This window comes from Lygodium microphyllum, chromosome 19 (genome assembly GCF_053477565.2).
Source record: "Lygodium microphyllum isolate KBCC chromosome 19, Lygodium_microphyllum_v1.1.10, whole genome shotgun sequence".
Classification (NCBI taxonomy): domain Eukaryota; kingdom Viridiplantae; phylum Streptophyta; class Polypodiopsida; order Schizaeales; family Lygodiaceae; genus Lygodium; species Lygodium microphyllum.
Window position 1 is genome coordinate 111,438,855 of NC_141153.1, and position 72,089 is coordinate 111,510,943.

General features: G+C 41.9%; 1 protein-coding gene across 1 annotated transcript; it reads right to left on the bottom strand.

Annotated features, from left to right (window-relative positions):
* Positions 1 to 25,679: 25,679 nt before the first annotated feature.
* LOC148020272 (nudix hydrolase 25-like) lies at positions 25,680 to 54,122 on the bottom strand. The gene is made up of 6 exons (XM_087700936.1): positions 53,799 to 54,122; positions 53,509 to 53,559; positions 53,323 to 53,415; positions 27,763 to 27,857; positions 26,318 to 26,432; positions 25,680 to 26,201 (listed from the first exon to the last, which is right to left on the bottom strand). Exons 1-6 carry the CDS (start codon positions 54,096 to 54,098, stop codon positions 26,088 to 26,090), a joined length of 768 nt encoding a protein of 255 aa, XP_087557062.1. The 5' UTR covers positions 54,099 to 54,122; the 3' UTR covers positions 25,680 to 26,087.
* Between the last annotated feature and the right edge of the window lie 17,967 nt (positions 54,123 to 72,089).

The following is a 72,089-nucleotide window of genomic DNA, read 5'->3' on the forward strand; positions in this document are numbered from 1 at the left end:
CTTCCACCCTTTTGGATTCTTTTTGAGCTCTTTTCAGCTCCGCTCATTCTTCCTTCATCATCTCCTCTCTCCTTTGTTGTTGGGGGTTTTGTGGCCTTCTTCTTCTCTTATGCCTTGGCCTCGTTCTAGGTAGCATGCACTTCTTGCCTTTCTGGTTCGCTGATGGTTCTCTTGCTAGATTTGCTCTACATCAAGGGGCAGTGACTGCTGGGGTGTCTCTCCTACCTCCTCATCTCCTCATCAACTCCTTCTGCCTCCTTTATGGCCTCTTGGATGATAGTCGTTAAGACTTCACTGAATCTGATCATGAAGGACTTGGAGGCAAGCTTCTTAAACCAACCCATTCCAATCCCCTTCTTTAGGGGACCCTGTGGCCATGCTCTCCAGCAGTGGCATGCCAATCTTGTTTATCAATGCACTGTACCTCTGTCCCGAGAAGAGCGTGCAGTCCATCTTTGCCTGCATCCTTACTTCTGGGTTTGGGATGTCTAACAGACTTATCCCGTCCCCCATGTGCACATCATGCTTATTCACTCCAGCATGGCTTATACGCCTCTCCGAGGGCGTCTTTATGTCTTGATGGCCAAGCCCAAGGCCTTCTCAATCATTTCAGTGATCAGTGACACATCCACTTGATGCTCTTCTTCTCCTGTCATCCTGACTGTTACTATGCCATAGTTCCTTGCATCATCAAAACTTATTGGGACTTCTGTGCACATGTTGTAGTCAACTACTTGCCCTACTTTCTCCACGTACTTTGGGAGGGCACATTTGTCCACTAGTTGCTTTACAACCAGCTCCTCTTGGATGGCTTCATCTAGGTTCAGTGTATGTTTGAAGGTGAAATGACTAAAGCCCCTTTTCTCAACACTCAGGCTGTACCTAGTCTGCTCTTCTTCCATGAAAGGGAGCTTTCCGACTTTATCATGCCTTGCCATTGTGGGTACTTGTGATTCATTATAATCCAACATTAGTATTCCTCAAATGAATTTTTTATAAGCAAGAAATCGATTTTTCTTTCACGAAGAGAATGAACAGCTGAATTAAATACATGAAATTTCCGAACGGCAGCCTATTCATTCCAAAACATTTTTGACATTTTCTTTCCAACCCCATTTTCTTTCTCTATTCTTTCCTATTTTTAACTTTGATTAAGGCTTTTTGTTTCCTTCTTGCCTATTTTTCTTAATCACCTTACCTTGGACATGGGAGAGGCAAGTGAAAGGTGAGAAGGATCGAAGCTTGCACGCGAGCTATGGCGGGAGAGCAAGAGCAAGAAAGAGAGAGACAAGAAATGGGAACTCCAACAGTCACAATGTGTGACCGGGCCTTCCTTTATTCAAACTGTCACTAAAAGAATAAAGAATAAAGTGACGTGACAGGCGCCCGCCACCTGCAGTGTGCAGTGGCGGGTACTGTCAGTGTAGTAATACACGGGGCGGCACGGCGGAGGCGCCTTTACCCCCAACAACAAGAGATTTGAGCACAATATGGTACTATCTACTTTGGCATAAGCCAATCATAGAAATCAGGGTTGTATTCCAAGTGGGCATGACGATCGAGATTACGAGGACTAATGCATACTTGGGTAATGTAAGTTAGGACATTAGTTAGAAAATCACCCAAGTTGATGCGGCTAGCCACATGTAGCTCCTCTTCCGTAAGGATGTGATCAATGTAAGGATGGGCCAAAAATTGGTCATCTAGGTGTTTGTTTCAAGTGATGGCCAAGATCCTAAAAGAGGTTGGTGCTATGTAAGTAAGGTCATACTCGATTGTTTTGATGGCACATCACTGCTCTGCATTAGTCATTACTTGGCAACCCCGTTTCTCCCATTGGAGACATAGGTTACACCATTTTTGTAAGAATGATGAGTCAAAGTCAGCGAGGGGAGTGAGTTCCTCAAGCTCAACAGGTGATGCAATCCTTTGGGGCTTGTGGTATGATGTTATTAGTCATTTGATGAGTGCGTGCTCTTTTGAGATTTCACCATTGTCGATCAACTCCTTTGAGACCTTGGGCGATGTTACGGTCATGAACTCGTATTCTTCCCAAGTGCAAGATAAGGAACGCACTTCAGAGGCAAGGGGTTCATCAAGCAAGCCGAGGTCAAGTCTTTCGTAGCTCCTAGCGAATGTGGTAAAGGTGTTATCTAAGACCTTGATGCAAGTCACCAAGTCATCTCCCGTATTCTCAGCAAGGTCCTTGTGGCAACTGATAGAAGTGAACATCGCTTGTAGGAAGGCCTAAGACGTGTTGGTGGTTGGGGTGGAATTGAGCTAAACAATAGTGGTTCGAGGGGTGGTGGATTAGGAGTGTTGGATCTAAAGATAACTCCATAGTCTGATCCACGTGTCCAACGCTGCTTTGGGGTATTAAGGGTGGCTCCGGTGGCATAGACAGTGCATTGCTTCCCTCTTCCGTAGCCACTAGGATGCCAAGTACTCTAGACTTAGATGATTCCAAGATATGAAGATGTTTTTTCGATCGATATATTGGTTGGGCTTTTTTGACCACAACTGTCGTGGGTTCTGTTGGCTTTGTGGCTCAGGTTTCTTGGGTGTTCACTACCTCAGTAGGAGTGGGGCTTCCTGGAGATGGGGTGGCAAGCGATGGTCATGGTTGGGCTATGCTTCTAGGATTTCTCTTCTTTGGCACCCATATCCAAGTGTTTCCTTCTTAGTATCCTTGGGCTTGCAATAGATCTTTGGGGATCCATCACGGCCAGATTGTGCGCCTATGTCGATAGCGTCGGATCGGTCGCTTAGGTTTTGAATGATAGTTGTTAGCCCTGCGAGACTGTGTTTGCTCGTTGCGTGTAGGCATCTTTTGGTGCCTTGGCACCCATTTAAGCATGGGCTCTGCGGCCTTGGGGATGGACTTAGTTGGCGGTGGTTTTGTGGTCTGGGTGGGTTGTGATGACTCACGACCCCCCTCCTTAGGCTCAGTCCTAGGTAACTCTATCGGTGGCATGGCAAGCTTGGGTGGAGCCTCACTACCCTTGCTGAAAGCCATCACGATCCGACGCTGCCAATGGCAAGGTGAATATGTTGTAGATCGTAATCTACATTACACTATGCTTGCTTCTTGAAAGTGCATCCTAGCAACGACTCTTGACCTGCATCCTTCGTATTTGGCAATACATAGAAGATGACTGATAGGCTCTTAGACTCGATAGAGACTACAATCTTGCACTTTCCTAGGAGTGCATATGACTTGCCCCTGAATGGGTTGAGTTTAGTGTTGGTGGCATGTAACTGTGGTTGACCAATGAGGGTCCAATGAGCGTGAGTCAAGACATTGAAGTCAGCTCCCTCATCGATCAGAGCATCAAATGCATGCATGCATCGGGTGGTGGTGACTGTGATATGCGAGTATGCTGGTGCTACTACCTCCTCATCCTCATCCTCTAATTCAGTAATGGTGGCGACGTGGACATTGGCAGGGGCTTTTAGCATAGGGGGCTCATGCAGAAGATGTGTGGGCGAGTAGTATTTCTTCATGCGACTACCATTGAAGGAGCCCATGCCCTCACCTTCGAGGATTTCAAGTTCTATGTTGCCCGTCCTACTATTGGTGTTGTGCACTCGAAAAGGCCCTAATCCTCAGAATTTCATTTTTTGCTTGTGGCCCTTTACCAAGTAGAGAAAAATAAGGTCTCCCTCTCAAACTTATGTTGTTTGACATGCTTGTCAAACCACATCTTCCGTCGTGCTTTCTCACTAATGGAGTGGCAGTCCTCATACTCATAATCAAAATCAGCTCCTTCTGACTGCTCATCATCTCCTAGACTCTTGTCTCTAGCTTGTCCTTCGTCAGTGACTAAGGCCCAATCGTATAGTAAGTTCAGATTGTGCACCTTAGTCCATTTCCACTTAGGCTCATCCAATAGATCTCTGAGAGGCTTGAGATTAGAAGTGGGGTTTCCAGTTACCTATCAGATACTCGGGGATCTTGTGAAGTTCTAGCATGTTGCTAGGGATATAGAAAGAGATAGGCATTGGTTGGTTGCTTGAGCTCTTGGCCATCATGCAAAGTAGCACTGTGGTCTCCTTCTTTCATATGCTCACGGTTGTAGCTTGATGTTGTTCCATTCCACTTTGACTAGATGCAGTCCAAATGCAATCTATACATGTTTTTGTGGTATGGCCTTTGTGCCCTTGTTGGATAGATTGGCCCATTGAGGTTCTAGGGTCTCTGTTTGTCTTTGTTCGGGTATGGGCTTTTGCTTGCAGTTTTGCAAGTGAGGATCTATGCTTGTGTAGAGCCATTACTACACTAGGGTCTAATTTGGAGACCTGTCACGGCGCGTGTTTTCTCTCCAACCTACTTGGGGGAGGTGCGGAGGGGGCAGAGCCCCCTCTGCGAGGATCTGGGGGGGACAATCCCCCCGACCCGCAGGGCTGTTACGGTAACCACCATGTGCAATTTGAAGGACCGTTCGTAGCCAAGTTTTGAACTACTTCCTCTAGATTTCAATCTAGTATGCTTTTGGCTCTGCGTGGTCCTGGTTGGTTCCAGAATCTATATGTTATAATTTTGAAAAAATCCAAATTCGGCCCAACAGATCCGAATTGCAAGGGCCGAATGCCCGATTCGGCCCGTTCTAATGGCTAAGGGATTAATGAGAAAGGGTTGAATGTAATTGGTCCAAATGTCAAATTCAGCTAGTCCGAGTGTGATCCGAGGGCCAAGTGGGTGAGTGGGCCGAGGATCGAGTCAAGTTGGACTGAGGGCCGAATGGTGAATTCGGCCGGGCCTAATGGCAAGTTGTCCAAGTGGGGTTGGCCGAGAGCTTAGTGTCTGAGTGGGTTGAGTGGTTCGAGGGCCAAATACAGGACGTTGCAGGCTGAGGGCCGATTCTAGGACTTGGCCTAGAATCCCTGTCACTTGGATGGGCCGAGCACCACACGTCTTTTCATCGGACTTCAAAGAATTCATCGTGCCGAGAAATTGAGGCCTTCCTTCTGGTTGAGCACCTCTCTAGATCCAAGGCAATCATGTAGGAGAAGGTGTGGAATTACCTGTGGTGGGCAAAAAATTCCTCTATGGCAAGATCGAAGCAGGTCCATGCAATGAAGCTTTCTCTTCCTCTCTCCAGCCCTCATGAAACCTTGTAATGCAAAATGTGGTCTTCATTGCCACTCATGGCCCCTTATTACCCTGCCCAGGCTTATACTCACCTTAGTCTTGCTCCCCTCGCCAATATTTAACCTAATATGTTATTTTTTTTCCTTCTTTTCCCTGTTTCAACCTGTTATACAACAACAGAAAACCCTACTGTGTGCTCCAATGTTTTGCTCCTATCCTTCCTAAATGCAAGAAAAAATCATAAGGAAAATACCTACACTACTCCAACATGATTTTCCAAGTCCAAGAACCAAAAACCTACTTGCTAAGGAGATCGAATACCTCTTCAAACTCCTTCACTTCCTACCTATCTACCTCAAGCACCGGTTCGGGAAAAACCCTACTTCAATGCTCGATTTGAAGAAGCGCGCAAGTGCTCAAGGCTTGAATCCATTGTCCTAGCAATGGAATCAAAATGTGGGAGCTCTTGCTCAACCGCCAAGACCCACGGACTGCTTATTGTTTCAAGCATTCCAAGCCGAGCGCTAATGGCTACCTCTCAATCTACAGGTGTAGTGAGCTTACCTCCATGCCCGAATGAGTTACCTCCTCTCTCTTGTACTCCGGTAGCTCCACGATCCAAGTGCAAGCTTCAAGAAAGATCCATACTCAAGCTCCACGCTCCAAGCTCCATTGCCGCGAGCAAGAGAAGAGAAGAGAAGAGAAGAAGAGAGGAGAAGATGGAGATCTTCTCCTCCCCAGTCCCTCACCCTCAAACACTCACTCCCTCACACTCTCACACTCCCTCTCTCAAGCACAAGCTCAAGCTAGCAAGAAGAAGAAAAAAAAGAAGAAGAGGAGAACCGCTTTTGGCCACACACAAGAATGAGCTTCTCATTCACTTTTCAACTTTATATACTAAACCCTAAATCCCTTTTGGGCAGTCATCCCCCTTTTTACATGGCTGGCCATAGCCTAGGCCCTTTTTCCATTGTCCTCCTATCTTCCTAGCTTCCTTCCTATCGTCCATCTACCTTTACAATTTGCAAGGTGAGAGCTCGGAATGGCATACTAACTGAGCCACGAACTAGAGTAGATAAGGATAGCTATCACCTAGCTATTATTCATGGGCGTTGTACCAACCGCATCTACAACTAACAAGTTGGTGACATAAATGCACAACGGTCACCCTGGCATATCACGAATGTAGCTCGATATCTCAACACTCCCGCTCAAGCTCAATCCCAATTCCTGGACACCAAGCAGGTCTCTGAATTTACGCAGCTTCTCTACGCCCAATGCCTTCGTAAATATGTGAACTACCTGATCCTCTGTGCTGACATAAACCTGATCAATCAGACCTAGTAAAACCTTCTCTCGCACATAGTGATAATGCACCTCAATGTGCTTTGTTCTAGCATGATAGACTGGGTTATTTACCAAGTGTATACTACTCATGTCGTCACAATAAATGACAACTGTCCCATCTATAGGCTGATGCATATCATAAAGTAGCTTATGCAACCAAGCTACCTCACATGCAGCCATTGCTGCACCCCTGTACTTAGCCTCTGTGCTCGACAAGGCAACTGTAGGCTATTTTTTGCTGCTCCAAGTGACTGCAGCACTCCCAAAAGAGAACACATATCCACTGGTAGATCATCTATCAGAAATACTACCATCCCAATCAGCATCAGTATATACATGCAACTGTATCTGAACCCCAGTCTCATAAAATAGTCCATACTGCAATGTGGACTTCACATACCTGAGTATGCGTCTAGCCGCATCCAAATGCGGTTTCCTTGGAGCCTGCATAAACTGACTTACCAATCCAACAACATAACTCAAATCTGGCCTGGTAATAGTCATGTAAATCAAACTTCCTACTATGTATTTGTACATAGTAGGGTCTTCGAGAAGCTCACCTGCATCTGCACTCAGCTTCACATTCTGCTCCAAAGGAACTAAAATAGGCTTACAGCCTGTCATCCCATATTTGGACAGCATATCCAATCCATACTGCCTCTGCAAGAGCCGTATCCCACTTGGTGATCTAATCACCTCAATGCCCAAGAAATAATGCAGCTCTCCCAAATCCTTCATCTCAAACTTCTGCTTCAATAGCATTTTCATATGAAGGATATCTTCATCACTATCACTTGTGATAATCAAATCATCAACATAAATGACAAGCAGCATAATGCATTTCTCTGTTTTTCTCATATAAAGTGAGAAATCTGCCTTGGAAATCTGAAAGCCAATAGTGACAAGATACTGTCCTATCTTGTCACACCATGCTCTAGGTGCTTGCTTCAAGCCATACAAGGCTTTCTTCAACCTGCAAACAAACTCAGGATGAACAGCATGCACATAACCTAGTGGCTGCTCCATATAGATCTCTTCTTGCAAATCACCATGCAAGAAGGCATTCTTTACATCCATCTGATGTAAAGACCATCCCTTTGATGCAGCCATAGTAATGACTGCTCTTACGATTGCCATCCTAGCAACTGGACTGAATTTTTATTCATAATCAATGCCATATGTTTGTGCATATCCCTTGACTACTAATCTTGCCTTGTATCTGTTCACAGAACCATCTGCATTGTGCTTCATCTTATAAACCCACTTACAACCAATTGCATTCTTATCTTTAGGCAAAGGTACCAATTCCCATGTAGCATTTGCCTCCAAGGCATCCATTTCTTCATCCATGGCTTTCTCCCATTTTTCTTTTCCCATGGCTTGCTCAAAAGAAGTGGGTTCTGGTTCCTATATCACTTTGACTATATAGGAATAGTGAATGGCTGTAAATCCATCATATTTCAGCCTATCCACAGGATACCTAGCTCTGGTAGACTTGCGCAAAGTAGGGTCACTTCCAGGTGCTCTCAAAACATCCTTGGCCTTTCTTACTCTAGATGTAACAACAGAAGGAATACCCAACTCATCATCAATGCTCTGTTCTGAGCCACTGAATTCACCATCCACATAAGAGTGACCTGCATTCACATCAAACATGGGCTGATCTACCTTCTCTTTTCCTTTTCGTGATACTTGCATACCACTATCTGCATTTCTTTCAGAAGATTCTCCTGATCTCAATCTGCCTGTCCATGGCAAAGAGTGTGAACCACTGCTAGAGGACACTCCAGGTCCAATAATATATTGTGACTGCTACTGTGAATTTTGTGCAGCATTACCATTTTGTGCATCTACATTATCAATCACATTTACTGGTTTATACCAGCTACTCATCTCATCAAAAACAACATCTCTGCTCACTATAAACTTACGAGTAGAAGGATTATAGCATCTATACCCTTTCTGCTGTAGAGAGAAACCAATAAAGATGCACTTCTCAGTTTTTGGATCCAACTTGGATCTCAACTCATCTGGCACATGAACATAGGCAATTCAACCAAAAAGTTTCAAATGAGAAATATCTGGTTTCCTACCAGTATACCTCTCCTCTGGAGTCATGCCATGTATTGCTGCAGTGGGAGTCCTGTTCATTATGTAGACTGCTGTAGCAACTGCCTCAACCCAATAAAAATCTGGTAGATCTTTTTCATTGAGCATGGCACAAGATACCTCTCTAATATGCCTGTTTTTTCTTTCTGCAATTCCATTTTGCTGTGGGGTATGACTATATGAATATTGCTGCTTTATGCCATGCTCCTGCAAGAACCTTGCAAACTCATTTGAGAGGTACTCTCCCCCTCCATCTGACCTTAGGCATTTTATTTGCAGGCCTGTTTCTTTTTCAACCATAGCTTTAAGAGTTTTGAAATGCCCAAAAACTTCACTTTTCTTTTTCATAAAATACACCCAAACTTTTCTGCTATAGTCATCAATAAAAGTGACAAAATAATGACAGCCTCCAATAGATGCAGCTTTAGTAGTCCACACATCAGAGTGGATTAATTCCAATGGCTTCTTACTCTCTTGAACATGTCTAGGAAATGGTTTCCTTGCCTGTTTTCCAAATTGACAGGCTTCACATACCTCATGCATTTCTGCAACCTTGAATTTAGGCAATCCTGCAACAATATTTTGGGCTTGCATTGATTTAAGTCGTTGTACAGTAACATGATCAATGCGTTTATGCCAGATATCAATATCTGCAACTACACCGGTCCCATGTGCAAACATTGTTGCACTCAATTCAGGCATGTCTGCATCCAATGTAAACATTCTGCCCTTCTTCTTTCCTTTTGCTATTAAGCGACCTTTATTTTTCATATCCTCAACAAAGCATCCATGAGGATTAAATCTAACTTGCAAGCCATGCTCAACCATTTGACCAACAGAAACCAGGTTCTTGGTGATATTCGGGACATGAAATACATCCGACAGGTATTTCTTTTTCCCATCCTACATAGACAAAGGAATTTTTCCAATCTGCACAATAGGATGTGCAGTATCATCACCAGTCTCCACAAATCCTGGTTTTTTCATTTTCCTTGCATCCTGCATCCATTCTGCATGACCTGTCATGTGGTTTGATGCACCTGAGTCAACATACCACACATCGTTGCTTTCTTCTACACTTGTCACAGAATTGGTCATGTACTGCACCATAAACAAATGCTCATTTCTATCATCACCCTATCTACTAGAAGATGCATAATTCCCTTGTTGCAATTTTCCATTCATGACGTCATTCTGCTTTTTATAGGAGTCTTTAGCCATATGACCCATTTTACCACAGTAGTAGCATTCAACATTGTTGTTTACATTTTGCCCTCTTTGCCATCCACCACGACCTCTTTGGCTCCCCCTGCCTCTAGAGTTACCACGTCCTTCTCCATACGACTGGTTTTCTTGAGTTTGCTACATATTCTGATTTCTACCATGGCCTTCAGATCGGCCTCCTCTACCTCTGCCTCTACCTCTTCCAGCATTTGAGTAGAAGACAGCTTCTCTTGAAGTTCCTCCTGAAGAAGATGCACCACCATTTCTCTGCTCCTCAGAAATAAGAAGAGCAATCAACTCCTCAAAATCAGAAAATCTTTCAGGACGGAAATGGATGTTCAGAACTGTGCATAATCCTTTCCTAGACCATTCAAGGTCACAGAAACTAAATCATCATCTTCCATTGGTGACCCATTGGAAGCAAGTGCATCTGCAATCTTCTTCACCTTCATGTGGTAGTCATTGATGCTCATACTTTCTCTTTGCACATTGTGCAACTCTTGCTTGAGCTGCATTTTCCTGGCTTGCACATTTGTGCTATACATTTTTGACAAAGTATCCCATGCCTCCTTTGGCGTACTTGCATCCTGAATATGCACAATCATAGAGTCTGAAATACTGATAGACAGCCAGTACATAACTTTTCTGGCTCTCTCATGCCATCCTTTAAATGCCTGCATTTGCTGTTGATTGGGAACATCAGGAAGAACTGGTTCTTCTTCATTTCCTCCAATAAATTCCCAATATCCTTTTCCCATAAGGAAATCCGTCATTCTAAACTTCCATGCTTGGAAGTTGTTCTTGTCAAGCTTTTCAGTGACAATCTGTGAAAGAGAATCAGACGCCATTACAGAACACTGCAAAAAATTATGTCACTGCAAAAAACACAGCTTCAGCCTCACAAGGGCAAATCTGCAAAACTGACGAAAGTGGTATTTGACCACACAGTCACTTCCTAGTGACAATTTTGCATCAACAGGCAACAAGGATGATTCTGTAACTCCCAATGTCTCTGCACACAGGCATACGATGCAATTTCTACGGTAACTTTTCACCGACCTGTAGAATAGTGGTCACACATCATAAAACAAGGCCTTTTCCTGAGTGCGTGCAGAAAACTTCCGCCTCCAAAACAGGCCCCGAAATGGCCTCAAATCAAAAAAACAGAGCAACCGAGGGCTAAATCCCTCGCTCGCAGCATATACTGCCCTCTTGCTACACCGCGAAGGGCGACTCAATCTAAGACAATGCACTCTTGCACTTTCGGCTGTGCTACCTGCAGAGACTTGCTCCCAAACTCGAAAAATGAAAGCAACATTGGACCTCTTACGAGAACACCGCGAACTTGGTTTGCTTTCTTGAGCTCCTTACCACGAACCAGGCTCTGATACCATGTCAAGTTTGTGGGAGAGAAGGAAGGAGTCTCACTTGTAGCTTTCTCACTTACACAATGGGGGAATACACACAAAGGTGGAGGCTGAAAACAGTTTTCCCCTTCTTAGTTGTATAAGCCAAAAAGAACTCTAGTACAGAGAAATAGAAGAACCCTATATATGGGTCTCAAACCAAACTCAACTAACTAAGGTGGCATACTAACTGAGCCACGAACTAGAGTAGATAAGGATAGCTGTCATCTAGCTATTATTCATGGGCGGTGTACCAATCGCATCTGCAGCTAACAAGTCGGTGACATAAATGCACAACGGTCACCCTGGCATATCACGAGTGGAGCTCAATATCTCAACACATGAGAGAGCACCTGTCATTGAGCATGCATTGTTTCATACATGCACAAGATTTGGGATATTCATCACTAAGTTAAGAATCTCTGGTTGAGTGGGTAAGGTGGTTGGATGAATTTGAGGGTCATGAAGGACGCCACTAGTTGTGAGATGGGTTGTTTTCTTGGTTGACATCCTGAGGACCATCAATATTTTTCTGAGCAACAGTGAGATTTTGGGAGGGTGGAGAGGAGTATGATATTTCTTTTTATGAGAGTTGAGAGGTGAGGTTAATGATTTATCTAATCAAGGAACTTTGTTTGCATTTTGTATGATGCATGAGCACATGTAGACATGCTAGGCACGATTCTTCAGTGCATACATTATTTTTGTGTGAAGCATAGCTCGATTCGTTACATATCATGGATTTGTTATTGCATATTTTCTCGAATCATGAATGGTTGGACACAAATTTCTATTTCAAAGTATATTTTCTTACTAGGACACATCGCATTGCAACAAAGTATGTATGTTTGAAGGAAAAAAAGTGGTTTTTGAAAGCTCAACAGATCGTGTTGGAGTTAGGAAAAGTGAAAGGCCCTCAATATTCGAAGGCATTATCTAGCAGCTTGGCCTTTTCTATTTAACATTTCCCCATTTTACTTATGAGAAAATTCTCAAAGATCATCTTGTTGACATGATTCAATTTACACCAAGTCCTGATTGTTTGGTGTCCTTACATCATCACCTTCATTACCATTTGGATTGGTTGCTCGTAAAAATTTGCAAAGGAAATGAAGTTGTTGGGGATGGAACTATTTGTGCTACAATTCTTATGAGATCCATATTCACTTAAGGGAAGCTGGAGGTAGTATACTTGATCATCAAGAAGATGCCTAGGCTAGGAGTACTACCTTTCCAATTGACCTATGAAATGCTTATTAAGGCTAATGATCTATAGGATGTAATAAATTTTATCGTTTCCCATAAAAGAAACAAATCATGAACCAGGCTTAGAAATAATGAGAAGTGTACACAGAGCATGTAAAAAGGCGAATAAAAACACCGAAGTTTTGGTGCGGCATTGGGGGCCATATTTTGCACACACTATTGAATCAAGTGGAAAAGATAGCTCCACTTCTGGTAGGTCAGATGAAGGAATTATGATTGGCTCAGAGTTTGAGGATACAGATGAAGATTTGGAGGTTGATAAAGGTACACTAGATTTGGAGGTTGATAAAGGTACACTTGCAAGTTTTCTCACTCCCTAGAATCCTAAAACAGCTCAGAGATTGTAGAAATGGACTTTCAGAGGTTGATAAAGGTACGCTTGCAAGTCTTCTCACTCCCTAGAATCCTAAAACAGCTGAGAAATTGTAGAAATGGACTTTCAATGAACCACAGAAATTGTGTCTTATTTGATGAAAGATTTAGAGGATGTGGATGTTGCCTTTAATGGTTGTGAACTGAAGAAAACCTCAAACATGATTTGAAGACTTATGTAAAGATGGTAATGATCCTTCTTTTAGCCACCAAGAGGTTCCAATTGGTAGATTGTTTGCTAGATGAGATGGACAAACAAGGTGTTAGGGTGCTGGCTTGGGTGTTGAATGCTACAACTCATGCCACCACCGTCATGGGGCTTTAAAATTGTTTGAAAAAATGGATCAAATGGGAAATTCTCTAGACATAGCAATCTATATAGGAGTTATTGATGTCTTGATGAGAGAAGATATGTATCAACACGACATGGAAATATATGCACAAATGATGAAGGAAAATGGTTGCATAATCAATGCAATGTGATGGCATTAAGGGATAGAACGGTGTGCTAAAACACATGCAAAATGTTGAGATGACAAGCTCAACACATGTGGACATTGATGATGGACCGCCTGGTTAGATGGGTCCACACGTCTACACTTAGCACGTCGGTGTTCATTATGACTCAACATGGCCACTGACTCATTACTTATTATATTCAGGTTGTTACACCTATTTACAGCTGGCATAGTTATAGCGCCAGTCGACTAGTGTAGTTAGTTATGCATTGTTTGACTTAGTAGGCCACTTTCCTTTATGTTGTATCTTATCTATACTTTGTGTACATTGTAAAGTGCATGGAAGAAGAAGAAGAAACCAGCAAGAAAACGTTTTGGCCTCCATCTCTCTTCTTGTCTCTTGAGTGAGCTTCTTCTTATGCATTCTGTGTGTGATTGGCACAGCATCTTGAGCAAGTCCCTCCACCACGCGATTCTTGACATGGTATCAAAGCCGTGTCACTGAGAGAGGCTGATTTCGAAGGTTGAAGCAAAGGAGAAGAAGCAAGGTTCGAGCAAGCAAGCCATGGGTAAGAAGCTCTCCCATCCTTCCACTCTTTCTCTTGGATAGTGCCTGTGGAGGCACCGGAAGCAGGGTAAAGCAAAAATCTCAGATTGCAGTGAGATTTGGTGTGCGCGAAGAGCGCTATATATTCTGTAGATATGCCCTTTAGGGCTTTTCCATAGTTATTTTGGGCATCTGAGGCCGTTTCAGGGCCCGTTTTAGAGCCACAAGGTTACCGACAGCAGTTTCAGGGTACGCTGTGGCTTCGACTGTATTGACCGAAAGTGGGTGCGCAGGTTACAGATTTCAGATCTGTAAGTTCAAAGGTGTTTACCAGCAAGTAAACACAAGGTTTATCTACAAACAAGTTGCAGATTGCATGTATTGTTGAGCAAATAGTGAAAAAGGCTATCTGATATATTGGTGTGTACTACAGGTCGAAGGTTGCAGAAGATTTGCTTGCTGTTTGGTATTAATTTTGTGATAATGGCAGAGAACAGTGGAAGCCCCATCATTGAGAAGCTCGACAAGAATAACTACCCTTCATCGAAGTTCCGTGTCATGAACTTCATTATTGGAAAAGGCCTCTACGAGTTTGTTTCCGGTGAAGAAAAGGAGCCGGAGGTGAGTGATCCTCCAACTGCAGAAGAGACAAAGGCACGGAAAGAATGGAATGCAAAAGATAAAAAGGTCATGTATTGGTTGTCTGCAGTAATTGACAATAATATGCTGGGACATATTAGAAATGCAGAGAATTCATATGTAGCTTGGACCATACTTGAAAGTATGTTTTCTGTAAATACAAAGGCACGAAAGATTCAACTCAAGCAAGAGTTGAATACGTTGAAGAAAGGGAAGATGTCTATCAATGAGTATGCACTGAAGGTAAGAAGCATTGCAGATGCCTTGGCAGCAATTGATGCAATGCCCGATGATGATGATTTGGTGTCATCTACCTTGGGTGGACTTAACAATGAAAAGGCTTGGAAGTCCTTTGTAACTTCCGTATATGTCAAAAAGCCATTTCCAGATTTCGATGAGTTGGTCTCTCTTATGATCACTGAAGAGATCAACATGCAGAGTGAGACATCTGAAAGAAGTGGTGAACAAGTCCAAGTTTTCTACTCCAGTTCAGGAAGGGGACGTGGCAAGTTCTCTTCAAGAGGCCGTGGTACAGGACGTAGTAGTGACAACCAGCAAAACAGATTGAATCAGCAATTTGGTAATATGCAGGTTTCAGGAGGTCGTGGTAACTTTAGAGGCAAGGGGAGCTTTAGAGGAAGAGGTGGATGGCAGAACAGAGGTTCTAACAACTCTGGTATTGTGTGTCACTACTATGGCAAAACAGATCATATTGCAGCCCAATGTTATGCTAAGAAAGATGATATTCGCAGTGGTAAGTTGCAGCAAGGAAACTATGCATCGTCTTCACGACAGAATGAAGACAAAAATGAACGTTTGTTTGTTATGTAGCATATGCTGAATGTTGTTACAGGAAAGGGAACACATGAAGATGTTTGGTATGTTGATTCAGGTGCATCCAATCATATGACCAGCCATGCAGAATGGTTTGGAGAGATGCAGGATTTGCAAAATGCAGATTATGTGCAGACGGGTGATGATTCATGCCACCCAATTTCACACATTGGAAAAGTTTCCTTGTCCTTGCATGATGGTAAGACAAAGAGTCTTTCAGATGTATTACATATGCCATCTATTACAAAGAACTTGGTGTCAGTTGGTCAAATGGTAGAACAAGGGCTGCAAGTTAGATTTAATGCAAAGGGCTGCTTTATAGAAGACTTCAATGACAAGTGCAGGTTGGTAGCAAAGGGAAGTAGAGTTGGACGTATGTTTACTCTGGATGCTGGAATTCCTACTATGAATGCTGCTATGTATGCCAAAGGAAAAGATGTTGTTGCAGACATTGAAATTTGGCACAAACGCATTGGACATGCAAATGAACAGAGGCTGAAATTAATGCAGTCCAAAGGGTTGGTTACAGGTTTGCCTACATTTAGAGTTGCAGAATTTTATAAGGTATGTGAAGCATGTCAGTTTGGTAAGCAGGCAAGACAGCCCTTTTCACATGACAGGGATGTAAGCAGAAATATCCTTGATGTTGTGCATACAGACATTTGGGGGCCTACACAAAATGTTTCTCTTGGAGGTAGTTCATACTTTGTCACATTCATTGATGATTATTCTAGAAAGCTGTGGGTATATTTTATGAAGGAAAAGAGTGAAGCGTTTGAGCACTTTAGAACTTTCAAGGCTGCAGTTGAAAGAGAAACAGGCTTGAAAGTAAAGTGCTTGAGGTCAGATGGAGGGGGAGAGTACCTCTCAAATGAGTTCAGTGATTTTTTGAGGTCTCATGGGATAAAGAGACAGTTCACATGCAGGTATAGTCCACAGCAAAATGGGGTTGCAGAAAGGAAAAACAGGCATATTGCAGAAGTTGCACGCGCCTTGATGGCTGAAAAGAATATGCCTAAGCATTTCTGGTCTGAGGCTGTTCATACTGCTGTTTATATTATGAGAACAGAACCCCCACAGCTGCAGTTCATGGTATGGCTCCTGAAGAATGCTTTACTGGCAAGAAGCCTGATGTATCACACTTGAAAGTGTTTGGCTGCATTGCGTATGTTCATGTGCGAGATGAGTTGCGGAAGAAACTGGATCCAAAGGCTGAAAAGTGTGTCTTTATTGGATACTCTTTAGAGCAAAAAGGGTATCGTTGTTATAACCCTGTCACATGTAAGTTCAGAGTGAGTAGGGATGTCATCTTTGATGAAATGAGCAGTTGGTATGCATCTAGTGGTGATGCATTGGATGATGATGATGATCATGACACTCATGTGCATGCTAAAAAGCAAGAATCACGGACTCTTAGTGGACCAGAGACATCATCTGGTAGTCCTTGGTCTGGGAGACTAAGGAGTACCTCTACATCTTTAGGTGCATCTAGTAGCACTACAAGTAAAGACAAAGGAAAGAATAAAGTGTCAGAAGGCATTGATGCAGTTCTTGATGGAGACTCTAGTGGCTCAGACAGCTTGGATGATGATCTTGGCATTCCTTCAGTGAGGACTCCAGGTGTGTAGAGAGCACATGTTAATGCAAAGACTCCATTGAGTGATCCAGTGGTACGCAGGTCTAGCAGGGTGAGATACCCTGTTAAAAGATTTGGTTTTGAAGGTTATGCAGCTCACCATTATGCTTATATGGTGAAACTAGTTGAGGATGTTGAGCCCACATGTTTTGAGGAGGCTGTTGATCATGCTCATTGGGATGCAGCAATGGATGAGGAGATGGCTACATTAGAGGCCAATAAGACTTGGGGTCTAGTATCATTGCCGAAGGGCAAGAAAGCTATTGGATGTAAGTGGGTTTATAAGATTAAGCACAATGCAGATGGTTCTATTAGCAGGTACAAAGCTAGGCTGGTTGCAAAAGGCTATGCCCAGACATATGGCATAGATTATGATGAAACCTTCACTCCAGTTGCTAGGATGGCAACTGTCAGATGTGTGATTGCTTTGGCAGCAACCAAAGGTTGGAGATTGCAACAAATGGATGTGAAGAATGCCTTCTTGCATGGTGATTTGCAGGAAGAAGTGTATATGGATCAGCCAGCAGGTTATGAGGATTTAAAGCATCCCACGTATGTGTGCAGGTTGAAGAAGGCACTCTATGGGCTCAAGCAAGCACCTAGAGCATGGTCTGACAAGATCAGAGAGTATCTTGTCAATATTGGCTTTTATGTTTCTGATGCTGATCACTCGCTTTATGTGAGAAAGGGAGATGCAGGTTTGGTCATCATAGTCATCTATGTGGATGACTTGATTATTACAGGTGATAGTGATAGTGGGATTGCTAAAGTCAAGGACTTTTTGAAGAAGAAGTTTGAGATGAAGGATTTAGGTGAGCTAAGGTACTTCCTTGGCATTGAGGTGGTCAGATGTGATGATGGTATATGGCTGTCCCAAAGACAGTATGGCTTGGATATGTTGTCCAAGTATGGTATGACAGCATGCAAACCACTTTCAGTTCCGTTGGAGCAGAATGTAAAGTTGAGTGCTGATGTTGGGGATGAGATAGAAGACCCTACTATGTTCAGGAGGATAGTAGGGAGTTTAATCTACATGACCATTACAAGGCCAGACTTGAGCTACGCTGTTGGTCTTGTGAGTCAGTTTATGCAAGTACCTAGAAAGCCACATTTGGATGCAGTCAGACGCATATTGAGATATGTGAAGTCCACATTACATTATGGACTTTTCTATGAGGCAGGTACAGAGATACGGGTGTTTGGATACACAGATGCAGATCGGGCTGGTAGTATGTCTGATAGAAGATCTACCAGCAGATACATGTTTTCTCTTGGTAGTGTAGCAGTTGCTTGGAGCAGCAAAAAGCAATCTACAGTTGCCTTGTCGAGTACAGAGGCTGAGTATAGAGGTGCTGCTATTGCAGCATGTGAGGTAGTATGGCTACAAAAGTTAATGGCTGATTTGGATGTGCAGGTGGAAGGTCCAGTTGTCATTTATTGTGACAACATGAGCAGTATACAATTGGCTAAGAACCCTGTGTTCCATGCTAGGACAAAACATATTGAGGTACACTACCACTTTGTGAGAGAGAAGGTACTAGCAGGTGAGATTGACTTGGTATATGTCAGCACACAGGATCAGATAGCTGACATCTTCACGAAGGCATTGGGTACAGAGAAGCTTCAAAAGTTTCGAAGCTTACTTGGAGTTGCAGAGATGCAGTTGAGCTTCAGGGGTAGTGTTGAGATGACAAGCTCAACACATGTGGAATTGATGATGGACCGCCTGGTTAGATGGGTCCACATGTCTACACTTAGCATGTCGGTATTCATTATGACTCACACATGGCCACTGACTCATTACTTATTATATTCAGGTTGTTACACCTATTTACAGCTGGCATAGTTATAGCGCCAGTCGACTAGTGTAGTCGGTTATGCATTGTTTGACTTAGTAGGCCACTTTCCTTTATGTTGTATCTTATCTATACTTTGTGTGCATTGTAAAGTGCGTGGAAGAAGAAGAAGAAACTAGCAAGAAAACGTTTTGGCCTCCATCTCTCTTCTTGTCTCTTGAGTGAGCTTCTCCTTGTGCATTCTGTGTGTGATTGGTGCAGCATCTTGAGCAAGTCCCCCCACCACGCGAATCTTGACACAAAATGATGGCATTATAGACAATATGGTGATTGTTGATGTTGATGATGAGACTGCATATTTTGTTGATTAGTGTTTTGAAGGACTGGGTGGCAGCAGCCTCATTGCAATGAAGTCAAGCTAGAATGGTGAGTAGGTGACATGGGGGGGATGATGAAGGCAATAATGGCAATGGTGGTGGCATTTTCAACATGGATCTATTCGACACACAATATGGCTGTTGATTGATAAAGACATGGCGATTGACACAAATGGCAGCATATATGCCGTGTAGGTTGATGACGATCATGCAGAGTGACCCGTCAAGAAACATAGGAGGTTTTAATAGCCTTTAAGGCTTAAGATTTTTAAGCTTTAAATTGTGTACCTTAATGTTTAACAATTTAGCCTTTGAAAAGAAAGGTATTAAAAGCCTAAGACTTTTTAGAAAAGCAAAAAGCCTAAAAGTCAACGTGGGTATGAGAGGGTAGATAAACTATATAAAGTAAGTTTGAGGAAAGCTTACCCAGACCCTATCCCAAGAAAACTTCTTGTATCTTGAGAGGAGAGTGGAGGGTCGCATGCAAGAGTGTGCTCTTGATGTGCTTTTTTGTGAAGTTGGAGAATTTTGACATTGAAGTGTTGATTGTCGGCTCAAGGTTGTCAAGGTATGAGAATTAGATTCAATTAGTTTTGTCTTCAAGTTTGTGTTTTTTTGAACATTTGTCGTAAGATTTGTAAAAATTACACAGTGCAATGAACATAATCTGAGAAAGAGATAGAGATAGAGAGTACACAACAGATAAGAGGAGAATTAGAAAATTTCTTTAGCTCCAAACAACTAATACAGAGATGGCTCTTTCCACCCGTGTGCTTCCACAGTGAAGCTTAGATGGCGATCTAGATAGAAGATAGGTGAAGAGCTTAAGACTAGGTGGAACAACTCTGACTGGGTGAAAGATAGATAATCGATGGTTGTGAAGGGGTTTAGCTTTTATAGCCCGTGAAGGTGGTTAGGTCGGCATGACCGACCTACCATATGAGCCTCCACTAGTCGGCCAGAGAATATTCCAAGGAATATTCCATTTATCGTCGGGCCTGCAACTTGATGCAATGTGCCTCGAGTTGCTACCATCTTAACTACTCAATCCAATCCAAAGAATAGACCCACAATGGTTACCTTTTTGCCATCTGGTCACATAGATCTCATCTGATATACAAGTCAGGACTCAACCAATGATCGGGCTCACATTTGGCTTCTCCTCATAATGGGGGCCTTACAACTTTGAGCACCATGGATCATTGGTGGCACCTTATGAGGGTAGGGCATTGAGTATATCTAACAAGGTTTGTGTGATGCTCTACCAAGATTTGGGTTTTTTAGTTATCTACGAGAGGCATTATTTGGCATTTGGTTTCGTGTGTGGTTCTTATGGTGTTTGTCAAAACAAGTATATTTTTTTGTGTTGCGTTGTGCATCTCAAAAAGTCAATTATTATCACCGGCACTCCTTAACATCTCATTATCGGATTGTGTGTGAGGCATGCTCTCGATTACTGCTCGCATAATAGTGAGAGGAAGAAATAGTTATGGTGGAAGGGGTAAGAGCAAGAGAGAGAGAGACACAAGATGTGGTAACTCCAATAGTCACAAGGTGTGACAAGCCTTCTCTTTATTCAAATGCCATTGAAAGAATAAAGAATGAAATGACAGTGATAGGCACTACCACCTATAGTGTACATGTGTGCAAGTACTATTAATGTAGTAATACATGGGTGGCTAGGCATAGGTGCCTTTACACCCAATAACCTCCCATTTAAAGGTGAATGTGTCCCTAGTGAGAAGAGAACAAGAAAAAAGTGGCAAAGTATAAATGCACATAAGTACAACAGGATGAAGAAAGGCATCATCTCATCGAACACCCATTAACTTCCTAAGGAAAGCAAAACACTTTGCTAATAGAATCGTCGAGGAGCATGTACATAGTATGCTTAGCCATGCAAGCCTACCACAGAGCTTTTGGGTTGAGACAGTCAATACAGTTGTGCATACCATAAATAGATCACCTTCTAGTGGTTTGGATTTCCAAGTTGTAGAGGAGGTATGGACTAGGAAACCTCCGTCTTATGCGCATCTACGTGTCTTTCGATGTAAGGCATTCTGCCAGTGCCCAAGGACAAGCATAGTAAGCTGGATCCTAAGAGTGTCAAATGCATTTTCATTGGCTATGGAGATGCAGGAGAGATGGGTTATCATCTATGGGATCCGCAGCCATGATGTAGTCTTCCATGAAAACAAGATGCATAAGCAGTCTGAGAAGGTGGTAGAGATATGCAGGGTTATATTCCATGAGGAGTCACATGCTTCTGCATAGCCAATGGGATAGCGTGCAATAGCAGTTGGTACACCTAGCCGGGGTGTTGGACAAGCAGCAGAGCCTGCAATGAGATAGTCTACTAGAGATAGACATCCGCCTGATAAATTTGAGCTCTCAATGCATTATTTCTTGGTTATAGATGCAGAAGAGCCTCTCACTAATGATGAGACTATGCACATGGGTGACAGTCACTCCTAGGAGAGGGCTATGCAGTCTGAGATGGACTCCCTACACAAGAATATGACTTGGGATTTGGTTGCATTGCCTAAGATCAAGAATACTTTGCCGTGCAAATGGATGTACAAGCTGAAAAGCACCCCTGGAAACCTCAAGCTGGCTTATAAGTCAAGACTTGTTGATAAGGGTTTTAAACAGGAGCATGGAGTTGACTTTGATGAAGTCTTTTCTTCTGTGGCCAAGATGACCATCCTATGCTTGTTTTTTGCCTTAGTCACGTAGCTTGGCTTGGACATGTATCAGATGGATGTCAAGACTACATTCTTGCATGGGGATTTGCATTATGAGATATACATGGAGCAGCCTAAGGGCTTTGCAGAACCTTGCAGGGAGCACCTAGTATGCAAGTTGAAGAAAAGTCTTTATGGCTTGAAGCAGGCACCTAGGAAGTGGTATCATAAGTTTGATGCCTTTATGCAGTCACAGGGCTGCAGCAGGAGTGCTATGGATCCGTGTCTTTATACGAAGAAAGCTCATGATGGCTCATTTCTTATTTTGGTACTTTATGTAGATAATATGCTGATAGTAGAGAAAGTTCATGATGAGCTGGATGCTCTTAAATCTCAGCTGAAGAAGAGCTTTGAGATGAAGGATTTGGGACAGGCCTCTCATATTCTTCGTATGCGCATTAAGCGCGACAGGCATCAGGGACTACTCTACCTCTCCTAAAGGGAGTACATTTGTAAAGTCCTTGAGCGTTTCCGCATGTAGGACGTAAAGCCTATTGGTTGTCCATTACCTTCTTACGTGAAGATTTCGCAGGCCAATTGTCCACATACGGATGAGCAGAAGGCCGAGATGGCCAAGATCCTTTATGCATCAACCGTGGGCAGTTTGATGTATGCCATGATAGCTACTCGTCCACATATTGCCTTTGCAGTTGGTGTTGTGGCACGCTATATGGCTACACTTGGCAAGAAAAAGCATTAGGATACCATGAAGGGTATCATGAGTTACCTGAAGGGCACATTAGATATGTGTATTTACTATGGCAGCCAGGATATAGGAGTTGGGTACACAGACTCCGATTATGCAAGACATGCAGATAGTAGGAAGTCCACTTCTGGCTATGTATTCACCTATGCTGGAGGTTGTGTCTCTTAGATGTCTAGGGCTCAGAAGTGTACGACTCTATCTACCATTGAGGCCGAGTATGTTGTAGCTACTGAGGCTTGCAAGGAGGCCATATGGTTGGGCCGTTTGGTTCATGACCTTGAGATTGATGCTATGCCTACATTGCATTCGAATTCTATGAGTGTTATTCAGCTAGCCAAGAATCCAGTCTTCCATGCGAAGACGAAACACATCGAGATGAGGTATCACTTCATACATGGGGTCGTAGAGGACAAGTTTGTTGACCTTGTCAAGATCTCCACTAACGAAAATCCTACAGATCTGCTCACGGAAAGCCTCACTACTGAGCGCTTTGCCTTCTTGATGGGCGTTGGATGAGATGACGTTTTTTCTCATCCTGTTGTACATGTGTATATTGTACTGTCTTTTTCTTTTTCTTTTCACTCCTCACTAGGGTAGATTTGCCCTTAAGTGGGAGGTTGTTGGGGGTAAAGGTACCTCTGTCTATCCGCCTGTGTATTACTATATTGACAGTACCCGCCACTGCAAGTAGCGGGCGCTCGTCACCGTTACTTTATTCTTTATCCTTTTAGTGACAGTTTAAATAAAGGAATGTCCGGTCACACATTGTGACTGTTGGAGTTCCCATTTTGTGTCTCTTTCTTTCAAGCAAGCTTCAATCCTTCTTATCTTTCAATATATATATATAGTGAGAGAAGAAGTGATAACCATGCCTTATGTGAGGTGTCCGCCAGTCCCAATCCACATCATATCTTTTAGTAGTCCATCACTAGGTTTTCCAAAAATTCATAACTAGGAGTATCTAGAACTCACAAGGTTAAAGTTACTAGAAGAAAAGGGAAGGAATGACATTCAAGAGAAGCTCATTGATGTGCTGAAAAACAAATAAGGGTTGGAAAACTAAAGGACGAGATGGCACCTAAGAGAAAAACCTCAAGTCAAGAAAATGTAACTACAAATACAATGAGTACATCCTCTATATTACAAATCTCTCAAGTTCTTCTAATTCTTATAAAACCCTTTCAATCTAGAGCTTTATATTTTATATACATTTTAAAAGAAAATAATTCTAAAACCTAAGAAAAGTAGGTTATGATAAGTTGAGGAAAAATCCCAAGGGAGTAGATTAATTTAACTAAGTAGAACAACTAAGACATTGTTCTTTCCTTAGAGCTTTTCATTAGAATATAACATACATCTTATGCATGACATACTTGGGTCAGAATGGAGAGTGTTATTCATCGATTGTGCATAACAAAACATTGAATCGTTTAGGAGCGTGATGTTTAAAAAAAGATAGATATGTAATTTTAACATGTATCACTTTAAGATTGTGCTCTAATGGAAAAATAAGTTGTAAATAACATTTTCTTTTGCAAAGTATCAAGGAACATTGTTTTGGATTGTTGAATTCATCTTTAAGAAACAACTTATTGTTTCGAGAAAGAGATGGTTTTTTTTTTCCAATATAAATTGGCTGGCTTTTATGGAGTATTCAATGAGATTGTTTGGATTAAGGTTACGAAAAAAAAATAGCATTGTTTCGAGAAAGAGAGAATTTTTTTGCCAATATAAATTGAGTATCTTTTATGGAGTATTCAAAGTGATTGTTTGGATTGAGGTTATGAAAAATAAATGTTTTTTTATAACTGATGAAGTTAGACTGATAGCTTGATTGTGTATTTACAGAAAGGTACTTGTATCCTCATGGATGGACTTTTAGTTACACACTAAACCTTCCCAAAGTCTAGTGACAAAAGCCCACTAAGGAACTATTTGACCATGTTGAAAGCAAAGACTGACCCCAAATGTGAGAGATCTCTCCATAGAGAAAATATTAGGCTAGGAGACGATTAGGATACTAAGAGGACTCTAGTTGTAAATCCCTTAAGTCTATCAAGAACTAGTCTAACCCCTACGAGCCCAAGATTGACTTCCAAAAAGACCCTAATGCTAGTTAAGGACGAATTGATGGATTGTGTGCCTAAGATTTGAACGACTCCCAAATTTAAGAACAAAATGCTAAGTTGGTATCACATCTTGAAGAAGATGTAGAATAAATACATTGTTTTGTAACCATCTTCAAAGGATTATTTAACAGTAACTATATTTGTGACAACAAATTATGTGAAAAAACCAATGTTAACGATTAATTAAGAAAGTTGTCTTAACATATCAATCATAAATGTGTTAAGATAATTAGATAACTGAAACATACCCTAAAGAAAAACCAAAGGACAAGATCCCCAATGAGTCCATCTTACATTTGGGTGGTCTCGATAAGCCGAGAGTTTTCTTTCCATACAATAGAATTAAAAAGTGACCAAATGTATGTCCCTAATGTATTGATCTAAATCCCAATCAATGTCGTTTTAATGAGCCGAAGTCAAGTATATACCATACAAATAGAGAGATCGACGCGTATTGTTCACCTTCATTTCTCACTCACTAAAAACCAAGTGCAACATTGATCTGCTTCGATTTGAGTTGCAAATGTTGTGGCTCAAATACCAATGCTAGTTAAGCTAATAGGTGACCTTAGCTTCGAATTAAGAACCCAAATTCAAGTCAATCCTTATGGGTTACAATCAAAACCGTCTTTTGCAAAGTGCATTCAAGAGTGCAATGTGGCTTTCGACTTTTGCAAGAAACAAGGGTTCAAAACCTTTTTATTATTAGCAAACATTTATTTCTACTTTGGCTTGCATTTGTCATATATTAGAAGGTTTTTTTTCTTTACATGGAAATCTGTGGAGCAAATGTTAGTGTAATTTTTGGATCAAGAAGAACTGAAATCATTTTCTCCAATAGAGGTAAAATTGATGCATGTCTTAATAATGACCTTCAAAATTTTATTAAATAGTAAAGAACCATTTGCAAACTCTTAGTTGTTCGACTACTGACTCCTTTACCCTATCCACACCATAATATTTAGATTAATCGTTGCAAGATCAAGAAAGCATTTGTTTTAAAAAATTGGTCCTTTGACATGTCAAGGACGATGAAAATTACTGACATGTCCTGAGATTTGTGATTTCTCTAAATAATGCACCTCAGTTTCCTTAGCCGACACAAGTACAGTCTGGAAGTTTGCTTTGGGAGCCAACTCAGGTTTTGCCAAAGCCTTCTCAAAACAATAGTCACTGTTGATGAACAATAAATGATAAATGCTAAATGGAAATTGTCACTGTGAATGCAGATGTAGCAGCCAAATGCCTGCCACCATCATTGCAAATTACTGCTCTGAGCTGAATTCATTCTGGATGTGACTTCAGCAATCTAATATAACATAGCATGACACAGGAAATATACTTGAGAAGCTCAATATAATTGGAGATACTTCTGAGAATGGTAATACTTTCTGCATCCTTTATTTCATGATACTTCATCTGCATGAATAAGGATGCCATTTGCATCATCCTTAGAGGTCAGGATTGGATTGAAGACCTTAAATACCTTCTCATAGACAGGTCTTTTGAAGTTAACAGCCTGGATCGGGTACAATAAACAAGCAATCATCAGCAATCTGAGTAAGAGGCCTGTGAAGCACATGTAGCCTAAAGAGTGATTAAACATTTAAACATGGAAATTCATTTGAAGGTTACTTTTTCTATAACTTCATCTGGAGATGTCCACTTCCAATCCAAAAACTCTGGCCTCTCAAGCCCATCACCATCAAGGTTTATTTCACTTTCATCACCCATAAACCTCAAGAGAAACCTGGAAAAACCAGAGTTTCAGAACATCATAGAAAATGTGCAGAGACTAGCTCTGAAAGCTCTGATCTAGATGTGTGTGTGTGTGTGTGTGTCTAAATGTATACCTGCATACATACATACATGTATGTGTATTTCAGTGTGTGTGTGTGTGTGCTTGTGTTCTTGTGTGGGCTAAGGATAAATAACTTGTGCTCCGTTTTGTCATTTCTGAGGCATGACTGGGATATGCCAGTTAACATCACCAGTGCCCCTCCTGAAAAAATTTGAAGTTAACAAAAATTGGCACGGAATAATAAAAATGGAATTCGAAATGGGTGAACCCTTGATTCCAGATTTGAACCATCAACCTAACTGTTGTGAAGCAGCTATTTAACTAAAATGCTGCACATCATTTGACCATGGACAGATGTGTTTAATTTTATAATATATCAAAACTATTGCACTAAATAAATTTTTAACATATACATGTACCCCGATGAGCCCCCTCCCCTCCCCCCCCCACCAGGGGAAAACTGAATGCCACCAGTCCCCAACCACCACACTGGACATACGACAAAATGGAGCACAAGGTATTTATTCTCACGGACTTGTGCACATGTGTGCAGCATGAACCCACTGCTGCAGCTGGTTCATGCTGCCCAGTTTTGCAAGGGTACACCATATGTGTCCATGCCAGTAGATGTAGGACTGCAGCCAATCAGATCTCCATGGTCATGGTTCAATATACTTTAAGCTTTCCATGGTGAATTAGTCTGCACTACCCTGTGGGCCAATCAACAGGCCCCCTTAAAGAGGAGCCATCCCAGAGATATTTATGATCAGAGAGCACGTACGATATAAACAAGCAGGTGCCATGTTGCAGGAATAGATTAAAAATTTTAGATTCATCATAGCCAGTTCAAGAGTCATGAAAGAACTGGCACATTTTGACTAGGGCACAACATGGTTGGCAGTGCCATCAGAACAAATCGAGGCAGCCAATCCTAAGAATGTCCATGGACCATAAAGCTTGAGCTTAACTATGGCCTTAACATCAGGTAGCACACGCATGTTTGGACATTCCTGCTGCACGATACGAGGAGTTGAGGTAGCCATTTTCATAGCTCACCAAGCTCTCACCTTGTCAAAACAGCCAAGGAACTGGACAAGAACTGGCAATCTTGATAAAAGTAGGTCAAGGGGAGGAAACGAGAGTGGGTGTAAATTACACACAAACATCATGTGCGGTAGCTGTATATACATGCACATATATCCACATACGAAGGAATCCACAAAAAGTAAGTACACAGACATATACACATTCTTAAGTGAAAAGTGTGAAAATTACCCACCATTTTTGTGCTTGACCATTCCATTCTTTGCCCCACATTTGTGTTATCTTCCCCTTCACATCTGGAGGAAAGTCATATGTCATCCACTCAGACACCTACAATCATAAATCAACAATTCTATAAGAGCAGCTTTAATAATTGTTTTACCTCAACAAGCCGCTAAACTTATCTAAAGGGATGGAGAAAATGCAAAACCATACTCTTCAGACAGCTTAGGAATCATAAATCTCACACACCTATACACAAACTTTAGCAATGAGCTGACTTATTGCAATCATATCGTATTCAACATTTAAATTAATCATTAGTTTGCATTAGCAAGCCCTAATCATGTCAATAATGTTCCATAATTTGTCACGCAAAACACCCTGGCCCAAGTTCAACATCCCCCAAACGACAACACCACTAGAATAAAATGCAAATACACCTGCCCTAGGCTCAATTGTACATGTCCACCAAAACTGTGTAGGCAAGCATGACGACTAGACCCCTGCTGGAAAGGAGAGGTATAGCTAGCCTCCAAGAGTAGCTACAAGGAGGAGAGAGAAAAAGAGAGAATGCAAGTCAAATGAAGAGGTGAAGGTGCCAAAATATCAGCAAAAATTGCTGATGCACAGTAGTGATCCCCCTCACAGAAATGGATGAAAAACTACAAGCTCAACAGGCAAAAGAAACTAGTAGCTCGTACATACCCTCCAGCACGCCATGTATCAAAAGATAAAAGCTCTGAATGGAGGAAACTACCTTGAAGCAATGGTGGCATAGCACTCAATCACTTGCTCAACACAACACAAAAAGGTAACATGATATGTGAGAGCAAGGTATACTCTTGTATTATTCAATGAAAGAAACAATACAACATAGGGAATTACATGTAGAGTAGAAACCAAGCAAGGCTCAGAGTCACTAATACTCCCTATATAGGTGCATCCGTAAGCAACATTGTCATAAGGACATGTATTTTTGAAACCTCACTTAACATGTGGATTAATTTTTAATCACATGGTTAAGTAAATATTGCACAAGTGAGATGTAAGTGGGTTTAGAGTAAATTTATGAGCCTGGGACTCGAGGAAATCACGGAATGTCAAAGGCAAAAGTTGCTTGAAGTTATGCCGCACAGGCACTTGATGGTATCTGGTGTCAATTGTTGCCCTAGGTCATTCATTTGGCCATAAGTGTCAGTTGGTAACACTAGAAAAGTGGCGTTTAATGGTAGCTAACACCAATCTAATTGTCAAAGTTGACAAAAAGACACTCAAAAATGAAAGTTGCCTAGTCAATTTAATTATTGGCTAGTCAAATTATTTTTCTAAGCACCGAAATAATTATTATATTAATATTTAGTATTTAAAGACTTAAAAATAATATTTAATTATGGATAATACTGGAAAAACCATTTGGAAAGGTTGCCACTTATCAAAAATGCCCATGCAAGACTGAAAACGTCTTTAGAGACTGAATCGAGCCAATTTTTAGTGCATTTAGCCTACAAGAGAGAGGGAGGAGATGCTACTAAAAATGCCCATGCAAGACTGAAAACATCTTTAGAGACTGAATCGAGCCAATTTTTAGTGCGTTCAGCCTACAAGAGAGAGAGAGGAGATGCTACTGGTCTGATTTTCAGCCATTGGAGGATCATCTAAGGTAGCCCAGGGCAAGAAAAGACCAATCAACAATAGGTGATAACATCTACAAGCTGTTGAGACAAGGCAGCAATAGTAAATGACTGATTTTCTTCAATTCTTTTATCTACAAACTGTTCAGACAGGACAACAAATGTAAATGACTGATTTTCTTCAGTTTTTTACATCTACAAGCTGTTGAGATAGAGCAGCAGCAGCAAATGACTGACTTTCTTCAATTCTTTGCGAAAGAAAGTTTGAATTTTCTTTCCTCAACATTCTCTCTCATCTCCCAACCTTTCCACAGCCTTGCTCCGAAGATTACAGCATTGAGATCACCAAAGGTTGAGAAATTTTAGATTTCTCTGTTGTAAACCCCAATCTATAGCAAAAATTAGGGTTTAGCAGCAGCCTCAAAAAGCGTGCTAGAAATTGGAAGCTCCAAGTCTTGGATTCAACAAGGCTAAAGTTGTTTTCAATTAAATTGAGGTGGAGCAAACAGCAAATCAATGAATTTGGGGCCTTTTCCATCTCCATCAAAGCAGGTGAAGGCCAATTCACTGCCCGAATCAAGCAACTAATCTAATTGAAGACTTGCTGGTCATTTTCGACAGCAAGAGGGATTGAAATACTAAAAGGGATTGGGAGAATCCCATTGTACATCAACTACTTTTTCAATTAAGTTAGAGAAATACCGAAAGAGGCGCTAGTTTTGGGGCCAACAGGATGTCCATTGTCCAAGATTGTAAGTTAATTCGCATTTCTAAATTTTGTAATAAATGTTACTATTGTAACTAAGTTGTAATCAAGGAATTACTACCCATCCATGGAAGGAAGGCTAGTTTCATGGTTCCATTGCCGAGATACTGTTGAGCTAAAAATGCATTAATCTCACTTGAACAGCTCCAAAACATGCTTAATTAAGAAAGAAACCTTGTTTATTTAAAAGAAATGCGTTCCTAAAGAATGTTTGCATCCCATAAGCACAAACCCACTTGGGAGGGCCCAAACTTTCTATAAATAGGTATGCTCCCCTCCATTTAGCCTTAATCTCGTTTTTGCAGGTTTCACGTATTTTCAGCTTGCTACCCACACCCCGTTTACGGAGAATATCGAAGTCCAAGCTATCCATTGCAATCTTCGCTCATCTGGCACCTGTTTCTAGCCTTCCATCATCAGTTTACTGCTTTTTCCAGCAAAGCGACTGCTACTATAGGTCATCCAGCTATTGTACAACTTGCCACATCAACATACTACTGCCTTTGCAGGCCCCAACTACCACCTTGCAAATTTTCTCTCTTGTAGCTTGTGTTTGTGTTTTCTCTCTCCTCGCTTGCGTTTTTAGTCTCTCTCCTTGCCTGGGTTTTTAGTCTCTCTCTCTCCTGCACTGCCGTTTACATCAAATCCAACCTTCCTTGGCTGCGTTTACTGGTATTTGGCATCCAAAGGATGCCTTGTTACAATTCGGAATCTGTTCAAAGTACGATACCCTCTCCAACTCATTACCCCTGCCCTAATCCTTAAGATACAAGAGTTTCACATACAATATTCATTCATTGCATAGTGTGTTTGCTACATGAGCATTGTATATTCAATAATCATATCATTTCATTCATTCTTTGTGTTTATTGTCTTTGATTTACCCTAACCCTAACTATGTTCTTCTATCAGTCTATGCTTTGTCGTACGGTGTTATTTGAGTTTGTGTGTTAAGGTATTTTCTTCACAGGCCTACTAAGACTACAGAGGCAATGGTTATCTTACCAAGGGAGTCCAAATGATCACTCCAAAGAGACCATTAGACACTCGAGGTGCATCCTTTGTCCAATGCTTTGGCTCCTTTGGGGTGGGATGCCTTGGGGTAAAAGATAAAGGAAAAGAAAGGGCTTGGCTAGCCTACTTCTCATAGCACTGTTGTTGGGCTTGAGAGGGGGTGTTGAGCTAAAAATGCATTAGCTTCAATTAAACAAACCCAAAACATGCTTAATCAAGAAAAAAAACCTTGTTTAATTAAAAGAAATGTATTCCTAGAGAGTGTTTGTATCCCATAAGCACAAACCTACTTGGGAGGGCCTAAACTTTCTAAAAACAAGTATACTGCCCTTCATTCAGCCTTAATCTCATTTTTGCAGGTTTCAAGTGTTTTCAATTTGTTGTCCACACCTCATTCACGAAGAACATCGCAATCCAAGCTGTCCATTGCAACCTTCATTCATATGGCATCTGTGTCCAGCCCTCCATCAGTTTGCTATTGTTTCCAACCAAGCAATCGTTGTTGTCCGTCACCCAACTGTCATACAACCTGCCACGTCAGCATACTGCTGTATTTGTAGGCCCTAGCTACCACCCTGCAGATTTTCTCATGCAACTTGCATTTGTTGTTTTCTCTCCTACAGCTTGAGTTTGTTGTTTTCTCTCTCCTCACCTACGTTTGCTGTTTTCTCTCTCCTCACTTGCGTTTTTAGTGTTTCTCTCTCCTACACTGCCATCTGCATCAAGTCCAACCTTCCTTGGCTGCATTTGCTGGTGTTTGACATCCGAAGGCTACCTTGCTACAATTCGGAATCCATTCATGTTGAGATGACAAGCTCAACACATGCGGACATTGATGATGGACCGCCTGGTTAGATGGGTCCACACGTCTACACTTAGCACGTCGGTGGTCATTATGACTCACACATGGCCACTGACTCATTACTTATTATATTCAAGTTGTTACACCTATTTACAGCTGGCATAGTTATAGCGCCAGTCGACTAGTGTAGTCGATTATGCATTGTTTGACTTAGGAGGCCACTTTCCTTTATGTTGTATCTTATCTATACTTTGTGTACATTGTAAAGTGTGTGGAAGAAGAAGAAGAGACCAGGAAGAAAACGTTTTGGCCTCCATCTCTCTTCTTGTCTCTTGAGTGAGCTTCTCCTTGTGCATTCTGTGTGTATTCGGCGCAGCATCTTGAGCAAGTCCCCCCACCACGCGATTCTTGACATGGTATCAGAGCCGCGCCACTGAGAGAGGCTGATTTCGAAGGCTGAAGTGAAGGAGAAGAAGCAAGGTTCGAGCAAGAAATCCACGGGTAAGAAGCTCTCCCAATCTTCCACTCTCTCTCTTGGATACCGCCTAAATCTCAGATTGCAGTGAGATTTTATATGCGCAAAGAGCGTTGTGTACTCTGCAAATAGCCCTTAGGGCTTTCCCGCAGTTATTTTGGGCATCTGAGACCGTTTCTAGCCCCGTTTTAGAGCCGCAAGGTTGCGGACAGCAGTTTCAGGGTACACTGTGACTTCGACTATATTGACCGAAAGTGGGTGCGCAGGTTACAGATTTCAGATCTGTAAGTTCAAAGGTGTTTACCAGCAAGTAAACACAAGGTTTATCTACAAACTGGTTCCAGATTGCATATATTGTTGTGTAGACAGTGAAAAAGGCTGTCTGGTGTATTGCTGTGCACTACAGGTCGAGGGTTGCAGAAGATTTACTTGCTGTTTGGTATTAATTTTGTGATAATGGCAGAGAACAGTGGAAGCCCCATCATTGAGAAGCTCGACAAGAACAACTACCCATCATGGAAGTTCCGTGTCACGAACTTCCTTATTGGAAAAGACCTCTACGAGTTTGTTTCAAGTGAAGAAAAGGAGCCAGAGGTGAGTGATCCTCCAACTGCAGAAGAGACAAAAGCACGGAAGGAATGGAATGCAAAAGATAAAAAGGTCATATATTGGTTGTCTGCAGTAATTGACAATAATATGCTGGGACATATTAGAAATGCAGAGAATTCATATGCAGCTTGGACCATACTTGAAAGTATGTTTTCTGTAAATACAAAGGCACGAAAGATTCAACTCAAGCAAGAGTTGAATACATTGAAGAAAGGGAAGATGTCTATCAATGAGTATACACTGAAGGTAAGGAGCATTGCAGATACCTTGGCAGCGTTTGATGCAATGCCCGATGATGATGATTTAGTATCGTCTACCTTGGGAGGACTTAACAATGAAAAGACTTGGAAGTCTTTTGTAACTTCTGTATATGTCAAAAAGCCATTTCCAGATTTCGATGAGTTGGTCTCCCTTATGATCACTGAAGAGATCAACATGCAGAGTGAGACATCTGAAAAAAGTGGTGAACAAGTCCAAGCTTTCTACTCCAGTTCAGGAAGGGGACGTGGCAAGTTCTCTTCAAGAGGCCGTGGTACAGGACGTGGTAGTGACAACCAGCAAAACAAATTGAATCAACAATTTGGCGATATGCAGATTTCAAGAGGTCGTGGTAACTTTAGAGGCAGAGGAAGCTTTAGAGGAAGAGGTGGATGGCAGAACAGAGGTTCTAACAACTCTGGTATTGTGTGCCATTACTGTGGCAAAACAGGTCATATCGCAGCCCAATGTTATGCTAAGAAAGATGATATCCGCAGTGGTAAGTTACAGCAAGGAAACTATGCATCGTCTTCACGACAGAATGAAGATAAAAATGAACGTCTGTTTGTTATGCAGCATATGAGGAAAGGAAACACATGATGATGTTTGGTACGTTGATTCAGGTGCATCCAATCATATGACCAGCCATGCAGAATGGTTTGGAGAGATGCAGGATTTGTAAAATGCAGGTTATGTGCAGACGGGTAATGATTCATGCCACCCAATTTCACATATTGAAAAAGTTCCCTTGTCCTTGCATGATGGTAAGACAAAGAGTCTTTCAGATGTATTACATGTGCCATCTATTACAAAGAACTTGGTGTCAGTCGGTCAAATGGTAGAGCAAGGGCTGCAAGTGAGATTTAATGCAAAGGGCTGCTTTGTAGAAGACTTCAATGACAAGTGCAGGTTAGTTGCAAAGGGAAGTAGAGTTGGACGTATATTTACTCTGAATGCTGGAATTCCTACTATGAATGCTGCTATGTATGCTAAAGGAAAAGGTATTGTTGCAGATATTGAAATTTGGCACAAACGCATTGGACATGCAAATGTACAAAGACTGAAATTAATGCAATCTAAAGGGTTGGTTACAGGTTTACCTATATTTAGAGTTGCAGAATTTCATAAGGTATGCGAAGCATGTCAGTTTGGTAAGCAGGCAAGACAACCCTTTTCACATGACAGGGATGTAAGCAGAAATATCCTTGATGTTGTGCATACAGACATTTGGGGGCCTACACAAAATGTATCTTTTGGAGGCAGTTCATACTTTGTCACATTCATTGATGATTGTTCTAGAAAGCGGTGGGTATATTTTATGAAGGAAAAGAGTGAAGCGTTTGAGCACTTTAGAACTTTCAAGGCTGCAGTTGAAAGAGAAACAGGCTTGAAAGTAAAATGCTTGAGGTCAGATGGAGGGGAAGAGTACCTCTCAAATGAGTTCAGTGATTTTCTGAGGTCTCATGGGATAAAGAGACAGTTCGCATGCAGGTATACCCCACAGCAAAATGGGATTGCAGAAAAGAAAAACAGGCATATTGCAGAAGTTGCACGTGCCTTGATGGCTAAAAAGAATATGCCTAAGCATTTTTTGGCCTGAGGTTGTTCATACTGCTCTTTATATTATGAACAGAACTCCCACAGCTGCAGTTCATGGTATGACCCCCGAAGAATGTTTTACACGTAAGAAGCCTGATGTCTCACACTTGAAAGTGTTTGGCTGCATTGCGTATGTTCATGTGCCAGATGAGTTGCGAAAGAAACTGGATCCAAAGGCTGAAAAGTGTGTCTTTATTAGATACTCTTTAGAGCAGAAAGGGTATCGTTGTTATAACCCTATCAAATGTACGTTCAGAGTGAGCAGGGATGTCATCTTTGATGAAATGAGCAGTTGGTATGCATCTAGTGGTGATGCATTGGATGATGATAATGATCATGACACTCATGTGCAGGCTGAAAAGCAAGAATCACGAACTCTTAGTGGACCAGAAACGTCATCTGGTAGTCCTTGGTCTGGGAGACTAAGGAGTAGCTCTACATCTTCATGTGCATCTAGTAGCACTACAGGTAAAGACAAAGGAAAGAATAAAGTGTCAGATGGCATTGATGCAGTTCTTGATGGAGACTCCAGTGGCTCAGAGAGCTTGGATGATCTTGGCATTCCTTCAGTGAGGACTCCAGGTGTGCAGAGAGCACGTGTTAATGCAAAGACTCCATTGAGTGATCCAGTGGCACGCAGGTCTAGCAGGGTGAGATACCCTGTTAAAAGATTTGGTTTTGAAGGTTATGCAGCTCACCATTATGCTTATATGGTGAAACTAGTTGAGGATGTTGAGCCCACATGTTTTGAGGAGGCTGTTGATCATGCTCATTGAGATGCAGCAATGGATGAGGAGATGGCTACATTAGAGGCCAATAAGACTTGGGGTCTAGTATCATTGCCGAAGGGCAAGAAAGCTATTGGATGTAAGTGGGTTTATAATATTAAGCACAATGCATATGGTTCTATTAGTAGGTACAAAGCTAGCCTGGTTGCAAAAGGCTATGCCCAGACATATGGCATAGATTATGGTGAAACCTTCAGTCCAGTTGCTAGGATGGCAACTGTCAGATGTGTGATTGCTTTGGCAGCAGCCGAAGGTTGGAGGTTACAGCAAATGGATGTGAAGAATGCATTCTTGCATGGTGATTTGCAGGAAGAAGTGTATATGGATCAGCCAGCAGGTTATGAAGATTTAGAGCATCCCACCTATGTGTGCAGGTTGAAGAAGGCACTCTATGGGCTCAAGCAAGCACCTAGAGCATAGTCTGACAAGATCAGAGAGTATCTTGTCAATATTGGCTTTTATGTTTCTGATGCTGATCACTCGCTTTATGTGAGAAAGGGAGATGCAGGTTTGGTCATCATAGTCATCTATGTGGATGACTTGATTATTACAGGTGATAGTGATAGTGGGATTGCTGAAGTCAAGGACTTTTTAAAGAAGAAGTTTGAGATGAAGGATTTAGGTGAGCTAAGGTACTTTCTTGGCATTGAGGTGATCAGATGTGATAATGGTATATGGCTGTCCCAAAGACAGTATGGCTTGGATATGTTGTCCAAGTATGGTATGACAGCATGCAAACCACTTTCAGTCTCATTGGAGCAGAATGTAAAGTTAAGTGCTGATATTGGGGATGAGATAGAAAACCCTACTATGTTTAGGAGGATAGTGGGGAGTTTGATCTACATGACCATTACAAGGCCAGACTTGAGCTATGTTGTTGGTCTTGTGAGTCAGTTTATGCAAGTACCTAGAAAGCCACATTTGAATGCAGTCAGACGCATATTGAGATATGTGAAGTCCACATTACATTATGGACTTTTCTATGAGGCAGGTACAGATGTACAGGTATTTGGATACACAGATGCAGATTAGGCTGGTAGTATGTCTGATAGAAGATCTACCAGCGGATACATATTCTCTCTTGGTAGTGCAGCAGTTGCTTGGAGCAGCAAAAAGCAATCTACAGTTACTTTGTCGAGTACAGAGGCTGAGTATAGAGGTGTTGCTGTTGCAGCATGTGAGGTAGTATGGCTACAAAAGTTAGTGGTTGATTTGGATGTGCCGGTGGAAGATCCAGTTGTCATTTATTGTGACAACATGAGCAGTATACAGTTGGCTAGGAACCCTGTGTTCCATGCCAGGACAAAACATATTGAGGTACACTACCACTTTGTGAGAGAGAAGGTACTAGCAGGTGAGATTGACTTGGTGTATGTCAGCACACAGGATCAGATAGCTAACATCTTCACGAAGGCATTGGGTACAGAGAAGCTTCAAAAGTTTCAAAGCTTACTTGGAGTTGTAGAGATGCAGTTGAGCTTGAGGGGGAGTGTTGAGATGACAAGCTCAATACATGCGGACATTGATGATGGACCGCCTGGTTAGATGGGTCCACACGTCTACACTTAGCACGTCGGTGGTCATTATGACTCACACATGGCCACTGACTCATTACTTATTATATTCAGATTATTACACATATTTACAGCTGGCATAGTTATAGCGCCAGTCGACTAGTGTAGTCGGTTATGCATTGTTTGACTTAGTAGGCCACTTTCCTTTATGTTATATCTTATCTATACTTTGTGTACATTGTAAAGTGTGTGGAAGAAGAAGAAGAAACCAGCAAGAAAACGTTTTGGCCTCCATCTCTCTTCTTGTCTCTTGAGTGAGCTTCTCCTTGTGCATTCTGTGTGTGTTCGGCGCAGCATCTTGAGCAAGTCCCCCCACCACGCGATTCTTGACAATTCAGAGTATAACACACTCTCTAGCTCATGACCCCTACCCTAATCCTTGAGATACAAGAGTTCGAGGTACAGTATTCATTCACTGCATAGTTTGTTTGTTGCATGAGCATTGTATATTCAATAATCACATCACTTCATTCATTCTCTGTGTTCATTGGCTCTAAGTTACCCTAACCCTAACTGTATTCTTCTATCAATCTGTACTTTGTCGTACGGTGTTATTTGTGTTTCTATGCTAGGGTATTTTCTTCACAGATACCACTCAATCCCTTGATTTGGTGGGCCCAAGGCACCTATTTGCAAGCCAAAGCTTTGTGCTAGTACTAATTTTACTCTCAGCTAAGAAATTACAGCAATATGTCTTCATACAGTGAGATGGACTCAAGCAGTGATGATGCCTCTCAATATGAACATTCACATGGGAATAAGGAAATGCAGTGTCTGACCTTAGACAAGGCTCAAACCATAGACAGCAAACTGAAAATGTTGCTGTTGGGCAAGATGCACGGCCTTCAGGGTATAAGGAGACTGATGACCAACAAAGTGAAGAGGAATTTGATGACTAGTTCAAGAATCGGATAAGGACAGTAACAAATCTCTTTGCTGAATTGGTAAAGGATCCTTAATTTATCCAATTTTTGAATGCTCCAAAGAAGGACAGCAAAGGCAACAACAAGAAGATGTCTTCTACACCTTCGGGATAGCAAGACGAACCGAAGATAATGCCAAACCCTTCATTTGAAGCTCCCAAAGATGGTAATGAAAAAAACAATTGGTACCTATGAGGCAAGAAATGCAAGTACAAGGCCATCACAGAAGTGCCAATCCAATGGATTTTGGACAGCCGAGAATATATGCCATGATGGGACAACCACGATACTTTGGTGGAAGCACAATTTTTCATGCTATGGTTAGACAAGGACCACATACAAGAATGTATGGCACAAATCCCTATGGTATGCAGCAACCAATGCATGGTGTGTAAGGCCCAATGTATTCGGGTATAGCTAAAAATATGCAAAACCCTATGCATGGCAGTATTGGCTTGATGCCTGGGCCAAAAAGTAGTATGTTTGGTACTACATCTACACCCCCGAATGCAGGTCATGCATATGCTCCGTTTGTTGTTGGTTTTGATGTAAATTCAGCAAGTGCACCAACCAGTGTATGGCAACTTGACATCCAAAGGGGCAACAAAAGACTGTGATGGGGGTGGAAAAGCAATGAAGTTTGAGTCCTTCAGTGGTGCACAAGATAAGCTGAAAGCTTTTACTTTCATTCAGCAATTTGATACAGCCTATCCACAGGGAAACTTCACCGAGAGTCCTCAAAGATTCAAAAGGCAGCCACTTTCTTGAAAGGAAATGCATTACAGTGGTGGTCCACTCTTTTGATGCAAGGTAGAGCACCGTCAACGTGGATACAATTCAAGCAAATATTTGCATCGAATTGGTTGACAAATACCTTTGAGGTGGACATCATGACAGCTTGGAATAAGCTAGATACTAAGGAATGTAAAAATTTGGAGCAATATAATAAGAAGTTTTGGGATGCATTGTTGCCTATTACTTCTTATCGCCCCGTACCCCTTCATGAGCAAGTGAAAAAATATGTTTGTGAGCTGCCTAAAAGAATCAGGGACGCAAAGCCCATCACACCACTCATTGAAAAGCTTCGGTTGCCTATACAAGGATATGCGGACAGCAAAGAGTTCTTCATTGCTCCACTTGAGGGTTGTAATGTATTACTTGATATGCCATGGTGTCACCGTATGCATGCAGTCATTGATTCTCGTGCAAAAAAGATAACTATTCAGCATAAGGGAAAGATACTCACACTTGATGTAAAGTTGAAAGGTGAATATGTCCCTATTGTATCTATAGCTGCCATGTCTAAAGTAATGAAAAATCATCTTTCAACGTACTTAGTTTTTACTAAGGATAAAGATGATAGTGAGAATATTGGAAACATGTCTTCACATGTCATTTCTGAAAATGTATGTTGATTACTTCTCTCAATCACTTCCAAGGCAGCTACTGCTTCAAAGGCCAGAAGATCATGGCATAGATCTTATCCTTCAAAGTAGTCTACCTAATAAGCCACTTAAGAAAGTCGGTGTAGCCCAACAGAAGAAGATTATAAGAGAGGTGAATGAACTATTAGAAAAAGGGCTGATTCAGCCCAACTCATCTCCTTTTTGTTCTCCAGTGCTTTTAGTGTAGAAAAAGGATGGTTCACGGCGTATGTGCATTGATTATCATGCTCTAAATAAGATCATGATAAAGAATCGCTTTTCGATTCCTTGAATCAATGATGTTATGGATAGATTGCAAGGGGCAACCATATTCAACCGTATAGATTTCAAAAGTGGATATCATCAAATATGTCTAATGTGAACACTCCCTTGTTCACAGGCACTTTTTACCTTCTATAGAGAAGGGTTTTTTCCCCATGTAAACATCCATCAGTGGGCATGGCACTTTAGTACCTTAGGGATTTTACATTCATTATCATTCTCACATGGTGGATGTGACCTTCCAGTAACTCTCTTCCATTGTCGTTCATTTATTCATCATCTTGAGAGAGAGCGTGTGTGTGTGTGTGTGCGCTACTAAGTCCTAACCTGCCATTCAAATAGACAAGATTCTTGTATCAAAGTTCTTTATATTCCTAATATAGGTTTTAACCTTCTTCCTACCCATGGTTTCACACAGCTAAGGACTTGTGTGGTCTTCACCTAGGAGGCCATTAGTGCTAAGCATACAACCACTCGAGATGTATTTTGGACAAGTAATCAAGAGGTTGGGCCACATGGAGGATATCTCAGTTCGAGTTGCTATCTACCGCTTTCTTGTTGGCACCAACTTTTGCACACTCATAAACTGCTGGCTACTACTGTTCAGCCACTCTTCACTATTGGCAACTACTGCCTTGACCTGTTCTACAGTCAGCAACCTGCTTCCGGCCTGTTTGATCACGATATAGTCTATGTTTACTGCTAAATACTACCTTGACCTGTTCTACAGCCAGCAACCTGCTTCCGGCCTGTTTGATCGCAATATAGTCTATGTTAACTGCTAAATACTGCCTAACAGCTTACGTTTACTGACACCAGCCTACCTTAGACAGCTGATGCCACTTTCCAGCTGCCATACAGCCTGCATGCATCATCATTTGGCTGAATTTTGCTGACAGTAGCACCACCCCAACTGCCACGTTATCATCATTGCTGTGTTTTGCTGATTTCACACTGCTTGGCTCTGTTTGACACTAATCCAGCCATCTATTGAGCTAAAATGCTGAATTAGCCTCTTAAACAACCCCAAAAATGCTTAATTAATGAAATCCCTAAAATGGTGTGTAGTTCAGGAGAGTTTAAAACAATGCATGGTATGAGGTCCTGAAACTTTCTATAAATAGGCATACTGCCCTCCATTCAACCTCAATCTCGTTTTTTAGAGTTTGTAGGTGCTAGAGCTTTGCTGCCCACACCCCGTTCACGGAGGACATCTCAAACGAAGCTGCCCCAACCTTATGCCCAGTCCACAAGTGCCTGTTTTGCTGCCTCCATCTTGTAACCATCTCCCAGGCTGTGTTTGCCAATTGGCAACATCTTCCCTAGCTTGGCAACCTCTTCCCTTTGCTGGTGACATCACTCCCTGATGCGTTTGATGCTCTAGAGGCTCATCCTGATCAAGGCAACCCTATTCCCAACTGCGTTTGCATATACTACTGCTGCCTATTATCTATTTGACACTTAGAGCCTGTGTTTACACTATTCTGCCACCACCCACGCTAGTCACATCCTCCCAGTACTTGCATTTGCTGATTTTCTCTCTCTTCCATTGCCTAACTACATCAAATCTAGTCTTCCTGGCTACATTTGCTAGTGTTGGACTCTCGGAGTCTGCCTTTGCTATGTTTCAAGATCCGTCAAGAGTACAACACTTCTCCCACTTAGCATCTCTGCCTCGGTCCTCGAGACACAAGAGTTCCAAGGCACAGTTTTCATTCTGCACGGTTTGCTTACTGCATGAGCATTGTATATTCAATATTCAATCATTCATTCAGATTCATTGTGTTCATTGTCTCTGTGTTACCCTAACCCTAACTGTGTTTTTTTGAGCTTACGCTTTGTGGTACGTTTTAGTTTATGTTTCTACAATAGGTTATTTCTTTACATCATATCAAAGCAAGTTCTCTTCCACAAAACCTCGGCCTTTAATCGGGAAGCTCTTTGCAAGAAGCAAGAACAATAGAAGGGCAACATCACTTCAAACACAAATTCACCACATCATCATGATGCTCCCAAGCCTAGCACATGGAGCGGCTTCATAGATTGCTTCTTCATCCAACATGGCTAGAGAGTCATCTAATTACCATGGAGTCCATAGACCATATGAGATTTCACAAGTCGAATACGACCTCATTCCTATGTATTGAGCTCAATAGTAAATTGAAGGTAAATTTGAGTTCTCCCCTTTAGATTCGGTGCACCAGTCTAATGATTTTGCAAGGACGGAAGTTTCACAAAGGCCTGATTACCCTTATGTGGAAACTAGAACGGAGTATAAGCCATTTTCTACTCCACCTTCATTCACTCCTATGTCAAGTACGCATGATACTTCTTAATCTTTTGATTTTACTTCCTCTTTTCCACAAAATATCAGAGATGCCCATAATGAAGGAAGTGTCTATACCAAGTACCGATACAATAGCCCTAAAGAGGATAGGTATTTCAAATTATACTCAAGAAAAGGTAAATAAAATTTGCAAGAATCTATAGTGAGTGCTCCTTCACTTTTTCCTTTAACTTTTACATCTCATGGTCAAAATGATTTTGATGATGCATCTATTTCTTCATTTGCATTTAATGGACAAAAGGAACCTAACACTTTCCACAACTCCTCAAATGACAAATCCATTTAATCTCCCACCCATTAGTTCCATTCCACCTTCCTTTCAGCCTTTTCCATCGTGAATTTATTTTATTGCCCATACCACAATGTGACCATTTACCCAAATGACATAATCAAGTGCTCTCCAAACTATATGAGATAGTCACCTATCATACGTAATGGCAACTAAACACGAGGGTTGCGCTCGTTGCAGGACTTAACCCAACACCTTGTGGCATGAGCTAATGACAGCCAAACACCACCTATATCCATGTTTCAAGTATCAGTCTATACTCTCAAGCTCCTTTTCCATGGCCTCACGCCATTGGGGGTACCAAAGAGCCTCCTACCAACTGTCCATCTTAGAATGTGCTATTTAATCAGCTACAAACAATGAAGCAAATGAAACGTGAGATGCGAGCTGAAGGCAAATCTTTTAGGATCCTTTGGAGTGGAATCCAAAGGAAAGATCCCTGAACTTGCATGGTTTGTTGGTATCAATGAGGTAATGGGTCTTGCAGAGGGGAGGTGAAGAATTTGCAAGTGGTCCAAGAGCAGGTAGTAGACTCGGCTTAAAAGGCACTATCTCAATAGGAACAATGTGAGAAAAGGGCACAATATCTAATATTGAAGGCTGCACAATGTGCCTTTCATCCAATACTGCATCTCTCCTAACGATCACCTTTTTTGTATGAGGATCGAGCTCGAGGAGTAAGCTTGCCTATTTTCTTACCAAGGGTGTGCGTGTAAGCACGACTCCTAAAGACTCTAAAGTGGAAACCTATAGGCCAAGAGACAAAGAATGCCTCATACAGAGTCCTCTAAGAAAAACTACAGCTGGGCAGCGCTAGAGGATATACACTGAAGTGTTAACAACCTGGACCCAAAGGTGCCGAGGGAGCTCTGTTGCGAATGGCATAGAGCTTGCCATATTCACGATGGTTCAATTCTTATGCTTTACAACTCCATTCTGAGAGAGGGAGTTGGTAGAGATGAGGTGGTGGAAAATACCATGCTCCTATAGAAACTCAACAAACTCGTGGGAGGTGAACTCGCCCCCACTATCACTCCTCATGTATCCTACACAACGATTAGTCTAGTTATGCACCAACAACACCCAAGAAAAAAAATATGTGAATGCATCGGACTTATGCTTGAGAAAGTACACCCATATGTAACGAGAATGATCATCCAAAGTCAAAAAGAAGTACAATGTGCCATTCAAGGTGGTGATGGATATCGAACCACAAAGATTAAGACAAATCAATCTGAGGTGCCCCTCAGCTCAGTGTAGATCGTTGAGAAAATGGGGTACATTGTTGTTTTCTGAGTTGACACACTTTATAGACATCCTGCGATAGCTTCAGGCAAGGAAGGCCACAGACCATCTATTGATGTGACAACTCATAAAGAGAGTTGTGCCCTAAGCGAAAATACTAAAGATGCTTAGTGCTCATAGCCTCTTGTGTAGTGGCTAAAGCCTAGAAGTGGTGGAACTTAAGAGTCCTTAGCTATCAGCTCGAAAAGAAACTATGCCATGTGGTACATGCTGGTAGCCTACCTTATTTAGCATGTCAGTCTGTCATCTCCTGGTTGAGAGCTCCTATCAAATTCTGGGAAGAGACAACAGAGCTTTGTCAGTTTATTAAGAACAGTCGGCCAGTTTTGCTGGTCGCCAGCAGGTCGGCCAGCTTTGGGGAGATGGGTCTATATATAGTTGACCCCTAGTCATTCTTTTCTCACTCTCTTCTATAGGTCACAGCACACCTTGCTCTCATTCCTCTCCAACATTGGTGCTGCCACTCATTTCAGCCTGATCTGGTGCTCTCATTGACGCTTCAGTCTGTGTGCAGAGACTAATCAGTCCACATCTTTGTATTTAGCATACATTTCAGTCAACGCAGTATTTATTCCTTCATTCTCTGCTTTCTCACTCTATGTTTGTGTCTCTTCTTCCGTTGCGCGCTCTCACATGGTATCATCACCTAAGTGAGAACACAGATGTGAGATCTTCCGTTGAGACCGCCCGGGCTGCCCCAAAACATAGCCAAAATCACTTGTGTTTTTTGCATTCACACCCTTCCTGTGCACAGGCGACCCTCTCTGGAGGCAAGGCGGCAACATCCACAGCTATGCAACCTCATTCTAAGGCTTGGCAGCCCCATTAAGGTGGTAGTCATCATCATTTTTCCTTGGTGTTTGCTTCTCTACTCACGTCGCCCTCTTCTGTGGACCCGTCATCAACTTTACAATCCTTTCCCTCTACGAACACCATATTTCTTGGGCGTGTGCGGGATGTCTTACCAATTTTCAGGCTTTGATGACTCGGAGGAGGAGCTTCTTTCTCGACACTCCTCTAAGTGGAAACGTGACTATCGGGAGTTTCGTAATCGACGACAGGAGTCTCCTCGAACTCATCCTTCTTCTATCCATGTATCACAGAGGGTTCCATCTACAGTGAAGGCTCTATCGAAGAAGCCTCTCTTAGATGTTCATATGCCTTCTCTGATACCCTCTGTTCAAGTGCCCATCCTCCCTTCTTTACCCAAGGAAGATAAATTGGACAGTTCCAACTATTCCTTATGGTCGTGCAAGGTGGAGTGTATCCTCGACACTTTCGACCTACGGGTGCTTGTTTCTTCACCCATTGCTCGTCCCAAGGACCCTGATGATGGGGTCACCATGCAGCCTTATGAGATCGGCTCAACTCTCGAGCCCATTTCTTTCTCTTTATGAGTCTACAGGATTCTGCTCTTGTGCATGTTTGCAGGTTGCAGACTGCGGCGAAGTGTGGAAGAAGCTTGTATCTTTGTATGAACACAAGACGTTTGCCCATAAGATCTCCCTTGAGAAGAAGTTGTGGATGCTCAATCTTGATGATTCTCCTTCTATAAAGGAGCACATCACGAAGATGGAGGATATGAGGGGTGAGCTTGCCTCTCTTGGATGGAAGATCTCCTCTGAAGACATGGCTATGATTCTTTTGACTCAATTGTCATCTCCTCATTTCAATGTCTTCTACACGAGCCTTATCACCTTGAGGATCCACGAGAAACTCTTATGGGAGAAGCTTTCACCGCTTGTCTTGGAGCACGATGAGCGACTTAGAGAGGTGGGGGCCAATGGTTCTAGCTCCACCAAGGCTTTTACTACAGGTACAGGTAGGTACACCAAAGGGTGGGCTTTATACACTCACAGTCTTAGCTGCGTGGTCTTCTCACAAGCTTGGGCTGCTTTGGCATGCTCTTTATGGGCATCTGAACCTTGATGCGATATGACGGGCTTCTCGAAAGAAGGTGGTGGAGGGACTTCTAGATTTCCCTTCTATTTACACTTTGTGCCCTAGCTACTTGCGGGGCAAGCAACATAGGTAGCCTTGTCCCCAACTTGCCACTAGGAGGGCTTCTACGCTGCTGGAGTTGGTACATATTGCTCTTTGCGGACCTATGGGCACAGCCTCTCTTGGGAAGGCCAAGTATTTGATGTTGATTGTGGGCAACTTCAGTCACTATGCGTGGCCTTACTTTCTGGAGTATGGCGCACTCCCGATTCTACGAGTGGAAGGTGTTTGCAGAAACGCAGACTACTTCCAAAGTCCATGGTATACAAGTGAACCACGACGGCGGCCTTTGGGTTGAGGCTGCTAACACTACAGTATACATCCTCAACCAGTGCCCAACTGCGGCTCTTTCTTAGAAGAGCCCATATGAGGTATTCTTTGGCTCTCGGCTTATCACATCCCACTTGAGAGTCTTCGAGTGTCGTATATACACACATGCCTGATGATAAAATAGGGAAACTTCTTTTGTTAATTCATACTAGGCTAGACTTAGCTTACTCAGCCAACATTCTTAATTAGTATTTCACAGTACCTAGGATGTCACATTGGATTGCATATCTTCGTATATTGCATTATTTACGGTGTACTTATTCTTATGGCCTCACTTATGGTTCTAGTTTATGTTTACAGGGGTATACTAATTCTAATTGGGCAGGAGATCTTGACACCCGATGTTCCCATGGCGGCTACCTCTTCACATTGAGCACGGCTCCCATTTCTTGGTTTAGTCGCAAGCAAGAGACAGCGGTGGCTTCCACAGCCGAGGCTAAGTATAGGGCTCTCTTCAATGGCACCACCGAGGCCATCTACCTAAGGAGCTTACTAGCGGCGCTTCACTTCCCTTGTGACTCTCCCACCATTGTCTACTACGACAATCAGAGTGCCATTGCCCTTGCGGACAATCCGATCATCACACCACGGACGCAGCATGTGGAAGTCCACTTTCACTTTTCCAAAGTGCAAGTTAAGCTAGACACTATCCGCCTAAAGTTTATGCCTTCATCAGACAATTTTGCAAACATTTTGACCAAAGGGGTCAATCAACTAGTTCTTCTGTATCTTTTACCCAAGATTTGTTGAGCTAAAATATGCATTACTTGCTTGTTAGCCTCTTAAACAGCCCCAAAACACACTAAAAAATGCTCGTTAAGAGTGAAAACCCTAAAACGGGGAGTGGTTCGAGAGAGTTCAATGTAAACCCTGATTTGGGAGGCTCCAATCCACATCTATAAATAGACAAGCTGCCCACCATTCAGCCATTATCCTTGTTTGCAAGTTACACCAGCCCACACACCCTCTGTTGCTGTTGGCGCCCAGTTTCCAACCTCCATCTACTGTCCAGCCATCATCGATTGCAGCCACATTATCTTCAGCCTGTCCATTGCTGTAGGTGACAGCTCTCAGCTGCTGGCGACTGCTCTAGACTGTCCCAGACTGTTGTTCAACCTGCCATCCATCATCTCCAAGGTTAGCCAGCCTACGTTTTCAGCATTGCAGGCCCTAACACTCTCCGACACACCTTCTCCAGCTGTTGCCCTGCTGTTTACAGCACCTGTGCACAGTTTCCAGCTTCCAATCGGTGGTACATTGCTGCGTTTACCAGTTTCTAGCCTCCAAACTGCTGTGTTTTGGTGACCAGCCTGCTGACATTCACTATTCAGCACTCCTACACTCCAAATGGTGGTCACAGACTTGGGATCTGTCTCCAGTGGACGTCACACTCCGATATTGCTCTGCCCTTGAGCACACTGTACACTCTTACATTCATTACAGCATTCATTCACTTCAGAGTTGTGTTCTCACTCTCCCTTCTTCTGTTTGTGTTTGAGTTTCTATGTTTTTGTTTTGAGTTTTGCGTTTAGGGTTTGAGTTTTGCCCTCTGTGTCTGTGTCTATCTCTTTGTGTTTCTGTCGTGGTCGTACAACCTGTCCCCCCTCAATGCAAAACCTAGCAGTTTTCTTCACATGGTATCAGAGCCTGTGCTCTTGTAAAGAGTATCCAATTGATATTGTGGAGAGCTAGTCTTTGTGCGAGGCACACAATATGACTCATAGCCGGATCACAATGTCCCAAACACCTTCTTCTCTAGTTCCTATGATGTCTTATCAGGCTTCTCCATCATTCGAGGCCCTGAGACAGCATTATGGACTCGGTGAAGAGGATGACACTCCACTTCCACCTTCGCCGCCTTCTACTCCTATTCCAAATTTCACTAACATGACAGAGGAGGAATTTGAGGAGTACTATTGCAACAAGTACGGTGATGTTTACACCCCTCCTACCACATTCGGACCGGTTGGTGAGGCTGGCCACCTCTCCAATCATGAAGGACATACGACATTCGGAACGTCTGGTGATCCATCTTCATCATCTCAGCCAAGTCCAATGTCAAGTTTGTACAATTATTTTGTGTTGCATGAATCAAATCCCTCGCCTATTTCTTCTTTTGAGGTACAGGATCCGGATGGCTTTGCGTATGTGAACTTCAATAGAGGATGCTCACGAAGCAGACAGAATTCAGATACATCTACAGCTTCTATTTCATTTGAGCACATCACACACACTTCTCACTTCCCTCCCATCCCACCCTCTTCTATATCACACCTTGATCACCTCTCATCATCTTTTCGAAACCTTGGATTACACTCCACATCTGCATCACACCCCCTAGGGGTTGGATCTTCCATCTCCGCTCCTAACACCTCCTTCTCTACCCCATTCTCTACCTCTTTGCACCATGGTACTTCATTAGGGGGAATGCCACCCTTTAACATAGTGTCTCTCACCTTTCAGCACATGAGCACACCCATAACTCCTAGGTCAACTGTGATAGGCATTCCCCTCACTATCCCCAACTTCACATCTTACTTAACCACTCAAACGCAGGGTTTTCCATTCTCAACTTATGGTGCGTCTTCACACTCTCCTTGGGTTACACCTACGTAGGGATTCCCGTCTTTTGCTCCTCGTGTTCCCATCCTACCTCCTTGGGTTCCTCATGCAGCTACCATGCCCATGCCTAGTCAGCCCATCCCTACCTATGGATCCACCTTGAACACTACATATATGCCTGGTGGGCACATTGGGGCCCATTCCCAAGTGTACTCCACTCTCCCATCCTACCTCCACTACACTTTTTCACACTATCCATCTCCAAGCACTACCACTCCTGTTGCAATGGCCAAGAATGCCTTCACGGATAAGACATGTTTTAATGGGTCAAATTTCACCGCTTGATCTAATTTCATGCAACAAGTACTTGAGTCTCAGGGTCTTTGGGACCCCGGCATTAGTCTAGAGCCTATGCCAGACCCTCGACTAGCTCACCCTAACTACATCCGTCAATAGAGAGTCCACAATGCCACAGCCAATGTTGAGCTAATGCAGGGGTTGCTTCCTGAGCTTCACTCTCAGTTGCAACACTTCCCGCTCGCATCAGAGCGTTGGAGATTAATCACATGATTAAGTAAATATTGCACATGTGAGCTGTAATTAGGGTTAGAATAAAATTACGAGCCTGAGACCTGAGAAAATCACGAGATGTAAAAGGCAAAAGTTGTTATAAGCTATGCCGCATAGGTACTTGGTGGTTCTTGGTGCCAGTTGTTGGCCTGGGTCATTCATTTGGCCATAAGTGTTAGTTGGTGGCACTAGAGAAGTAGCGTTTAATGGTACCTAACACCAATCTGATGGTCAAAGATGGCGCAGAGACACTCAGGAAAATGGAATTTGCCTAGCCAATTTAATTATTGGTCAATCATATTATTTTTCAAAGCATTGAAATAATTATTAGATTAATTTTTAGTATTTAAGGACAGAAATTTAACATTTAATTATGGATAATGCTGGAAAACCATTTGGAAAGGCTGCCACTTGTCAAAAATGCCCATATAAAACTGAAAAAAGTCTATTAGAGACTGAAGAGAGGCATTTTTAGTGTATTTAGCCTGCAAGAGAGATGGAGGAGATGCTACTGATCTGATTTGCAACCATTGGAGGACTTTCTGAGGCAGTTAGGGGTAGAAGAAGACTGATCAACAGTAGGTGGCAGCATCTACAAGCTGTTGAGACAAGGCAACAACAATAAATGACTGATTTTCTTTAGTTATTTGTATCTACAAGCTGTTGAGACAGGGCAACAACAGTAAATGACTGATTTTCTTTAGTTCTTTGTATCTACAAGCTATTGAGACAGGGCAGCAATAGTAAATGACAGATTTTCTTCAATTCTTCGCAAAGAAAGTCTAAATTTTCTCTCTCCTCAAAATTTTCTCTCATCTCCCAACCTTTCTACAGCCTTGCTCTAAAGATTGCAACATAGAGATCACCAAAGGCTGAGAAATTCCAGATTTCTCTACTGTAAACCCTAATCTGCAACAAAAATTAGGGTTTACTAACAGCCTCAGGAAACGTGCCAAAAATTGGAAGCTCCAAGACTTGGATTTAACAAGGTTGAAGCTATTTTTAGCCTATTCAAGTGGAGGGACCAGTAAATGATTGAATTTAGGGAATTTTCCATCTCCATCAAAGAGGATGAAGGCCAATTAAGTGCCCGAATCAAGAGGCAAAATGAAGACTTGTTGGTCACTTTGGACAGCAAGGGGAGTTTGGATTGCGAAGGGGATTGGGAGAATCCCATTGTAAATCAACTTCTTCTTCAATAAAGCTAAAGAAATACCGAAAAAGGCGCCAATTTTGGGGCCAATCGGGTATACATTGTCCAAGATCAATAGGTAAATTTGTATTTTCAGATTTGCATTTATTGTTTGCTGTTGTAATTAAATTGTAATCAAGGATTTACCACCCATCCACGGAAGAAAGACTAGTTACAGACTGCATATGTTGAAGCCGGTCCTACACATACCTAACACAAAGCAAGAATGACTGAATAGTATCCTTCGGCTCACACTTCATCTGTTGGAGCTAACCATAAATGGTAACCACACGCATGGTTGAAGGGGCCTCGTACAATATCTAGAGCTTACCCATATCGCAGAAGAGGTCTCGTAAGAGGTGCCCACCAAAAGGACTTCTTTAGAGATGCAAAGAAAAACAGTAGAATAAACAATGGGCATCATCACTATGAGCAAAGCTTCTCTATAGCTGTCCTCGTCGAAAACAGTTGGAAGAGAAGTGGGACACTTAGAACGCTCACAAGCTCCCAAAACGACATTTCATAACCGCTTCTACACAAAACCATGCTTTCATAACAACACTCCATGTTAGGTAATGATGGTTGTGTAATTTGTCATCAATAGAACAACGAGGAGCCACCTATGGAGAATAAGAAGAGAAAATAAAGGAAAAAAAAGGAGAAGAGAGAGAGTAGAGCCAAAGCACAACACAAACTACACTCATGGAGTTCACACACAATGTAAGACAAGCTGATCACAAAAATAGCTAAATAATGATATCGCCCAGGCTAGAAAAAGTGTTGAATGCAATAAATGCAGCAGTTGTACAACAATCAACAAGAAACCATAGCAAGAAATGAAAACGCAGATGAGAGAAGGTGATAGCAATCAGAAAATTATCAGCAGGAGCAGTTCACAGACCTGTAATCAGCAGAAAACAGCACTCGAAAAGGAGATCCTGAAATCCAATACTATGTCAGAAGTGGATGCAGTAATGGAGGCATGAAAGAATGTTGAAAGACTGCTGAACACAAGATAGGAGAGAGAGAGAGAGAGAGAGAGAGAGAGAGAAGAGAAAATACAAGAACACTGCAAAAGAGAACTCAAAGATGTGGTCGGCAAATGGAATCCATATACCAAACACAAGATAGTCACATACAACAATGAGTCACTTGCTCCGTGGGCACTGGCACCAGTTCCCTCTCTCAACAGGGCATGCACTAGATTTGCAAGTGATGAATGATGAAGTGTGGAGGAGGAACGTGAATAAATAGGCCAAAAAGAATGCAAATAATGCATCAGGTCAGCCAGCATTTAACACTGGTCAGTGAACAATAAATGCCAAAATAATGCATCAGGTCGGCCAGCATTTAACACTGGTCAACCAGTAATAAATTGCAAAATAATCATCATACTAACCACTAAAAAATGCCTAATATACCCAGTAATGCATAGCCCACAGACTCAGACAAGAGCTGGCTAGAATATTAACATAACTGTGTCTATCCTTTTCAATGATAGTGACTAGACGGTTTTTGTTGACGCTTATGCAGCTATTTCCTTTGTTTAAGGCAATCTTGATGGCTCTTCAACTCACACTTGGGTGCTAGATATAGACCACACCCTTCACACTTCAACAACCTAGCAATTCATGCTTACCTCACTCTACCTCGAGGATTCAACTCAATTGGCTTGATGAATCCTTACCCAAACATGGCCATGGCTCAGGTCCTATTCTCCTAAAAGTTTTTGTTCTTGTTGTGTGGCCAAACATGCCCAAGGCATTAGTGAGACCAACCAAAAATTCAAAGTGGTCAAAGCAAGTCCCAATATCATCTTCTAAATGTTATGCACACTTCATAATTACCAAATCTCAAAATCAAACTTGCTGCACCAATGCAAGGGTAACAAGTTATCAATCTAAGGAGTTCATTATTAAATCAAGTTTACTACACCAAAACAAGGATAACAACTTGTCAATCTAAGGAATTTCATTGTTAGACTACTGTTGAGAGCATGGTAGTACACTCACAAATTGCATAGTACTTGTGTACCCTAAGAATGCATGATCCTACAAGGGAAACTTCATTGTTTTGTCTCTTGAGTTCAATTCTCATCGTGCCATGTGGTCAATAACTGTTCAAGGAAACTCCAAATTAATGACAAGCTTGATGCAAGGCTTCATTGGCTAGGGAGGGATCTTGTGTCCAATACTCTTGAGTTTTTATCCAACAAGTCCACCATCTAGGTCTAGATCAAAAACATATTGTACATACACAACTATGTGGTAGCACTTTATCAAGTATGAGTCTCAACTGTGATACAAAACAATATTGGCTCAAAACTACTAGCATTGCACCTGACCTATGAGGACAACAAATAGCCTAGGGCTTAGGGCTATATTTGGGCATTTTGGGCTTGTTAGCTAGGCACCTAGGCAGGGACATATGACCCCTATCTCTTTTGGCACCCCCATTTCATTTCCCATTTAGTGGATGTATAAACAAGCGTGTTTATATATTCATATCAATGTATTGTTTGTATGTGCTTAGTGTTGCTTATATCTTTTCCCTCTCTCTTCTTGTGTTCTCAATTACCTTCATGGAGCAAAACCCCGCGATGCAATTGCCTCTCACCATTGCCTTCACTACTCCTAGAGGGCAGGGGCAATCTTACCTCAGCTATTTTGATTAGGGTATACATACCCATAATTAAAGCCTATGAGACATTAAAAGCATATCCAGCCAAGATTTATGCCTATTTAATGTTGCATGTATTTATATATCCAGCAAGAGCGAACAAGAACATAATCAACATTTTGAGAGAGTGTTGGACTGAATTGTAAATCATACCTCTCCAATAATTTCCGCTGATGACACACCAGTTTCTTCCTTGAGCTCCCTTATAGCAGCTGCTCTGGGCTCTTCGTCTTCCTCAACTCCTCCCTTGGTGGATTGTCAGAAAGAGAATATTAATTCAATACGAGTGTATTTATGCTGATGTAATTGACTTCAATAGGTTTTCGTAAGCCAGGCTACCTGTGGCATCTGCCAACAATCGGGTAAATCCACACGCCTTGCTATAAAAACCTGACACAAGATTGCAGAATATAAATTCCTGACAGTTGTATGTAAGCTTTGAGACATCTATGCGGATGTTGATGTGAGTACTACTAAAGGCATTGAGCAGTGCGGATGCATTGAAAGCAAGATCAACATCAAATTGGTGAAATATCTACGAGAACGTTGACAAGCATCCGAGGAGTTAGACCTAGTAAACAGAGAAGCAAAGGACTTGTGATAGTACAGAAGCGATCAGAGGAGCAAACCTGGTTGTTGGAATTGACGAGGCAGACGCCAACATTGGGGCGGTAGCCAGGGGGAGGGCCGTCGGGCGCGATGGACATGAAGACGAGCAGGGGAGGGGTTTGGAGCCTAGGCGTGCGCAAGGTGTGGAAGGGAGAAGAAGGGTTGATAAGGCAACAAGAAGAATATAAAGGAGGAGAAGAAGAAGAAGGGAGAAAAGAAGTTTGGAGAGACCGGTGATGGCGAGATGGAGAGCAGGCGCTGCTGTTAGTGCTGGTGGAGAGAGAAAGCAGGGAGCCACGCGCGATGGTGACCATCAGCATCTTCTTCGTGGACTCGGCTTCATCATAACCAATGCACCGTCTCTCTCTGTCTCCGACCTGTACAGAGATCGCACGTGCCTTCTTTTCATGAGCACGTGTTCCGGTGGTCGCAATACCTTGGGACAAGAAAAGGACCCTTACAGTGCTGCCACACGTTTATAGACCCTGCTTCAAGCTTGCATTTCAAAGTAACTTAGTAACGGTGACTCTAGCAAACTTGACTTATTTGACATCTTAACGGTCCGGCAAGTTTGCGTGATCGCACTCTTACCTACATACTTCGATAGTGGACACTAAAATTTTGGAAGCTTTTATAATGTTCGCCTTCCTTCTTGAGTTGGTTGGATCATGAATTCCTTGATGGTGAAGATTCCACTTCCAACCCATAAGGCCACATGTTCAACCCTTTGTGCTACTCACTCATCCGCCAATGTAATCTTTAAGTTACACTACGGTAAGGTGTCTTAGCCACCCAAGAACTAGTGTGCCCAAATTAAACAAGTGTATAAAGTCTATTTTCATTTTATATCCATCCAAACTAGTCTGGGGCCATGATTTTTTTTCGAACAGCTCATTGATGCTTTGCCGCCCTCCAAGAGTTGGGCAAACAAGTGTGCAAACACCCTAAGAGCATGGTATGCAAACATCGAAATAGAGAAAAAACATTTGACACATCTACTCATGTGCCTCACACATGAGGTCTTCAAGATCAACTATAGTAGAAGCAAAAAGTTGAATTGCAATAAGTCAACAACCAAAGTATGCACACATGAAGTTTCAAAGTCGAGCAAAAAGGTGAACTCCATCACGGATTGCCAACGTACATAGCAAACTATAATCTTACCAGTGTTATCACCATGCCAATAAAAACTATGGCTAATAGACCAACACAAGTTTTCACGTGATGGTAATCAAGTTCTAGATCATTTAATTGAAGCTTGACTATCACATAAGAAAAGCAATCACCGTGATAACGTTTTTGGGGTTGCAATAGGTCATGTGCAAGACCTATCAACCCGTTAGTGATGCAATCATTATAGTTCCTTTGCCCCATAGTGTGCACTACAACAATTTCCCTAGGCTTGATCATTTTTATGTGAATGAATATGATATTGTTATCAATAAAGATATTTACAAATGCATCATAAAGATGCAATGAGATTAATACCCAAAGCAATTAGTGATCACAAGCTGCTTGTAGGATCTCGTAGGTAACTATATATCTATGGTCTTTTCTTTAAAAGCAGCTGCAAAATAGCTAAATCACAGCATTGAAGGCATTTCTTATTAAGTGATTGCAAAGTAGCTAAAGCATAACATCCAAAGACTACCTCCGTTTTCAACCTAGGTTCTTTGGACATAATTTCTATTTTTATATACCCCCCTTATGACCATAGCATTAATGTGTTTTGTATCTTGAGTAACTCTTCATCTAAAGATCCCCTATCTCCAAAAAGGACTAAGAGATGCAGATGTTATCGAGCTAGACCTTGGTACGCCTGATGAGTCGCGACCAATCAAATTAGGTTCTATGCTCAGCTCAGCAGAAAGGGAGGACTATGTGTCCTTGATTCAAGAATTCCGCGGCATCTTCGCCTGGAGTTATGATGAGCTGAGAGGCATTCCTCCCAGCCTGGCTGTTCATACAATTCCGTTGAAGGAGGGCAGTCATCCTGTACGACGGAAAGTAAGGTGTATGCCTTTTGAATTGAGAGACGGGCTGTTTGAAGAGTTACAGAAGCTTCGGAAAGCAGGTTTGATTTTTCCTGTGCAACACACGGAATGGTGCTCACCAGTTGTGATCAGGAAGAAGAAAAATAATTAGATCCGATTATGCGTAGATTTTAGGGAGCTGAATAAGCAGACAGTTAAGGATTACTACCCATTGCCATTTATTGACCAGATTTTGGATCAATTAGCGGGTAGGGAGATATATTCGTTTATGGATTGCTTTGCAGCATATAACCAGATGGCAATTGCAGAAGAGGACAAGTTGAAAACAACTTTTATTATTGTCTTTGGTACTTTTGCATACCATGTGATGGCCTTTGAAAAAATATTCAACATCAAAGGTGGCGGCTCCAGCTAGGACGATTTTAAGCACCAAGTAAAAGACAACTTTTAAAAGGTGCTCGAGCGACACTTGTGGATTTTTGATACTTTTTCAGACTGCCGTGCGGGTTGTCAAGAGTTGCCAGTCAATGCGGGATGTCAAGCCGGATGCCCAGGATTTTTCAGAGCTCGAATCAGATGCCGGACGAGACAGTGGCCAAGAATCGGTCAAGATATGAAAGGGTGGACATTTGAGAGGCCAAATGGGAAGTGCCTTTTGGAGCTTTGCTATATACCCCCCCCCCCCCCCCCCGAATTTTATGAAGAGGCATGAAACAAAAGCGTGATTTTTGTGGAGATGAAGATGCCTGCAACAGCGCTGATTTTTGCGCCATGAATCCTCCACCTCATGATTGGAGATTGAATGCAACCTACATGGCAGACATTGGCCCTTGATTTCTCTCTATGGGCTGAGCATATCGCCGCTCTTCGCGCGTCCAAATCTAGTCTTTCTCTCTCCTCCCTCTCTCTCCTTTAAAGGGCTATTCCTGCATGCAAGAGGAAATGAAGAACGGTGAAGGAAAGATTGTCCGGTTGGGACCGGATTGCTTCCGAATCGATGTAGACATGAAGATTGCTGATTGTGAAGATGCTGGATATTGAATGTGGGCTGATCCGCAGTCCTGCAGCAAAACCAAGATCCCGAAACACGAAACCTAAGAGGTAATTCAATTTTTATGAAGAAAAAATGAGTTTTTATGCTATTTGATTGATGAAACATTGTTCCCATGGGCTGAATATTCATTGTGATGTTGTTTTCTATGAGTTTCAACAGTTTATAATTAGAAAATCAGAAAATCATAAGCGATATGGCTGAAATTAATGTTATAAATTCCGAAAAACACGCGTTTAAGGGGGTAAAAATGGGGTTTTTGCAAAATAAATGGGAAATATGAGACATAATACCTACAAAACCTGAATTTTTGTTGTCAAGGAACCTGAGGGCCACAGCCCACAATCAATCTTAATTTTTAGTCATTTTTTATAGAAGAAAATAGAGGAAAAATACCAAAAAATGTAAAAAATGGGTTTTAAATGGGAGAAAATTAGGAAACGGTAAAAGGAAAATTCCAAAAAATTACATGTGTGTTTGTGCAGCGTATAATGAAGGTAAAGCACGAGGTTAGCCTCGGTTTACCCTCGTTTCTATGTTTCCATTCATGTTTATCGCTTTCTTTGTAAGGAAACACACATAAAATGACCCTTTTACCTATCAACGAATGCAAAACATTAAATGGCAGGGTGAGAAGGGAGGTTGAGCGTCAAAATATAAACTAAAATCTGGTTTATGTGTTGCATCATGCCTATAGGACGTTGTTTTAAAATAAAGGGAAAGGCAGCATGAGCGTAAGGCTCGGTGTCTTTTCTCATTACATAAACGCTAGCATGGAAATCATGAAAAGAATGGTTTCGCACGATGCACAATGCTGATTTTCTTCTGTTTGTGCACTAAACCGTTCACATTATGCATTATGCATAGTTCATGGTATCAACGAAAAAGCTCCTGGACTGCATAGCACTTGTTTTCTTAGGACTTTGACCCACGATTGAGAGCGTAAGGTTATCCCTTGCCGTAGGATAGAGGGGCGGTTTCCTAAGGGACTGTTAAGTAAGGACACATAGTATATCTTCTAGATTCGGAATGAAGAGTGGAGTTTATTCGGTTGTTTTATATGTTGAGCAGTGCATCAAGGGGCCAATCCCTGCGATGTAGGAGAGCTGCAGTGGGGCCGCGGTGTTTCTACCGAGAGAGGTTGCCTCCATGTATGTGATCGTGGCATTGCCAATGTGTATGGGTTCTCCCTCTGAGGAGTTTATAGAAAGGAAAACATTGGACTACAAAACCATAAAACTATAAACGTATAGATTAGGCTTAGGGCAGTTTGTCCTTTAGCATTAGATTGACGCTCCTGGTCTGCATGGCCGTGAGGGTGTGTTTGTCTGTCATGAGCATGAGGTTCGGCTAGTGCCATAGCCAGTGCCGGCCCACTTCAGGTCCCATCATCCCTCAATACTCACCTCTTGATAATTGATTGAAGAAACACCAGTCACACTCAGCCCACCCTCTGTCTCATGCTCTGTTGATAGATATAGAGGGCAATCCATTCCTGAAACCCATTGATATAATCCTCATTGTCACATGTGCAAAGGTTGTATGCCTTGCGCGCTTTTATGGTGCAAGTGTGCATCCCACCCTGTGCCGGCATACAGTGCAAGAAGGAAGGTCAAGGAGCCTTATGGTGCAGTGCATAGGAACAAATCGTGCATTGTGCATTGAGAGGCCGATCCCGTGCATGCAACACTCCATTCACACATCTCACCTCTCATTTGATTTGAAAGGAAAGATTGGTCACTCAGCCCACCCACCCTCTGTCTCACACTCTGATAGATACAGAGGGTAGCCCATACGTACATCCCCATTTTGTTAGGATGAAAGCTCACATCACTCAAGGGGTTGGTGATTTGAAGATCATGTCGGCGGTTGTTGTCATCAGGATCTTGAAGACGAGGCGTACCTAGGGAGGCAGCCTACAAATCTCATACTTCAATGACTTGTAAAAAGAGTCGTCTGTTATGAAGGGTAGACAGACTGATATTAGAGAGACAGCGCACCAAGGGAGGTGGCTTCAAATTACTGCTGGAAAGATTCTGCTAGTGATGAGTCAGCTATCCTGAACTGCGGGGCATTACCACCTTTTCCACAGTCAGCTTCTTACCCAAGGGTGTTTCCACCTTTTCTTGGAACGAGGCCTGTTATGATAGGGAATTTCTTCCTTTTCTCCCATAACAGTTTTGTTTTTTTTTCTTTTTCTTTTTCTCTTTTTTTCTCTCTTTTTTTTCCTTTTTTTTGGTAAGAAAGAAAATGGTAGAAATACCATATGTCAGGACCAACCTCGCCATCGTTGTTGGATCAGACCAGAAGAGAAAAAGGTCGGGTGGAGAGGTATCTGTGAGGGATTAGCAGAATGAGACCGCCTCATGAGGAGAATCATAAGGGTTATCAGAAGCATGATGAGAAGGACAGTGCACTGCCCAAAAGGGAGAGGGTAGGTCGACTGTGATTGTCAAGATCCCCAAGGAGGGAAGTACATCTTCAGGAGATAGCCATTGATCAGGAAAGGATCATCAGAGGCATCAACAGTCTGCACCTGAATAGAGCCGTTAGGATTGACAGCAAGTACCTTGTATGGGCCCATCCACTGTTGTTGAAGCTTGCCAGGAAACTTGCCAAATCTCGAATCATAGGCTAGGACAAGATCACCTTCTTTGAACTCCTTGTGCTTGATGAAACTGTCATGATAAGCTTTGCGTTACGCTTGAGTGCTTTCCATGCACTATAGGGCCATCCACCGTATCTCATCCAAGCATTCCAAGTGCAAGAGACGGCATTGCAGTGACTCATTATCTCCCAAGCGTTCTTTAAATGCCACTCACAAAGAGGGCAACTCCAGTTTAACAGGGAAGACGGCCTCTGTACCATACACTAGCTGGAAAGGGGTTTGTCCTGTAGCTGCCTTATGGGAGGTTCTATATGCCCAGAGGGCCTCTGTAAGTTGATCGTCCCAGTCGTGAGGATGTGCGACAATCGTTCTTGTCAGGATCGAGCAAAGGATGCGATTGGTGACTTCAATTTGGCCATTGGCTCTGGGATAGTAGGGAGTGGACTTACGGTGTCGCAGTTCCGTCAGCTCCTCCATAATTTTGTTAAGGAAATGAGTACCTCTGTCACTTACCAGCTCGAGGGGGTTGCCAAAACGAGCGATAATATTCTCGTAGATGAACAGGGCTACGCTGTTACTATCGTCCCGCTTCAGGGCTTTAGCTTCACACCACTTTGTGACATAATCCGTACATACTAGGATATATCTGTTCTGCTTTCGTCTAGTAGGTGGATCAATGGGATCCACAAAATCAATCCCCCACTTCTGGAATGGCTTTAGGGGAAGAATAGGTTGCAATGGCATGGCACTTGTTTTGGTGGGTTTCCCCATTCATTGACAAGCATCACATCTCTTACAGTAATCATATGCATCCTTGTGGAGGGTCGGCCACCAGTATCCTGCTAATAGAGCTTCCTGGCTGTTGCTTCTCCTACGAAGTGTCCATCACATGGTTCATCATGGCATACTTTCAATACTATGCCAATTTCATCCCCTGCAACACATCTCTACAACACTTCATCTTTGCCTCTCTTGTACAGTGCACCGCCTAGCAAAGTGTAGGGGACTGATTCTAACAGAAGCTTCTTCTTCTCACGGCTTGAGATGCCAGGATGATAATTTTGAGTTGCTAGGAGATTGGCTATGTCTGCATACCAGGGAATAACTATTTCAACTAGAAACAGGGAAGCATCAATAAGGTCTGGGTCATCCTGTTCCTCTTCTGTAATTTGAGGGATCCGTGATACATCAAGCGGGACATTTAGCCACTGAATGTACCCAAAAACCAACCATTCCTAGGGCCTTTTGTTCCTACTATTTGTAGAAGAATCATAATACAGAGGATATTTGCTCTCTAAAAGAGATGCATGAACGAAGACAGAAGGATGAAAATGCAAGATTCAACTTGCTAGAATCCAAAATGACAACACAAGATATTGGACCAAAGCTTAGAGAATCTGGTCCTAATTTTGGTCCAATGAGGTTTCCCTCTCAAAGTTACAAAGGATGACAGTCTGGCGGTAGTCAGATATCAGAGGTGGAATGTTATAGGTGTGTGTTGAGATGACAAGCTCAATACATGCGGACATTGATGATGGACCGCCTGGTTAGATGGGTCCACACATCTCCACTTAGCACGTCAGTGGTCATTATGACTCTCACATGGACACTGACTCATTACTTATTATATTCAGGTTGTTACACCCATTTATAGCTAGCATAGTTATAGCACCAGTCGACTAGTGTAGTCGGTTATGCATTGTTTGACTTAGTAGACCACTTTCCTTTATGTTGTATCTTATCTATACTTTGTGTAAATTGTAAAGTGTGTGGAAGAAGAAGAAGAAACCAGCAAGAAAACGTTTTGGCCTCCATCTCTCTTCTTGTCTCTTGAGTAAGCTCTGACCATACATTAGAGCATATCACATCTCTTCCAGTCCCGCCGCCGCCGCAGGAGTGGATATGTTGGCTGTATTCACCTTCAGCATCTGTAGCTGCTCTGTAATCACATCCAGAAGCTCTTTCTTGATACTTGCAACTGAGTTGGATAAGTAGTCCTTCAGATTTTCACCTCCTGAAGTGCTTGTAGTAGGATTTTAGGAAGCTTCTGTAATTACTACATACACTGGTTGGGTCGATCCAGAAGGTCATCTGTTCTGGTTCTGATTCAGAGCTCCTGTTGAGACTTGGGGTTGTTGATTCCAGTTGGTAGAGTTCCACTGTTGTTGAGTCGCCATTGGAGGAACTGTTTGAGGCCACTGTTGCTGTGGTTGAACCATCATTTGAGGTACTCTCGTCTGTGGTGACCATAGTAGATTAGGTACATTATACTGCGACACTGTTTGCATCTAGGGATAGGGGTAGGGAACTGTCCCTGGGACTGCATTTGGTGGGTATACCATTCCTCGCATGGGAGGAGGTAAGACTCCTCTTCCTGGAGTCATTGACAGCCTTGCTTCAACTTCGTCATACAATCTTGCACCTTCCACCGTGGCTTGCAAATTGATTGGTCTTCTCAATTCCATGAACTTGCAAACTTCTAATTGGAGGCCTCTAAGGAACACTCCTTTCTGGATACCTTCATCCAAATGATGGTTAGTCCATCTCTTCAGGATGGATTCCATTCGCGAGACATAAGCTTCTACTCTTTCTCCAGAGGACTGGCTTAAGTTCATGAACTTCTATCGCATCCGCTCTTCGAAACCTTCACGCATGAATTTAGTGAGGAAGGTCAACTTCAGGTCGTCCCATGTGCCAAAAGTTCTTGCTGATTGTCTCTCATACCAATGAAATGCCGTACCCTTGAAAGTGGCGGGGAATATTGCTAACCAATGCTCAGGGGTTCTGGCATTGTTAGCCACACATGCTTATCTCTCTTCTCACGTACCTCTGGACTTGTTCTAACGCTTGCCTCTTGATTGCATCATTCATCAGGGGCTTGGCTCCAACCAATTGGTATGTACTCAACAGGATAGTATCAGAGAGGGCTTCAGTCTCTGGGGGATTCTCTGGCCAACATCTCTTCTACTTCCTTCTTCTCAATATCTCTGAATTCGGCTTTTAAACCACTATAGAGGGGGAGATATTCCATTCTGAAAGTATCAAAACTCATTCTTCTTAGGATTGTTGTTGTGTCATTATAATAATGCCAGCTTCTGAGGGTTTCCACAGTATATGTTGTAAAAAACACTCTGTCTACCAACTTCCAGTGGGTTGCTAATTGGACAAACAGAAGATTGTCAGTGCACCAAGCATCCCACGAACCTTGTTGTTGAGCATCCACAAACAAATTCCAACTCTTTTCCTTCTTGTTTTTGTGAACCTCTACAGACCACGACTCCTGAAGCTTCTTCATGATCTCCCACTTGATGATGTCTGGAAACTTCTCAATGAAGGCCAAATCTTCCATGGATGGTCATTCTCTCTGTTTTTTCTCTTCAGTTTGTTCCCAAAAAGTTTGCCACCAAGATGCAAGTTTTTGTTGCTTCAACAGGAAGAGGAAACAGTTCACCACATAGAGCATGCATCATGATGGTGATATGTTTCCTCCATTGTGGGATGAAATTCTTGTGGAAAGTGGCTTTGATAATGAGAATTTTCAGCTCTTCAGTGGAAGAAGGAACTTTGCAAACTTCCATTTAATTCTCCTCTTCTTGACAATGCCATTTCCTTCATTTTCAGCCTCTTCTGATGCTTGTTGATGGCAAGTTTCCCCGGTTGCGCACCAAAAACATGAAGCCCCAAGAGGAACACCAAGGAAAAGGGGATTCTACTGCAAGAAAATATATCTTGTAATATCAACAAGATTTTATTTCATTCTTCTGATCATCAAAGCAAAGAAAACAACAATTCTTCACGCAGCATCATAGTAGATATCTCCCACGGATTTGATAGAATCAACCATAATCTTCAACATCTTTATAGAATCCACCAATAGAAAAAAGAACATAGAAGAATACACCATTTTTTAATGGAAATCAATCACATAGTATTCATCTTCAATGTCTTTATAGTTTTCTCTCTCAATCTCTCATATACAATTACACTATTTTGATAGAATTGACTATCTCTGGCTCTCTCTCTCACTCTCTCAATAGTACATCATCTCCTTACTACAACACTCTTATGATAACTATCAATAATCCTTCTTAGGTCGTGGATGCACCTCCCAAGAGGTATGTCTGATATGAAGAGACACCAGAGCCACTACAGTGTCTCTTCACAACTCACTACTGTCACTGTCACTTCAGTCTTCTCTTCAGTCTTCAGCAGGTGCTTCTTCCGTTTGTTTTAGCTCTTTTGAACTTAGATTCATACTTTCCAAAAGTTAGAAAACTTTCTCAAATTTACATATACATTCTACAGAACACTTACAAAAGGTCTACAGAACAGTACAGTACAGTACACCAGAGCAGCTATACAGAACAGTTACAGAGTAGAGACAGAGTAGAGACAGAGGCTCTACAGAAGGTTTACAAAAGGTCATAAGAACCTCATAACTCATACTTAAACCATTCCAAACTATCCAAAAGATCTCAACCTTCATCAATCATCAATTCATGCTTCATACAGAAGAAAATCAAAACAAAACAGAAGCTATACAGAATCAATCAGAACCTCAACAGAACCTATCAGAACATCATAGAGCTTCATATCTCTACTAAGAATCATCATGAACTTCCAAAACATAATCAATATCATCCAAAACACTCTCAAACACTTCCATTATCAACCATACATCACTCTAAAACCATCAAAAATCAATCATTCAGACCTCAAAATCAACAAAAATCAGTCAAAAATTCAATCTTTTTCCACTCTCAACAAGGGCTACTGCTTGTCCCCTTTCCTCTTGTCCTTTTTTGTCCAATTTGAAAACCTTCAATTGAAGATCCCCCATCCCTTTGACCAATTCATCCAAGACATCTTCCCTAACAGAGGGAACAATAGTAGGTACAACCATAGGGTTAGCCACAGAAGTAGGTGGCTTACTAGATACATCAACTATCTTGCCCGTAACAGTGGGCAAGCTAGAGACATGCAATCTTTCTCTTCTTCTATTCTTCTTCACAAGTGCAGTAACATCTTCCTTGACATGTCTCCACTCTGTTTTCAAACCTGTCTCTGTAGTTTGATCCTCCAGCAAATCATCAAGCTTCTCTTGAAGCTTCTCTTGAAGCTCAGGATCAGCTACTTGTAGAAACAATTCAATTTTCTGACTTGCAAGAGCTTGTTGTTCTGCAAGATCCAACTGCTCAAATCGACTTTCAAATTCTCTTAACAATTCTGTATTAGCCACAAGACCCTTATTGGGTTGTAAAACTCACTCTTGAAAAGTCTTGCGCGTAATCAAACTGGTGTCCTCAATGTAAAATTCTTCCCTAAGTGTCTGCATCCTGCAAGTATAATTCAGTAATCCGTGCTTTCAATTCATGAACACTAACACGTACAAAATACCGGCTCCATGCAGATTGAGCCACTCCAAAGAATTCCATCTTCTGAGCATAGGTATGTACATATGCAGATACATTCCTGCCATTGAATAACTTCACCTCACGCTCAATTGCTTGCAAAGCATTCATCACAACACTTTCTGTTTGAGTTGAAGCTTGCATCACCTGTTGTTGTTGTACCTGCATAAGCATATTCATATTTTGCACCAACTGTTGCAAAACATCAGTGGAGAATGTATTCAAAGATTCTCCCATCTTGTCTTTCCTTCTTCTGACAACCTTTCATATCGGGTTCACCAATGTCGGAGGGGTTTTTGTCGAAAGTTCGAATCCACCGGGGATCAGAAGTAGAAGGAAGTAGAGATAGGAGATGGAAGAGAAGATAGAGAATATCGAAGTGGTAAACACTACAAAAACAAATCACAATGAATTGAATCAATATATATTGAAAGAACCTGGAATCTTTGCACTACTCAGAAGCAATCTCCAGGCATTAGATCTCATGGAGCTTCTTTGTAGAACAAAATGTGCATAAAAATTACAGCTTCTTCTCTGCTACTTGGAACCCAAATTTGATGGCTCCGTTGGCTCCGAAAGGGGGGTAAAACTCCAAGACACCTAGTCACGGATCTCCCAGATCACTCCTTCTCCTTTTCATTCAATCTGCAATTTTTAGCCTGTTTACAGGGATCACGATGCGCGCGATTTCGTCAATCTGTCCTTCTTATGAAAATCCCCTAATTGGCTGAAAAAGCAACTAGCTTTTTGCATGCCATCCTAATCTAGAAGCGTTTTCTAACTTTTTTGGATTTTTACACCAAAAATCTAGTATTTTCGGATAATCCATGCAACTCACACTAGTACTAATGGCTCAGATCGCATTGACTCTCTAGATCAATAAAGAAGTCGGATGATGATGCATTCCATACTTTTTCACATTGTGTCCTCATAATATCATGACAACGTTAAAGTTGCAAGCATGGAATGCTATCTGTACTTTAGGGTGATAAGGTTTGACGGATGTTCTAGATATCGAGTTTTGCTAGGTAGGCCATGGATTTTATGAACAGACTGCCAAGTCAATATACCTGCTAGTCGAGTGATTCTAGGGAGAGGTGCCAGTCGTGTAATAATGGATGCTTACCCTGAGTCTCCTTAGAGTGAGAGAGTTCATTTATCCTCTATTAAACTAGAAAAAGTAGATGATCCATCTGATAGTGAGACATCATCGAGCGATAGATCTAGAGAAGGGTCCACTATAGAGGACATTTATCAGATAACATTGAATGAGCCAATAGAGCCTTAAGATCGAATAAGAGACACGGATGTTATTGAGTTGGACCTTAGTATGCCTAATGATTCACGGCCAATTAAATTAGGGTCCATGCTCAGTTTAGAAGAGACAGAGGCCTATGTGTCCCTGATTCAGAAGTTCCACGATATCTTCGCTTGGTGGAGCTATGACAAACTTAGGGGCATTCTCCCCAGTTTGACCATGAATACTATTCTTGTAAAGGAATGTACCCACCCTGTATGTCAAAAAGTAAGGTGTATGCCTTTTGAGCTAAGGGACGGGTTGTTTGAGGAGCTACAAAAGTTGCAAAAAGAGGGTTTGATCTTCCTTGTTCAGCATACTAAATGGTGTTCACCAGTTGTGATTAGAAAGAAGAAGAACAATCAAATCCGGCTTTGTGTAGACTTTAGAGAGTTGAATAAGCAGACTATTAAAGACTACTATGCATTGCCCTTTATTGACCAAATTTTGGATCAATTAGTGGGTAAGGAAGTATATTCGTTCATGGATTGCTTTGCAGGGTACAACCAAATGGCAATTGCTGAGTAAGACAAGCTTAAAACAACATTTATTACTATCTTTGATACCTTTATGTACCATGTGATGGCATTTGGTTTATGTAATGCACTTGGTTTCGTGGCAAAGAACAATCGACAAGACCTTCGGTGGCATCTCCCCAAAGGAGTTGAAAGTATTCATTGACAATTTGGGAGCAACCCCACAAGAGAAAGGTAGTTGATTATTTTGCGGAAGTGTTTTGAGCATTGCAGAAAATTTTGCATAGCTCTCAACCCATAGAAGTGCGTCTTTGGAGTTCCTTATGGGCTATTGTTAGGTCATGTGGTCATTTTAGTAGGGATCACGACTGACCTTGAAAAGATCAAGGTCATAGTTGCCATGAGTCCACCGCATACTCCAAAGGAAGTACATAGCTTTCTATCATCGGTAGGGTATTATCGGAGGTTTATCAATGCCTTGGCAGAAAGAGCGTTCACACTGACGAACCTATTATCTTTCAACTATCATTTTACATGTAGTTATGCTTGCAAAGTATCTTTTGACGATGTGAAGTAGGAGCTCGCCAAAGAACCTATTTTAAAAGCACCTAAAAGGGGCGAGATGTTTTATATATTTTCAACAGCCACCATGTATAGTATTAGTTGCGGCTTATCCCAAATTTGGGAGGAAAAGTGGTACCATCCAATAGCTTTTGCCAGTCGGAAGTTGGGCATATCAAAAATTAACTATACCTATATGGAGAAGTTGTGCCTCACGATGGTATTTGCGATAAAAAAGTTAAGGCATTACATTATTTATGAGAAGGTGGTTTTTTATATGAAGGCGGAAGGGCTTCGATTGTTGTTGAACAAGTTACAGCCGCCTAATTGTTTAGCAAAGTGGTTAATCACTTTGTAGGAGTTTGATGCAACATGAACCTAGTTCTTAATCCTCCTCCACACTATTTGTGTTGAGGAGCAAAGCCATGATAGATGGGGAACCATTTCTTTTTTTCAAAGATATAAGGCACACTAAGATGACACTTCCATGAACTTCCCAAGTTTGTCCTTTGTGCTAAGCTTCTTAGCCATGACTTCCCATAGCAACATATTTAGTGTCATGATGGAATACTAGCTCACACTCTTCTCATTAGTTCCAAGTTTTTCACCTAGGTCTTGAAAAGAGAGCCTTCCATTCTACAATATCTTCACAAAGATGTCATCTTTACATTTTTCAAAATCCTTGATCTTCATAGATTGAGCTTTCTTACCTTTTAGGGGCAATCTATGGCTTCAATGGAGAGTTGGTGCCACCAAACCAAATGTAGGCTAGTGATCTACCTTGGATTGCAAGGCTTCTCTTAGCCACCTCACTTTACCTTCTTTCAAATTCAAAATTCTTTCTATCTCACGTGTGTCCATCATTTCTCCCTTACAAGGGTTCCATATATCCACCCACCTTAAGCCTCCTTTTCTGGCAAGGGACTTAAACAACTTTTGATTTTTGGTTGAAGGGTTATCCCCATTCTGGAACACATGCAATTGATAGCCATATCACTTGGAGAAGAGATTCATCTCCACTCACCATGCCTATAAACCACTTAAGGCATTTGGTTGTGCCTTCCAGAATTCTTCAAGACATCATTAGCAGTTTCTAAGGCCAAAATTTTGAAGAACCAAAAGGACATCCTTCCAACTAAGCCTATACCACTTACCTTTCATCGAGCATGCCTTGCTCATCCAAGATCTCAATATAGATGCAATTTGCTAACTAGCTTGAAGTAGTCATGAAGCCTTATCTTCCATTGCTTCAATCCCATGACCTCCTCTAATGGCCTTATAATTTTTTTGCAAGAGCTTAAACAACAGTTGGAATCTCAAAGAAGATACATTATAGTCGATGCTCTCATCTCAAGTCTACATTGTAGATGGAGTCAACCATTGCTGAATCTTCAAGTTCAAACTCTATCGTGCTCACTACTCTAGTCTCCATCCAATAGACTAAGGCTAAGTAATGGTACAATCACCATTGTACTTGAAAGTTGAAGTAGGCAGCACGCCACAACTGAAGCGTAAGGCTTAAAGCCTTAAAGTAGGTTGAACCATCGATGCTTGAGGTCCAAGGCTGCAACTCGCAAGGCACCATGCGAGATTGTGCAGTTTTGTGTAGGGCTTATGAGTCGGGAGTCAACGGCTAGGGCACCAGCGACATCCGCTTAACTATAGGCGGCTACACGCCCACCACCCAATAAAGGCATCTGGATTCTCTAGAGTTTGTAGTGCGACTTGCAAGGCTTGAGCCACCTGGTTGTTAGGTGGTAGGCTCAAGGCTATAGCCTATAGGTACGGGCTGTAGCTTAGGACTTAGGAGTCAGAGCAAGTGATGAGTAGACTACAGTCACTTAGTTAATAGTGACTCATCAAAGCAAGATGAGCACCGAGGAGGTGACCCATTGCCTGTAGCCCACTTCACCAATATCAAGTGACAACTGTGGGCCTCTCACAACTCAGTGGAGGGTGAGGGATGTGAAGCAGCAAGCCTACTCAACACCAATCTGAGGTGACTGCAATAGGTGGAGGCCCAATGGTCCATTAGCTACCAGGGAGACTCAAGAGTTGAGAGGAGGCCTCTTCAATCAAACAGGTACCTATAGAGCCCAAGCTATTACTAGTGATACAATGGATTTTTCTATTTTATCAATCGATTGATTTGTTCTAGGAGTTTAAGGTCGAATCATGATTCGTGATAACTATTAGCTATTAGGCTTTCGCATTCTATAGGCTAGCAAGGAGTACTAACTAAAGTAAGATTTAAGAATATGGGAGGGCAAGGCTTCATTAATCGTTAAAATTGGAAGAAATGTGAGTCCTTTAGAGCCCAAAGGATGACCCAAAACCATATTTCAAACTAATGCATTAAAAAAAATCAAATGTACAAGACAATGAATTTTCAAGCTTATCTTTGAAGTAAGAAATAATATGCAGAGTAGTTATTCTCATAAGGTCTCCTTTATTACTAGTGCCAATAAGGGCATGCTATAATGATGGTTAGGGGAGTCTAGCTTGTATTTAAGGGGAAAATTATCTAGTTAACTAGCATGTTGTAGTTACTTTTAATACACTTGAAAAGAAACAAAAGAGTTGTCGCTTGTAGGTTCCTTTAATCAACTTAAAAGTAGTAGACAAGATAGAAACTATCCCTTTCATTGAGGATTTGTTTTGGGTTTCTCATTCTAACTTCATGCATGTCCTTAGGAGCCATACCTTAGCCAACCTGAGTGATTGGTGCATGCACGTCATCTAAAATATTGCTTCATCTTTTCCAAAGAGAGACTCTTATGGGAAAAAATGTAGTCTTTAATCCATTGGAGATTATATTTTGGACTTTGGAACCATATGCAAACATGCACACTAATTCTCCTAGCCAACAATACAAATATAGGTGTGATGTGCCCTTGGGCCTATAATCTATTTGCTCTTTTTAATAGATTGGAATTCAACCAAGTGGTTACCTTGATCATAACTTTGTACATCCTATTAATGGTGCTTAGCATGCAATACTTGAAACATAATGTTATACTCAAAGTATAATATGCATTATGATTCAATCTACCAATGGTGCTTATGCAATACTTGAAACATAATGTTATACTCAAAGTATAATATGCACTATGATTCAATGTTTGATGGATGTGAGCATCCTTGATAGTTATTGTGTGATAATAGATACTATTGGAGATTGAGTGGGAGGCTTGGGACTTGGAAATCTCTATCCAATTCACCAACATATATCGGCTTGAGCTTTTAGCCTTCAGGTACACATTGACAATTTCCTTTTGTTGTTTCACATAATAGCAACATTTCAAAAGCGTACATATTATAATCATAACATAAAGTACATTACTTTATGTGATCTTTTTATGTATTGTAGGTAGCTGTGGACCATGGATCCATCCAAATCTCACAAGGGTTTGGCAAGGAAAAGAAAGGCTTATTCTTCTATAGCCTCTTTTTTATCAAGAGGCCAAAGTGCTTATGGAAGGGCCAAAGGGTTTGGTATGAGGAGATGCCAATGAAACTATGGGTCAAATGTTAGCACTAAATGCAAATGTTTCTAGAATGCAAGAGGGAATGACTTCGGTTGTGTCAAATGCTACAGAAAATGTAAGTGTGAATGTGGGAAATGCAGTTGAGAGTTCTCCCAATGTTGATGCTTCTATTAAAAAGGTGAAACAAAAGTGGCGGCATCAATGGACTCTTTTGCATCCATGGCATACATATGTAAAACTCTATATAATGACTCAAAGAGTGAAATGCCAATGGTGTCAAGATGCTAGCAAAGTAAATACCTATACACAAGGAGGCTCTCAAAGCATCCAATTGTTAGCATTGAATGATCATGCTAAGACTTTTGATCACATTAGTGCAATACATGCTCGTAACGCCAAGGCAAAGATTGGCAGTGATGGCAAAGGACCTATGGACCATGGATTGGATACCATAGTCCATAGTGAACGAAAGTGAATCATACCATGCATGAAACTAGTATTATTTTGTGTGTGTGAGGACATACCATTGGAAAAATATCCATAGTTATGCAAGTTACAACTGAAACTTTGTACTCCAAATATGCCAGCATCAGATGAGTATGGATCCTATGTAAATCTAGTTTCAGGAAGGGAAATGATATTGGCTATGAGGGACCACGTTTGAAAGCACATGTATGCAAGGATGTGTGTTAGTCCTTTCTTTTCACTCCTCATTGATGAGAGCACTGACCGCACTATGGAAAAGCATCTAATTATCTATGTTTCATATATCAATGATGGAGGTAGAGGACATGCAATTTGTAGATTTGTGCAGTTGTTGCCAGTGGATAATGGAACATCTGAGGCCATGTATGATGCTATACATGCATCTTTCTTGGAAAGTGGTTTAGACATGGAAAACTTAGTTGCTATTGCAACTGATGGAGCTGACAGGACATAGGATAGGAGTTGTGGCATGCTTTCAAGCATCATTGCTACATGTCATGGGAATTCATTGTATTGCCCATCGACAAGCACTTGCAGCAAAAGATGGATTTGTGACACATCCACATATATTTTCCTTTGTGGATAAGGTTGTAAGCAAAGTATATTCATGGCTAGGAAGATCAACAAACCGTCATATGGAACTTTGGAAAATAATGCATGAGTATGACATTATGGACATGAAAATGTTACAAACGCATGTAGTTTGGTAGCTCTCATGGGGCAAGGTGATGGAAAGGTTTGTTCAGATTATGCCTGCTATTCTTGAGCCGTGGAAAAGACATGAGAAAAAATGGTACAAATCTGCTACAACATTTATGGTACAATTCAGCATACACCTTTTAGCTAATGTACTTGGAGAGTTGAATAAACTTGTGGGAGCTTTCGCTCAACCGCCAAGACCCACGGACCACTTATTGTTTCAAGCGTTCCAAGCGAGCT

Bases quoted from the DNA above. Each gene is read 5' to 3' on its own strand.
- LOC148020272 (XM_087700936.1), bottom strand. From the start codon at position 54,098: ATGCTGATGGTCACCATCGCGCGTGGCTCCCTGCTTTCTCTCTCCACC. The intron at 27,858-53,322 runs GTATGATTTACA...TTATGATTGTAG, and splicing joins CAGCGGAAATTATTGGAGAG to GTGTCTGAGTGGATGACATA. The intron at 26,433-27,762 runs GTGGGTAATTTT...TGGTTTTTCCAG, and splicing joins AATGGTCAAGCACAAAAATG to GTTTCTCTTGAGGTTTATGG.